This window comes from Schistocerca cancellata, chromosome 9 (assembly GCF_023864275.1).
Source record: "Schistocerca cancellata isolate TAMUIC-IGC-003103 chromosome 9, iqSchCanc2.1, whole genome shotgun sequence".
Classification (NCBI taxonomy): Eukaryota; Metazoa; Arthropoda; class Insecta; order Orthoptera; family Acrididae; genus Schistocerca; species Schistocerca cancellata.
Window position 1 is genome coordinate 513,862,268 of NC_064634.1, and position 72,089 is coordinate 513,934,356.

The window sequence follows — 72,089 nt, forward strand, 5'->3', positions numbered from 1 at the left end:
TTACAGTTAGTCAGTGTTTGAATTGCAAAAGATAAGACTCAAAAGGTATGTACACCATCAACTAACTGGATATGAAATAGGCAAGCTCTTAATCCATATGATGATGCATCTGTCATTAACCCAAAATTTAATGTCATGTCTGGATTATGTAAGGTAGGTGCATTGACAAGGGTGGTTTTAATTTTGTTAAACACTATCGCACACTCATGAGTCCATTGGCATGACATTATACTTTAATAATGACAACAATGGTTCTGAATTGACTTGATTTGGTATGAAATGATGATAATATGAAGCTAGGATCCTATGAATGAAAGTAAATCTAATCTAATCTAATTTAATTGGTCTCTATTACATTGTAATGGTGCATTCTCTATTACATTAATCTTTTTCTTTGTAGGTAAAATTCCATATGATGAAATCACATGTCTTAGGAATTGATTTCTTGAGGCTGGCAGTCACCCTTGATAGTTGTAAATTCTTCAGCACTTGTCTTAAAATCTCAACATGTTGCTCCCAAAAACAGGTATTGCAATTGACATGTCATCCACAAATGGTGTGACCAAATCACATAGTTCAGGTTCTAAGACAGTATCTTGTGCAGAGAGGAATACACACAAGCTCACATTTATACTGAATGGTAGTACAGTAAATTGGTAAGTGCATCTTAAGTAAAGGTAGGTGGTATACTTTCTTAGCTGCAAGTCTAATGGGACATTTCAAATCAAGGATCTTAAACCAATCATGGAAAAATTCTTGGCACTAGGAAATTGTTGAATTAATTCCCCCAAATTAGGTGGTTGTGTTCTTGCAGGAAGAATAATTTTATTTATTTCTCTGGCATCCAGAACTAAGCAAACACTTCCATTTCACTAGGGGTACCATGTGTAATGGACTACAATAACTACTATTGGTTGGCTCAATAATGCACCGGCTAAGCATTCACTTCATTTCTTGGTCAGTGGCGGATCTAAGTGCCGATGGAATGGTATGTTTTATGATATCTCACATTTAAATGACAGACATATCCTCATAATGACTGGTTTCTCTTCAAACACTACAGTATCATCCTGCAATAATTGTTTTAATTCACACTTTTGCTGAGATATTAGGGTGGTAGATTCATTTACTTTTGTGTTAACCTGCTCTAATATGCTTAGGCCTGAATCATTAGTCATTGGGTTGGTAATCATCATGCTATTATCCTGAGTAAGGAGTTTTATCACAATCCTTTGACAATAGCACCCATGTACTTCCTGCTTCTGTACCATATTAACTGTCAGAGGTACTCCATCTATAGTTAACATGAGCTTACTGGAGATGAAGTCTATTTTTGCATTCACCTCTCTCAGTAACTCATCCCCCAAAATTAAATCCCCAACAGGATTAGATGCCACTAGGCATGTGAAATCTGTAGCCCCATTACTTAGCTCCATTTTGATTCTTGCTTGCTGTTTAATTGAATGAGAGCATCCTCCTACAGTACCAAGTATTTCACAGTTTGCCACGGGACGCAGCATTTACACTTGCGCCCTTGTCTAAGAGTGCTGTAACACTGACTCCAACAATGTTCACATTAATAGCTGCTTGTGGCATGCTTTTTGGTTTAAAGTTATAGGGCTTGTCACCATGCAATAATTTTTCCCTAATGTACCTTATCATATTAATACTACTGTCACAGCCCTATTCACTAACTCTGACCAGCCTTTTGGGGCTAAAATTGGTCATGTCTAGTTTTCCTGTCGTCTATGGTTCGGTGCTTGTTCACCTGTAATGTCAGTAATAATTGGTGATTGGTTCTGTCAATCTTTAATTGTTTCACTTTAATTACATGGAATATTACTATTCTGATTCCAGTGTGACATTCCTGGGTACAGAATCAGAATAAATCACCTATCATGTTTCATGTTCTTGTATTTGTAAATGTGGTTATTGCTGTTTTCATTTCTTTGATTATTGGCATTGATAAATCCTCTGTTGAGCCAACCAATTTTTTGGTTTGCATTAGCATTCACATGTTACTGATACTTGTTTGTATGTCCAGTTCCATAATTCGGTCTATTTGACTCATTACGTCCATTGCCATTGTTTCCTCTGGCTCTGGTGTCTTCCATTAACATACCTATGGCATCTACTGCATTCAAAGACTCATCATAATTGATTTCACTGACATGCAAGAATTATGTTTGTATGTCCAGTCACCGTTTTGCTTTCAGTATTTTAATGAGGTCTTTGGCAGATCCTGGTTCTGTCAAATACTTAGTCTTATTATAATACTTCTCAGAGTATATGCATCGTGTGCCTAAACATGAATTGTAAGTTTCAGTGTTGTATACCTCCTTACTAATCCTCTCTGGTATTGCAGAAGACCAGTATTTCACAATAAATGCATGTTCAAGCTCAGCACATGTATTGCAGGTTTTTGCTGCTCCATCTTCTAAAATATGCCTCCTCACATAACTAATCTTGTGGTTTTCCATTCATATTCTCGGTGCAACTCCTCCTTTAAATGATCTAATAAAAACAACTGGGCATACAGTCTTTTCCTGATTATAATTTCTCCTCCATATATTACACTGCATAATCACCAACATGATTTGTCATTACATTCACATATGCTAAAGTCTGTGTATAGACCTGTTCATTAGTCCTAAAAGCTTGCTACACTATGTGTGGATAAGAGCTTTCGTTCACAGAAACATTGTTCGTGACAACTGAATAATTATCCTAGCAAGCATGACATAAATTATTTATTTGCTTGCTCACATCTTTGACCTGCCTGCAGACTTCTAGCAAATTTCAGTTGGTTACATCTCTCTCTGACATGACATCCTTTACCACAGGCTGAACCTTTTGTTCAAAGTACTAGTGAGCTGCGTCTTGCTCACCTAGCTAGAAAAAGTCTGTAAGTGGTTTGCATGAGTTGCACTTTTATAATTTCACACTTCCCCTGAGTCACATTATCTACTGCTTATGACAGATCAGCAACAGTATTTGACAGCTCATCTTGGCCTAGTTGCAATTTTCAATCTCCAATTTTAAAGTGTTAAAAGCATCTGGCAAATGCTTTGGTTGATCTCAGAACTGACCAAATTCAGTTTCTAAACTTGTTTGTGCATTAGAAATCTGTTGAACTGCACTGTTGAGTTCAGTTTGTGACTCTACTACTTGATTCTGCAATGTAGTTTTAGCTGCCTGCAATTCGATTTTTAATTCAGTCTGACTGTTTTTAAATTGTGTTTGAAATTCAGTTTTTAGCACTGCATGATTATTCTGCAATTCAGTTCTTACCACTGTTTGGCTGTTTTGCAATTCTCTTCTTAATTCTGTTTTTAATTCTGTTGATATTTGTTCAATACGTGATAACACTAATGTAACTGCATGAGCAACTTCTTGAAAATTTGGCTGTTGAACGTTTTGTTCGGTCTGTTCTAACATTTTAGTTTGCTGTCATGTTCTACCATAAAATTATTAGTATCTTAACACAGATTATGTGACATAGTATGTACAGCTTAAATTAATTGCAACCAGGTCCTCAACAATAGTATACTGCAAAAATGTATTTGCCTGTTATGCAACAGCATGCCAGAAACAAACTTAACATCACTTACATAGTGATAACATCACACGGATAGTTGATTCAAATAAACTTTGGTACTAACTATGTCTAATTGACAAAAGGGAAGTACCTATCTACCATTAATACTTCCCTACAACAGCCATGGAGAAGTCAGTAGAGATAGAGATGAAAATGTATACCTACTTTTCATAGATTGTTGCATAGTGGACTGCTGTTACAATTCCTTGCTCTCCAGCTTTCTATTATGTACACCACTCCATCAATAGTACTTTGAGCAATCATACATGAAAAAGGAATACATTATTAATACCCTACAACTGTAGTGTATACAGTATTTGTAAAATACAGTACATTATAATGTTCATGATTCTGTGAAGCTTGAAGTCATCATTAACAATGGATGTCAAGGGAAGAACAGGTCAAGAGCTTGTAGGCTGCTTAAGGAATCACTACAGATGACGAAGGACTCACTGGCGCAGGAGTGGATATGCTTAAGAGCACGGTACATAGCTTGGATGGGATTTTGGTTTGTACTGTTGGCTTTCAAGTGATGTACTGTTAACTAAACTCATTGTTTGTGTCATATGTTGAGTGACAAAATCTTGGTAAAGTGCTGTTAATACAATTTCATTGCGAGTTCTTGAGGCTGTAAGGAACCGTCATGTGATTGCAGGTTCATTTGCCACATCTCTCCAAATACACATCAACATAGGTATCTGGAACTCTCTAGATATTAATAAGAGTGAAATTGTAGAAGAATAATTAATTTTGAGTCTCTCCTATTAATGAGTTGAGATGAGCTCTTTTATTTCTTCTGATACAATACAATATATCTATAGAGATGTACTAGTTTCAAGATAATCTTAACAGGAACAACAGTCCGAAAAACAATTGTCAGAGTAATTAACATTCCTGATAACAATGAAAATTATATATAAATCAGTGCAGATAGCATTGTTTATATCTCTGCAGTGTCTCTCTGCGAGATTATACAGGGTGCGTCAAAAAATTGTATACACACTTTGAAGCGTCATAGTAAATTTATTTCCCGTTCTACAATGTTAAATTTCTGGAAATGGAAAGCTTAAAGTCCAATTGGAAAAATAAATGTACTTTGCAAATGTGATTAATGTTCAAACTGGTGGCCTTCAGCATCAATACATTTCTGAGTATGAGTCACCACTGATTCCGTACATCGTACCAGTGTCCAATGAGATTTCTGCGCACACCGCCTGAATCTCATTCCAAAGTGTGTCCAGGTTACGTGGTTTGTACACCTCATCTTTTACTGTGCCCCATAAGAAGAAATCCAGCGGCATGAGTTCTGGAGAGTGAGCAGGAAACTCGATTGGTCCCCTGCGTCCTATCCACTGGCCTGGCACATTGTGATCCAGGTATGCTCGTACATCCCTATGATAGTGCGGTGGGGCACAATCTTGTTGGAAATAAAACTCATCATTACCATATAATGCATGAATGGCAGGGAATATGGAGTCAGAAGGCATTGTTAGGTACGTTTCTCCAGTAACAGTACCTTCGAAGTGGAAAGGCCCAATGAGTCCCCTTGCAGACAAACCACACCACACATTTACACCAGGCAAATTCACAGCCTTTTCAACTGTAATGTGAGGATTATGCCTATTGACAGTTCCATTGAGTTTGAATTGGGCTTCATCCGACCAAATTATGGTACCCATAAATCCCGGTTCATGTCTCACCATCTCTTGAACCCATTCACAAAATTCTAACCTTCGATCTGGATCGTTGTCACTTAGCTGTTGCACCAGCCTTGGAATGTACACATGAAACTTGCCTTTCTTCAGGATGCGTAGCACACTACTAGAACTTACATTACTCTCAAGTGCCGCTTGCCTTGAAGATTTTTGAGATGAATGCTGAAACAGTTCCAAGACTGCACTTGTGGAATCATCACTTGTAGCTGTACAAGGTTGCCCTGATTCACCTTTATGCACATCACATACTGTTCCACAAATTTCAGATTTGACTCATAGACGTGTAATTGTTAACCTTGAAGGTGGTTCTGCACCATACTCACTTCTCCACTGTCTTCAAACCGCAGCTACATTCTCAAACTTCCAGTACCACTTAATTATCTGATTCCGTGCTTCAAAGCTCACACGCACATCTGCCATGATGCAGTTAATTCCTTGCCACTGCTGCCACCTGTTGAAGAAACATAACATTACTTTTTCACAGATATTTAACCTTGTAGAACTGGAAATAAATTTTCTATGACAGTTCAAAGTGTGTATACGTTTTTTGATGCACCCTGTAGTGTCTTTGATTGCTACATACAGCCTACACTTCACTAATAAAATTGTTCATATTAAATTGTGAAATTACAATAATTTGACTGCAAATCTAGTCCTATTCTTAGAAGTGTGCACATGTGTGGTTATGAAGAATGAGGTTAACCAAAAATAATACAACCAGAAGACCAGTGACTGCAGCGTGGATCCGGGTGCAAAATTTCAATTCTGAAGTGACTTACCATCTAAGAACTTTGGTCAACACAACTCTTTATCTGAAAATGCAAAAATATCCCCTCCCCCCCTCTGCCCCTCTTTATGAAGTTTGTTTGACAGAATAAATGTTCAGACAGTATCTTTGTACATAACACCATATTAAAATATTTAATAGATTACTAAAATTCACCATAGGCATTGCAAACGTTAACAAACATTGCCACTTGCAAGGGATTACATGTTCAAGCATCCCATGATTGTACAAGCTTGAATGACTCCTTTTTGCTAGCTAGCTACCTGACAGTGTGAATATCACTAAATTTTCAAATTTCTTTTCCTAGAAGGTGTGCTGTTTCTCTTAACATCTGAAGTCTTTCTGTTGATCCATAATAGAATTTGAAAATATTTCTAACCAATGAGTAAAAATGCTTTTCAAGATGTTCACATTCCCTATAGACATTTAACACAACTAACTGTAAGCAGTGTGCAAGAGAATGAATGCTTGTAAGTTTTGAGCAAAGAGCTTCCATCTGCACAGCTAATTCTGATTTCTGCTCAAACATATTTTCAGCATCATCAGTACCTAACACTATACTGTATCATTTTTCTCTGTACTCACTTGGCCCTATGGTATTAAATACATAATTTATAAAAACTATAAAATAACCACAGGAAGGGGAGTCTGGTAGCTCTGTTACACCTAAAATGTCCTCCTTGATGAGGCTGTCATTTGCATTCATGTATGTAACACACATTTGCATGATTGAGTGCAAATCAGTCAGTGGAACTATCAGTTAGAAGGCTGATGTATTTAAAGTTTTTTAAATTGTGTATGAGATCCTGCTTCATTCTATCCAATATGAAATGGATGAACTCTGTGCACTGTTTTTTTTTATTGCTGTACCATGCTAATGTAGTCACATTAAATTTTCTTGCCAGATGCAGAAGGTGCACAAAGTCTTTAAACACACATGATAGCAGGTCTACAACTAATTATATTGAGATACGGAACCAATGGTCAAAAATGCATTTTATTGTGCTGTGGACATACACAGCATATACAGCACAACAACAACATAAATCATAGTGAATGTATAAATTGACAACAACCAATCTCAATGCACACATGCATGAAGTTCTGCTGACTCTGTCTCAAGGATTTCTGGTGTCTATTGTAGCAGGAGACAGATCCTAGCAAGCAGGTTTTTGTGTGTTTGTGTGGGGGTTTCATACACCAATGCCTTAACATAACACTATAAGAAAAAGTCCAGATGTGTGAAATCCGGTGTTCACTCTGGCCCTCGGACAAGACCTCCCCTTCCAATCCAATGATGACGGTATGTGTTGTTCAGCTGTTCACAGACATCAAAATGGCGCAGTCATGCTGAAACCACATTCTTTCATGGACAACAAGAGATATAGTCTCCAAGAACTGTGGCATCAAATTTTACAGGATCACCAGGTAATATAGACCAGTGAAACAGGAAGGCAGCAACTAAGGTCGTATTAAGTGATCTTGGACAATGCCTGTCCATATGTTGACAGAGACTCATTGCCGGTGGCCACCTATGTGGGTAGAGTGGGGACTGTCATCACTCTAGACATGGCTGTTGAAGATTCTGGAAACACCATCAATGGTGAATGAGGCCTCATCTGTGAACAACACAAACTGTATAAAGAAGTTTGGCACATTAGCAATGTGGTGGATAATCCATTAGCAGATGTGATTGCGGGGCTCAAAATCCATTGGTCCCAGTGCTTGCACATGTTCTTTATGAGATGGTGTAATACCTGTTCCACTAATACTCTACACACAGTATTCTTTGTACTGTGCATTTCAAGGGCTAGTTGATGAATGCTTATTGGTGGGCAGTCAGCTACATGATCCAAAACCATCTCCTCAAAGTCTAAAGTTCGGACATGCCTTCTGTGGGAATCTTGGCCAGCTCTCTGTGGTGTGAATGACCACATTTCTCATAAGTCAGTATCCACAGAGATAAACTTCTTCCAGTTAGGATGATGTCTGTTGGGCAAGTGTTCACTGTGCATTTGCTTTATAGGCACTATATCCTGCCATATCATACATTAAATGTATGTCTGTCAACTCTCTTGACAAATAATGTTCTGTCTTTGGCTACATGTCATGCATTTTACACAGTAACATACCTCTCCATGTACACATCACAAGCTGTCTGATGCAATGGACAATGGACACTAGAGATAGTAGTGTGTGTGTGTGTGTGTGTGTGTGTGTGTGTGTGTGTGTGGCACAGGTTAATGCACCAGTGCCTTGCATATGGTCATCATGTGACACATGTGCTTTGAGCTAAGTTCTGTACAGTATCTCTATTTAGGTGTCACGGATGTATGCTGTTTATCCAGTGTACAACAGACACCTGGGGTCCTTGAAAGTGTGTCGCAGATCTGTATGTGCCATTGCAATACTTGCACTGGGACTGGCAGTCATCACTTTGAACATTTGCTGGGAGCTTCATTGTTGTTATGAAGTGTACGCTGTGTATGTCCGTAACACAATAAATATGCATTTCCGACTAATGGTTTCCAATCTCAGTATAATTGATAGTGGACCCACTATCACCTGTTTCAATTTGACACAAATGTTTTGAGACATCCTATATAGTATGCTACATTAAACAAATTTGTAAGGTGGGTAAACATTTGACTGTCCATTTTTTAATGTATCTCGCCAATGATATTTCTGTGGGCCTTTTCTTTGCCTTTACAAAAGCAACATTCTCATGGTACACTTTACTCTTGAGTATGCACAATGCAGCACTCTTTTTTTTAAAAGGTGCAGAAACACTTTTACCCACTTCTGGTCAACATGACTAACTTGCATCTGTTCACAAAAATTGCAATATGCAAGCTTTGTTGCATCATCATACAGTAAGTACACAAAATGTCTGAACCAGTCTTTATTAAGTTCCTTTTAGCAGAGCAGGAAGGTGATATAAGCTGAATACTATTACTACTGGCTGATTCTGTCTCACATACAGGGAGCATTCACATTGCCCTGTACATTTTTATCACCATCCCATGATGTTTGTCACCTCATGATATAAGTAGCTAATGGCCTGTCAGTGTATTAGAGAGCACAGGCATGTGGTGTATTTAGATCGTATACCTTTTTACTCTATTTCATTGTTTGGATTCTGTGTTCTCTTAAATTTGAAGACCAACTGCTTAACAGAATATTGGTTCACCTTTGGAATGCAGTATAGGAGTGATTCTGTGTGGCATTAACTCAAGGTGTTCTTTGTGGGTTTTCAGAGATGTGTGCACAGGTTATGTAGTTCTCATAAAGTACAATTGTGAGCTTGTCATTTGTGTATGCAAAGCTGGCACACTTTAGCATTTTGATTTGTGCCATCAGGTTCAGATCAGGCAAATACGGTGACTAAGACATCAACATAACTTCACTGTCATGCTCCTCAAGCCACTGTAACATGATTCAGGTCTTTTGACAGGAACAGTTATCCTTACAGAACATAACATCACCATGAGAGAAGATATCATGCATGAAGTAATGTAGGAGTCTGCAATAATATTCATGTAGTCCACAGCCATCATGGCACCTTCAATTGCTACCACAGATGCCACAGTAGCCCAGGTAAAATGTCCTCTATAACATAATACTGTCCCCACTGACCTGACTCTGTGGTACAATGCATGCTTCGAGCAGCCATTCGCCATTATGATGTGCCTATTCATGGTTTCACCACCCTTCAACCACTTACCACAATGCTCATGACTGTAACATGTGAACAGTAAACCAGCATCACCATTTCTGAGATTCTCATTTCCAGGCACTAAGGCATAGCACTCTGCCCTTCTCTGAGTCATTTATACCAGTGAATTTCCAACTTGGAATGTAGTCTCATCACTGGAATGACTACCGACTTGTCTCTGCTTCACTTACATCCTCTCTTTACCATGCTACATGTGTGTAATTTCACCAGGTGTGTGTATGTGTGTCTGTGTGTTCATGTGTGTGTGTGTGTGTGTGTGTGTGTGTGTGTGTGTGTGTGTGTGTGTGTGTGTGTGTGTGTGTGTGTGTGAAAGGCTGTGTTCTTGAAGGCTTATTCTGAAATCCAACTTCTGGTTGACCTTGGGTCTTTTTGTTTCATTCAGGCAATTCTGATATTAACAGTGCAGGTTATTACAAAATGTTCTGCATATAGTTTTGTCCCATTTACTTTGTATTCCTGTTGTAGGTTTTCACAGTGTGCAACTAGATGTTAAGGAGCTTATGATGAAAATGCTGATGAAGGGTGGCAGCTACTAAAGAAAAGAAAATTAATTGTTTGTTAAAATAATTCTAGGAAAATGTAACTACCATCCAATGTGTGCAGAATTTACATGCTTCACAGTGGCAGTATGGACTCAAGTTTTACTCTGCAGTTTTTATGGTTTCCTAATACTTACATAAAATTAAGAATATATTTAATTTTTTATTTAACCTGAGCTGATTAGGGCCAACAGACCCTCTCTTACATCAGAAATTTTTCACATCACAGTTTCTGTAGAAATAACAATTTTAAAATGAAAAATAGTATTAAAATGATTTGAGTGTATAAGGTGGCAATGTGCACAAATAATACTGATTATGAATTAATAATTCCATTTCCAAAGAAAGCAGGAGCAGACACATGTGAATATTACCAAAATATCAGTTTAAGAATTCCTTACAGAAGAATCAGAAAACTGACAGAAGCCAACCACAGGGAAGGTCAGTTTAGATACTGAAGAAACATAGGAACATGTGAGACAATATTGAGGCTATAACTTCTCTTAGAAGATAGGTTAAGGAAAGGTAAACATAGTTATACCAGTTGTAGAATTACAGAAAGCATTTGGCAGTGCTGACTGGAATACTCGCTTCGAAATTCTGAAGGCAGCAGGAGTAAAATACAGGGAGAAAAAGACTATTTACAACTTGTACAATAACCAGACAGCAGTTATAATAATTGAAGGGCGTGAAGGCATGAAAAGAAAACTATCGTTGAGAAGGGAGTGAGGCAGCATTTCAGTCTGCACACTGAGCAAGCAGTAAAGGAAACTAAATTGGAGTAGGAATTAGATTTCAGAAGACATTGTAATTCTGTCAGAGGCAGCAAAGAATTAGCAAGAGCTGTTGAATGGAATAGACTGTGTCTTGAAAGGAGGGTTAAGACGAATGTCAACAAAAGCAAAAGAATGATAACTGAGTGTAACTGAATTAGATCACATGATGCTGAGGGAATTAGATTAGGAAATGAGACAGTTAAAGTAGTAGATGAGTTTTGCTATTTGGACATCAATGTAACTGCTGATGGGCAAAGTAGAAAGGATTTAAAATGTAGACCGGCAATTGGAGAAAAAGTATTTCTGAAGAAGATAAATTTTTTATCGTTGAATATAAATGTAAGTGTTAAGAAATCTTTTCAGAAGATGACTTTCTGGAGTGTAGCAATGTAAGAAATGGAACATGGATGATAAATAGTTAAGAAAAGAAGATAATAGAAGCTTCTGAAATGTGTTGCTACAGAAGAATGCTGAAGATTAGACAAATAGATCATGTAACTAATGAGGAGGTTCTGAAGAGGATTGGAGAGAAAAGGAGTGTGTGGCACAACGTAACTAGAAGGAGTGACTGGTTCATCGGGCACATTCTGAGACATCAAGGGATCACAAGTTTAGTATTGCAGGGAAGTACGCGGGACAAGAATCGTAGAGAGAGACCAGAGACAGTTAGCAGATTCAGAAGGGTGTAGGTTGCAGTAGTTATTCAGAGATGAAGAGGCTTGGACAGAATAGAGTAGGATGGAGAGCCGCATCGAACCAGTCTTCAGACTGAAGATCAAGCAACAGCATGATTAATAATGTTAATCCTGGCAATACTTGTACTACTGCAGCTGCTGCCACATATAGCTATAATAGTAATAATAGTAATAGTAATAGAGGTAATAATAATAATGACCATAGTAACAATAGTGATAGTGACAGATATACAAAGAATTTATTGGTGTGCAAGATAGATGTTTACTGGTAAAGCAAGTTTTGAGGAAAGGAAATTTAAGGAGACTGCATCAGCTTGGAATACTGGGAAAAGAAGATCTGATTGGAAAGAAGGATGTACAAGGGTAATGAGTGCATACATGCTTCTGCCATGTTGTTCAGATAAGAGCTTTAAGGTTGAGAAGAGATACGAGGGACAGTGTTTGCTGATAACGCAATAGAGAAGACACAAGGTATGGAAATCCCTGCACTTTTCTGTACACAGCTAGGGTAACTGTGCATATGTTGGTGATGTACGATCAAGGAGTCATACATCACAGGTATAGCAGAAACAGGTGTTCACAACCAGTTCTAGGCACCATGAGCTTCCCTGAGAAAGGCCTTGTAGGATAACATTGATGTAATCAATAATTGGAAGTATAAGTGATTATACAAATATCTTTGCAGGCCAAGAGGGGAAGTGATTAGATGAGTTTCTTTGCAGGTCATAAGGGGAAAGCTTTTTGTGTTCTTACAGGGCATAGAGAGATGCTGATGCCTTGTTGTACACTGCAGTTACGTGCTCAGTACAATTAAGATTTTCATCTATTATTACTCCTAGACCCTTTTCTGAAAGAGAAAAGTTGATATTTGTCCAGTTTAGGGTTAAAGAAGGTGGAAATTTATAATATTTGAGGCTAATGGGTACTGCTTGGATTTTGGATGGGTTGATGTTTAACACTATATCCTGTGTCCATTTCAATAGTGTATGCAGGTGAGTACTGAGATTCTTGATAGCTGCCTTCAGCATGATTAGTTTTGCCCTTATATACAACAAAATAGACTAATGTCATGCAGCTTAATTAGCTATTTATGTATTTTTTTTTACATTTGTCCAGTGCGTACAACTTAAGAGGTCCCCAGAATGTCAGAATAGGAAAATATATAATCTGCAGCTGACTGAGCCTGAGACTTAGATCTTTGGGAAATTATAATTTCAACAATGCATGTTTGTATGGCCCTAATGTCAGCAGTGACTTGTAACAAATAATGCAGAAGAAAGTGGCTTTATGATAAGAGCATATTTTAAGGCAACTGTATGCCTGCTGTGGTGAGCCCTTAACTTGTACGAATATTTGAAAATTTGAAAAGCTGAGTGATGATAAATAAGTACCCAAACTCACTCAAATGACTATAGACTTTCATACCAGTTATATTCTTGTTAATGAGGGTGAGATTCATATGGTAGGAAAATTTGTGTACATACCAGTTCATGAAATTTGTCAACTTAAAGTAATTAAATTAGCTACTTTTCTTGTATCATACAAGAATATTGTCTGTTTGATGCTTGATGTGTACTTCTCTGGATTCTTGATGTACTAAGTTTGTCCCCCAAGATAAAATACATAAATAAAATGTACATTTAAGCAAAAACATGGTTCTTATACTGTGTGAAACGGCGACACTTGGCATTGTTCTGAGCTCACTCATTTTTCTGAGCTTACCACAACCAAATACTATGCATTCTCTGGAGGCACATAGGTCATACACTAAGATGACAAAGGTCGTAGGATACCTCCTAATATCACAATGAACTTCCTTTTGCCCACTACGATCGCAGGTTCAAATCCTGCCTCGGCCATGGATGTGTGTGATGTCCTTAGGTTAGTTAGGTTTAAGTATTTCTAAGTACTAGGGGACTGATGACCTCAGAAGTTGAGTCCCATAGTGCTCAGAGCAGTTTGAACCATTTTCCTTTTGCCTGGCATAGTGCAGCAACTCAACGTGGCATGAACTCAGCAAGTAGTTAGAAGTCCCCTACAGAAATACTGAGCTGCACTGCATCTACAGTCATTGTTGATGCATTGTTGTCAGTGCAGGATGTTGTACACAAACTGACCTCTCAATTATGTCCCATAATGATCAGTGGGATTCGTTTCGGGCAGTCTAGGTGGCTACATTATTTGCTTGAGTGTCCTGAATGTTCTTAAAGCAAATCATGAACTAACATGGCCCAGTGACATTACATCATTGTTTGTGAACTAGAAGTCCACAAAAGGTTGAAAATGATCTTCAGGTAGCTTAAGAAACCATTTCCAGTCAATGATCCATTCAGTTGGACCAGAGGGCCCAGTCGTTTCCCTGTTCACAGCCCACATCATTATGAAACCACCACCATGTTGGACAGTACCTCTCTGACACTTTGGGTCTATGGTTTCGTAGAGTCTGCACCACACTTGAACCCTACCATCACCTTTTTACCCGCTGAAATTGGGACTTATCTGACCAGGCCATAGTTTTCCAGTCATCTAGGGTCCAACCAATAAGGTCACAAACTCAAGAGAGGCACTGCAGATGTCATGCTGTTAGCAAAGTACTAACATCTGTTTTCTGTTGCCATAGCCAATTAACTCCAAATTTCATCACACTGTCCTAACATATATGTTGACCATAATCCCAGATTGATTTTTGCTATTAATTCACACAGTGTTACTTGTCTGTTAGTACTGACAACTCTATGAAAATGGCACTGCTCTCAGTCATTAAGTGTAGGTCATTGGCCACTGCAATGTCTGTGGTGAGAGGTACTGCCTGAAATGTGGTATTCTTGCCACATTCTTAACACTGTGAATCTCAGAATATTGAATTCCCTAATGATTTCCGAAATGGAATGTCCCTTGCATCTAGATTCAACTACTGTTCATGTTCTGAGTCTGTCAATTCCTGTCACACAGCCACAATCATGTCAGACACCTTTTCACACGAATCACCTGAGTGCTAATGACAGCCCCACCAATGCACTGCCCTTTTATATCTTGTGTTCACCATACTGCCACCCTCTGTATATATGCATATTGTTATTCTATGACTTGTGGCACCTCAGTGCAACAGTTGGGGACAATGCCTGAAAACTATGCACTTTCTTTTTGACAAAACAACATTGTTGTTACGGTCCTCAGTCCCAGTTCCCCATGATAATAGGCTAATCTGACCCATGGCCACCAACAGCTTTGCATAAAGACTGCAACTTACACCTATCTGAACATGCTATCTGTATCCAAGCCTTCGACTCCCTCTACAATATTTACCCCCACTACACTTCCCTCCATTTCCAGCACCAACTTGACAGTTCGTGTTGCCTCAGGATAGACAATGTCATCACCTTCAAAATACTCACCTTTAAACATAATACAATTGGTGAATCAATTACTGAAAAGATTTCTTATATCAATCTGCAATGATCAATGATAACTCTTTTCTCATTTTTCCTGACCATCTATGTCATCAAATCATCATCCTTTAAGGGACTGAAACCAAAGCATCACCAGTAATGATGTTAGAGATAAAATCTGGATCTGCTAGGAGCTACCCTTCCAGAATACAGCATCCTTCCACTCGGTGCTCTTTTTTACTGCTACTCACAACATAAGGAAAAAATTTTGTGTCAATGCTCCTTTGTTCGCATATCATCTGTAAAATTTGTTGAACCTAGTTTCAAGACAATGTAGTCTGGTCAGTCAGAACATGAGGCAAAAATCTGACATCAGTGCTTCCTGTTGCCAAGTCAGCTGTTAAATTTTCTGAACCAAGTTCCAAGACAACCCAGTTAAGTCTGGTATGTGTTCAGTGGTCCTTTGTCAGTCTTCAGATACAAGTTCACGAATTTTCTAAACATGTTCATCAGTTCAGGCAGTTACCAGATGTCCAAAATGAAGTTTGTCATCAGTTGACATGTTGCCTTTTTTGTAGTGAGAAAACCAGTTGTACACTGGGCTTTTACCATAGCATCATACCGTTTTCAATGTCACGACAGTTTCTGAGGCATTTTTATCAGATAGGCAGCACAATTTCACAGCCTTGTGCTGTTCAGAGACACACACCAACCCAAAAAAACAAGGAGACAGCAAAACAGCTGTAGCAAAAAATACACAATATTTTTAATTATTTATTGGGTACATGGGACCATGTGAACCAAAGCTACTTGGACATATAATGAGTCAGAAAGTATTTTTCAGAACACTGATTAGAAAATTTATTAACACAAAATTAAAGAAAAAATGAAACATGAAAAATACTGAAAAGAGATTATAAAAATGAGTAAGAAAAGCTCTCAACTATTATGAGGAACTCCTGACCAGTATAGAAACAGTGTGCCATATGGAAACCTTTAAAAACAAATCTGAATTCTTGAGGTTCTAACAGTTCTGTCCTTAGAGTCCAGTCAACAAGAAAATTTTAAAATGATATCATCTAAGTTTTCAGATTTCTTTGTCAGAACTATCTCACATGTAAATGTATAACAGTTTGAGGTGTGAAATGGCACTGAGAACAGCAGTTCCAATTTTGATGTTGATTTATCCATAAACAACTGTAATACTCTTGATTATTCAAAGAATTCGCAGCTCAGCTCATTGTAAAAATATATTTTGGTATATGACTCTTTAGGAGAGCCATATTTGTAGAGCTTCAGTGAAGATATTAATTTTAAGCTGAAAAATCATCATACTTTATTGTCATGTCTAACTTTTCCAATGATTAACTTCATGTTTTAAATTTTTAGGAATTTGATAGAGTCACTTTTAAACAGATGTTGATTCCATAAAACATGAGATTTCATTGCTTGCCATAGTTGTAGAATTGTAAAAAAATGACATGCATGTTACACACATTGTTCACAGTGACCAATCCAACAAGTAAAACTTGACTCCATCTTACATGAAAGCTTCCAGGACCATCATATTTCAGTGCTGATGCTGAGCACCAATGTTATTTCATTCTGGAAACCAATGATATGTTTACACTGAAAGCCTCAAGTAACATCTACCAAAACAATAGTTTTCAAGACATAAAAAATTTCGAAATAAATTAATCATATATTTTAACACTTAATTTTGGAAAGCGATTTTCTTGACCAAGTAATGCAGAATGCTGAAATGTTTGCCAGTTACCAATGAAAGAAAAACTGGAAATTTATGGACCATTAGCGTTCTTAAAAGCCACAGATAAAAATGGATTTCCAAAATATTACAGAATATATGGAAAAGAATTAAATTGCAGATAATGCTCCCAAACAATATATCACCCCCAAAGGCTTCATTTATGAACTCTAGATTTGCAGTTTTTGAAAAATCATAGTTGAAACACAGATAGAATTGTAGATTTCATTAATCAGAATATGTATCACAATTTACTCAGTAGTAAATTGTGATACATATTCTGATTCTGTGATATAGATGCACTATAAGGTTTAACACTCAATTTTTATTTTTAGTTCTGCAGGAAGCCTGTCAAAAACAAACCCTGCTGAGTAGTGCACACATTGCCACCTGGTGCTTGAGGATGTGTTATCCGAGTGCATATCATTTTGCTGTCTAGTGCTTACTATGAATCTTGCATTTTCTTTTTAATGAGACAATATTGTCAACAGCAAGTCCCACAATAGAATATATGTACAGGGATCTCAGAGACACCTGAATAATGGCCTACACGAAGTTTGTAAACTGATGCTGTAGATCAGGCAGACCACCCTTTTCTGGGACGAGAATATTCTTCATGAATTCACAGTCACCAAAAAACATAACACCATGCGAGATAATAGAGTTAAAGTAAGCAAAGTAAACAAGCCTCCTTGTTTCAGTGTCAGAGAAAGTGGAGATCATTCTTAGAATGAATATAGGAGCATTAAGTTTCTGCAAAAAATCTTGAATGTGATACTTACAGGAAAGTCTTCCACACTTTCAGTCCTAAGAGTTTAAAATTGTCAGCTTCACAGACAGTGTGATCATAATGGGACATAAAATTTCACTTTTACAAGAGTTCCATTCAAACTATTTTCATTGCATCATGTTGCAGTTATGCATTACTGTGTTCTCTGAAACCCATATGATGTTGCTGTCTACCCTTTTAGGTAGATCATTTGTATTGTTGTTGTTGTTGTTGTGGTCTTCAGTCCTGAGACTGGTTTGATGCAGCTCTCCATGCTACTCTATCCTGTGCAAGCTTCTTCATCTCCCAGTACCTACTGCAACCTACATCCTTCTGAATCTGCTTAGTGTATTGATCTCTTGGTCTCCCTCTACGATTTTTACCCTCCACGCTGCCCTCCAATGCTAAATTTGTGATCCCTCGATGCCTCAGAACATGTCCTACCAACCGATCCCTTCTTCTAGTCAAGTTGTGCCACAAACTTCTCTTCTCCCCAATCCTATTCAATACCTCCTCATTAGTTACGTGATCTACCCAACTTATCTTCAGCATTCTTCTGTAGCACCACATTTCCAAAGCTTCTATTCTCTTCTTGTCCAAACTATTTATAGTCCATGTCTCACTTCCATACGTGGCTACACTCCATACAAATACTTTCAGAAACGACTTCCTGACACCTAAATCTATATTCGATGTTAACAAATTTCTCTTCTTCAGAAACGCTTTCCTTGCCATTGCCAGTCTACATTTTATATCCTCTCTACTTCGACCATCATCGGTTATTTTACTCCCTAAATAGCAAAACTCCTTTACTACTTTAAGTGTCTCATTTCCTAAACTAATTCCCTCAGCATCACCCGACTTAATTTGACTACATTCCATTATCCTCGTTTTGCTTTTGTTGATGTTCATCTTATATCCTCCTTTCAAGACACTGTCCATTCCGTTCAACTGCTCTTCCAAGTCCTATGCTGTCTCTGACAGAATTACAATGTCATCGGCGAACCTCAAAGTTTTTACTTCTTCTCCATGAATTTTAATACCTACTCCGAATTTTTCTTTTGTTTCCTTTACTGCTTGCTCAATATACAGATTGAATAACATCGGGGAGAGGCTACAACCCTGTCTCACTCCTTTCCCAACCACTGCTTCCCTTTCATGCCCCTCGACTCTTATAACTGCCATCTGGTTTCTGTACAAATTGTAAATAGCCTTTCGCTCCCTGTATTTTACCCCTGCCACCTTCAGAATTTGAAAGAGAGTATTCCAGTCAACATTGTCAAAAACTTTCTCTAAGTCTACAAATGCTAGAAACGTAGGTTTGCCTTTTCTTAATCTTTCTTCCAAGATAAGTCGTAAGGTCAGTATTGCCTCACGTGTTCCAACATTTCTACGGAATCCAAACTGATCTTCCCCGAGGTCGGCTTCTACCTGTTTTTCCATTCGTCTGTAAAGAATTCGCGTTAGTATTTTGCAGCTGTGACTTATTAAACTGATAGTTCGGTAACTTTCACATCTGTCAACACCTGCTTTCTTTGGGATTGGAATTATTATATTCCTCTTAAAGTCTGAGGGTATTTCGCCTGTCTCATACATCGTGCTCACCAGATGGTAGAGTTTTGTCATGACTGGCTCTCCTGAGGCCATCAGTAGTTCTAATGGAATGTTGTCTACTCCCGGGGCCTTGTTTTGACTCAGGTCTTTCAGTGCTCTGTCAAACGCTTCACGCAGTATCATACCTCCCATTTCATCTTCATCTACATCCTCTTCCATTTCCATAATATTATCCTCAAGTACATCGCCCTTGTATAGACCCTCTATATACTCCTTCCACCTTTCTGCTTTCCCTTCTTTGCTTAGAACTGGGTTGCCATCTGAGCTCTTGATATTCATACAAGTGGTTCTCTTCTCTCCAAAGGTCTCTTTAATTTTCCTGTAGGCAGTATCTATCTTACCCCTAGTGAGACAAGCCTCTACATCCTTACATTTGTCCTCTAGCCATCCCTGCTTAGCCATTTTGCACTTCCTGTCGATCTCATTTTTGAGACGTTTATATTCCTTTTTGCCTGCTTCATTTACTGCATTTTTATATTTTCTCCTTTCATCAATTAAATTCAATATTTCTTCTGTTACCCAAGGATTTCTATTAGCCCGCGTCTTTTTACCTACTTGATCGTCTGCTGCCTTCACCACTTCATCCCTCAGAGCTACCCATTCTTCTTCTACTGTATTTCTTTCCCCCATTCCTGTCAATTGTTCCCTAATGCTCTCCCTGAAACTCGCTACAACCTCTGGTTCTTTCAGTTTATCCAGGTCCCATCTCCTTAAATTCCCACCTTTTTGCAGTTTCTTCAGTTTCAATCTGCAATTCATAACCAATAGATTGTGGTCAGAATCTACATCTGCCCCAGGAAATGTCTTACAATTTAAAACCTGGTTCCTAAATCTCTGTCTTACCATTATATAATCTATCTGAAACCTGTCAGTATCTCCAGGCTTCTTCCATGTATACAGCCTCCTTTCATGATTCTTGAACCAAGTGTTAACTATGATTAAGTTATGCTCTGTGCAAAATTCTACAAGGCGGCTTCCTCTTTCATTCCTTCCCCCCAATCCATATTCACCTACTATGTTTCCTTCTCTCCCTTTTCCTACTGACGAATTCCAGTCACCCATGACTATTAAATTTTCGTCTCCCTTCACTACCTGAATAATTTCTTTTATCTCGTCATACATTTCATCTATTTCTTCATCATCTGCAGAGCTAGTCGGCATATAAACTTGTACTACCGTAGTAGGCATGGGCTTTGTGTCTAATCATTTGTATTAAGTTCCACATATTCCACAACAACACTTGCGCCATCTGAAAAGGGAACAATTTTTATGTCACCTGTTTGTTTAGTGGCAGATCACTGATTTAAATCAAGGAAAGCAACAGGCCCAGAATGCAACTTTATGGTACCCCCACTTCACATGGCTGCAATCAGATTCAAAACTCTTCTCTATTTGTTGACACTGGATGACAACTTTCTGCTTCCTATTTCCAGATATGAGGTGGACAACAGTTGAGCTGCTTCTCTAATCCCATGAAATTGTTACTTAGATAAACGTATTGTATGGTTTACACAATCAGATGCTTTTGTTAAATCAAATTAAATACCTACTGTCCTCAACTTAAGATTTAGCTATGCTTGTGTCACTCATACAGAAGAAGAAACTGCATTTTTCTATGTATACTCCTTTTCCTGAAGCCAAATGAGAGTCTGATGGCAAATTATGTGTACTCTGTCGAGATGTGCCACTAGTCTCCCATATTGCTTAATGAAAAACTTTTGGAAACACTGGTAACAAAGAAAGTGGACGGTAATTATGTACATTATCTCTTTCACACTTTTTATAAAAAGGTTTTAGCAGAGCTATAATACAGTGTTCTGAATTTCAAACCTACTTTTGAAATTTTGTTATACCTCCTAGAGTATTTACTATGTAATGATGTCTTTACACTGATCATGATTGACAGCCATTCAAAATTAAATCAAAATAAATTTGTTAAATGTGAATAATCTGGTGTCACCTGTACTTGGTTTCAATGCTCTACCTGTCGGTTGTTGTTGTTGTTATGGTCTTCAGTCCTGAGACTGGTTTGATGCAGCTCTCCATGCTACTCTATCCTGTGCAAGCTTCTTTATCTCCCAGTACCTATTGCAACCTACATCCTTCTGAATCTGCTTAGTGTATTCATCTCTTGGTCTCCCCCTACGATTTTTACCCTCCACGCTGCCCTCCAATACTAAATTGGTGATCCCTTGATGCCTCAGAACATGTCCTACCAACCGATCCCTTCTTCTGTTCAAGTTGTTCCACAAACTTCTCTTCTCCCCAATCCTATTCAATACTTCCTCATTAGTTATGTGATCTACCCATCTAATCTTCAGCATTCTTCTGTAGCACCACATTTCGAAAGCTTCTATTCTCTTCTTGTCCAAACTATTTACCGTCCATGTTTCACTTTGTGATATTATTGGATTTCAGACATTTTGCATATGACAAAAGTACAGCCATCGAGCTGTGGTTTGTAATGATACTAAGCATGACAACGCGAGAGTAAAGAAACGAAATCTGTTTATAACGTGCGCCTATACCAAGACGCGCGGCCAGCGTTTAAAAGGTACTTTTAAACACTATGACTCGCTGGGCGCAGATATTTAAAATCATTGCCGCAGCGCTTGATAGCAAGAAGCTGCGAAACAGAAGAAAGAACAATTTATCATTTGTTAGGAAAATTCTAGAGTCTTTTATAGTTAGTTGTACTTCTGGTCGCCGATATGTTAACATGTACTTCATTACCTTTTATGTTTGGTTGCCGACTTGTTAAGACGTGTTGTGTAGCACCGCTACAAGTTATATTTCTTTTGGTGTGAAAAACCACGTTATCACCAAGAAAACAAAAACGCTTTTGTAAACTTTGTGACGATAAAAAATACTTACGCGCACGCCAGGACATTTAATTTTTACAAAATATCACACATACAGTAGCAGCGATTGTTGGACTGCTCCATGTATGAGAAAAACATAAAAATGTAAGTTTTGTATACATTGTAAATTTGTTAATGTTTATAGTTTTAACGCCTTTGTTCTTTACGAATATATTGATGCTTCACTATACAGAAAATCTATGCTTATTCTTTTCTTTAAATCAACCACAAATAATGTTTATGTTTAAATGAACTTTGTTACAGGTTCGCTCTTTATCGCGGTGTCTCAATTGTATTTAGGAGACCATTAATGTGTTCAGTTTCCGATCTGACAACTTTTTTTACAAAATTTTACTGTTTTGCATTTTTTTTTATTATTCAAATAGGTCCCTTAGGTAATTTCATTGAAGAGTCTGATTGCGTGAAAGCAATCCGGGTTAAGAGGTCATTTGAGAAACTATTTTCACGCAATCAATCCGTACGTCTCCTAAACACAATCGAGAACCGACGCATCGTCGATCATTCATTAAATTTTCTCTCTTTCCAAGTCGTACCAAAAAACGGCCAAGGAGAACTGCCGTGAGTACGCAATCTAGTGTTAAAAGGTTGCATTCTTTATCTTGTCGGCAAGCATTGCCATGAATTATCATCATCAATGTTACATTTGGTTAAATAAGAAAAGCCAACAAACAAAAAACCTTTTAACGCTAGATGTGGCGCCCGAACAGGGACCTAACTAAAAAACTAATTTGTTCTTTTTATTTTCATGCTACCATCTGGAGAAAATTGGAAGCCAAAACCAGTGATAAATAAAGGACGCATATGCAGAAAATCGCAGCAAGAATCCACAACAGCAATAAATAGCAGCGCGCAAGACAACTAATGTGAGTACGATGTTTCATTACGTTTGAAGCTTTGCGTACCGAGCATTCAGTCGGCTCGTGACATTCACTCTCTACGCTTTTTTCCTTTTCCTCAAGCAATTTAGTTTCCAAATTTCTGTTTCCTTTTGCTATTAGATCCGCCTCTATCACATCATTTCGCTTACAATAGTTAGAAATAGTTAGCAAGAATTTCCATTGTTGTGCATTTTAGTGAATCACAATGGCCGCTATCTGTGCCAGTTTCAGTGCTCTATAAGTGTTTTTCATTTATTTTATCTCTCTCGTTGCCATATTGGCATTTTCGTGTGTCAGAGTTTCAAATGTTTATAACGCGCAAGCAATATCTGTGAAATCAGGACGCGAAATCCTTGGCGCACCTGACAAGTGAAAATCATAAATTAAAAAAAAAAATTATCTTTTCTAGCTCGTGCAGTGTAACTACTTTAAATTTACGATGGCTGATGAGCAACCAAGGCAACTTAGACCGCGCGCGGGTGTAAACAAACCTGAATCTCGTAGTGAGGGAACAACACAGGACGAAGCGACACGTGAGCTGTCGGTGCCACAGACTGCGTCGCAGTCACGTGAATGCTCGCTGTCAGATATACTAAAATTGTTTGCTGATATGAAAACCAGATTTGAAGCAAACATGGGTAATCTTGACACTCGAATGGCACAGTTAACAAACCAAAGTGACAATCTTGGAACGCAAATCAGTCAGTTAACAAACCAAAGTGATAATCTTGGAACGCAAATCAGTCAGTTAACAAACCAAAGTGACAATCTTGGAACGCAAATCAGTCAGTTAACAAACCAAAGTGACAATCTTGGAACGCAAATCAGTCAGTTAGCAAATCAAAGTGACAGCAGGTTCAACAGTTTAGAATCAAGGGTAGAGGACACTCAAGTGCGAATGAACAATATAAATTCTGTTATTACCGACATCCAAGCACAAATCAAAAAATCGAATGACACCATGGAGGAAAAAATTAAAGCCATTACCACTGCTTACGCAAGCGAGCTAAACGCAAGCGTACACGCAAAAATTGATAGTGTTCTTTCGATGGTGGAATCCGCCGAGACCAATATTGGTAGCAAGTTCATAGATATGCAGGCCCAAATAGATGTGTGTAAATCAACTGCGAGTGACTCTTTGAAACATTACAGTGATGTTTCAAAGAGAGTAAGCCAATTGACAGAAAGTGTCAACCACGTTGGCGAGCGAGTCGAAGACCTTGCTCAGCAAATATCCGATGTCAATATTGACAAAAAGATCGCAGATGTCAATACCGGTATAAGCAATACACTTAATAGGGAATTTGAAGAGTGGATGCAATCCAAAGAACAGTACATTGTCAGCAAGGTACACGCTGAACTAAAGGGTACGGTTAAATCTGCTACAGCAGAAATCTTAACCGCTCCCGGTACTTCTGGTGACACTTTAACCAGTGAATTAGGTGAAATCAGACGAGCATTTAGCCACGATCTTCCGGAATGGAAACGTCAGCTAAGCAATGATATAGATCAACTAAAACGACAAGTTACGGAATTGCGAGGTGACAATCAAAGTGAGTATTCGCTACCGCCAGAACACGATAATCATCAATATCCCGAGTGTCAGGTACAATTCTCACCAACAGTAAATAATACGCGTGGCGAAACTTCTACGTCACGTAGTCATGCCGATCAACTAACACTCGTTGAACTAATGCGAGACGAGAGTGTGCTAAAACACAGAGTTTTTCAGCCTTTTATACCTGAAAAACGAAATATACATCCCATGGTATTTCTAAAATCATTCACAGGTGCTTTTCCGGAATCATGGAACGACAGGCAGCGGATACAGTTCATCTTAGGCTATGTACACGGTGAAGGATCAATTTGGGGTACAGAAATAATAGACAAATGTCACACCTATGCAGATTTTGAAAAGCATTTTTTGAATAAATTCTGGAGTTCAGGTATACAACAAAGACTCCGAAAGGAGGTTTACAACGCCGAACCTTTCAACACCAAAGGAGGAGGCTTGAGACGTTATTTTGAAAAATATCTACGTAAAATTCAGTATTGGGACACGCCCATTTCAACCAAAGATGTAATCATGATCTTAAAGTCAAAACTTCCTGTGTCAATAAGAGAAAAACTAGTTAATGTGAGTGAAGAAGACCTAGAAGCCTTTCTTTCTGTTCTTGACAATTTGGATATGATCTATGAGGATGTGCGTGCGAGCGCGCGGAATAATTATAATGATGGACCGCCCGCTCCGCAGCAGCACATAACAAACTGTGTCAAGGGAATGTCGTACCAACATAACACGGGACAACCAAACGCTCACCCTTACGGCAATCATACCAGTTTCAACCGCCGTAATGGAAAACAATATAACAAACATCCACACCAGAATAGGTACAATCCGATTTATCAAAACACACAGCAACAATACGGTAATTCACCGATAAATCACAACGGTAATTACCAGTACCAGAACAACAAGACGAATAATGGAAATCGTCACAAGGGAAAGAAATGGAACAATTATATCAGACCACAACAGTACAGTCAGCCGAGTCACTTCACTCCCTCTCAGCAAATAAATTTTTCACAGCCGAAAAATGCGACATTTTCTCACCAACCCAACCAACATTTCAGGAACAATAGTCAGGACAATTCGTCGGATGCTTTTCCTGACACAGCCGGTTATAATAGCCAAGGAAATAAGACTATTTTTTACACACAGGCGAACCAAGCACCAAACGCGATGTCAAATAACACGCAATCAACAGATGCACAAGTCGTATGGGATACGAACGCAAATTTTCGACCTGGTAGGTCGCAAAATACTAGTCAAATAAAAATAACTGACATTTCAGCTCCACCCCAGTCGGAAAACCATTAGCAGCTTCTTTATGCCTCCACGGGGAAGCTGCGGAACCAATAAGCTCTCATATCTTTAACAACTCATGCCAACCTAAGAAAAAAGGCGTATGACAAACACAGTAGCAAAGTCTTATCGTATCGTATAAATGAACGAGTGCTATTAAAGACCCACTTCAAACCATCTTTGATTCATCATAAGAATCGCAAGTGGCAGCACTTGTATGAAGGACCATATATTATCTTAAGAAAGCCGCACATTGGTTGCTATCTATTAGCTGACCCTGTATCTGGACGAATAAAAGGATTGTTTCATCACGCAGACTTGAAGAAATACCGAGTCAACCATTGAAAATATCTGTTAAGTTAAGCTGCTAAAAGAAAATATACACACACACTATAAGTTGTCATACTATGTGTGAAGTACCAACGTATGTAAGAGTAGTGCACAGGACTAACACCCTGTCGACCTGCCACAACAAGATAAGTAATTTATATGAGCACCTTAAGTAAAACACATTTATTGTAGGAGAGCAAGATTTGCCTTAGATGTAAGTTAGTTTTAAGTTAATTGAGCCATGAACGGCCACAGCCGAAAGAGCTGACAAATAAATATTATAGTAGGGACGTGCTAAGTGCCACCTGCTATCACTAGTTTTAAGTATAGCAAAGCTCTCTCCTCTTGAATGAAATAAATTAAAATGATCATTCAGACCAGAATGATTGCTCGTAGGTAAAAATAAATAAATAAATAAATAAAAATTATCAAGGTCGCTTACTCTAATGAGGTAAATGTTATGTTATGCATAAGGAGTGTGTGACAACAAATTTTATGAGACCACCTATGAAACGCAGCAGGCAAAAAGCAGCAGCTTAGCATATAAGAATCAAGTAATCAATAACGATCCAGGTAGCAGGAAAGAAGTGCGCAACTCAATCATTTTATTATAATACGGAGAAAACCGTATACGCTCATAACAATTTTACGGCACAGTACAGCTGAAATACAAAGATCATTTATAAATAAATTAGTTTAATACTAGAAATATCTATTTCAGGTCCTCGAGATACGACGATTTTTTTTTAAAACAATTTTACGATACATGGAACAGAAGATAGTTAACAGACACAGTTCACTGCTAATGCATGGTTTAAGTAATTTTAGATATGCATAGAAAATAGTTTAGAGAGCTGGATCAGACGACACTGAAACTACTGTATCGATTTAATTATACTATTTGTCATGAAAAACTAAGGTGATAATAATTTATGTTAAGCTCATCATATCATACGTCATTAACACTGTGTCTTCAAATCTCTTCACTCCATAAAAGTCTTTTGTGTTTTCCTCTAACCAGTATCCTTACCATCCTACCTTATCCAGTAGAGAAGTGAATTTTACGAGCTGGTTGCATGATTGATACATACAGGCTATACGAATGGATAGTCGTGACACATTGGTTGTCGACGGGCTATGCTTATTCTCCGCAAATTGCGAGTTCAATTAAGATTTGTTATGTGCAATTGCACGACAGGGAACACCAAGCTTCCCAATTACCCTAATGGTAGTTTGAACACGAACTGTTCATCACGTAAACGAAGCCACATTGACTATGTCTTCAAACTAACGACGTAATAGAGAGAAAATAAAAGAGCTGAACTTGCGAAAAGACTAACTACTGTAAAAAGAAAAGAATAACAAGATTTCGAACAAAGTGTAAACCTAAAGTGCCTTGGAAGCACAAACTACGAACAAGAGACACGCTTTTCGTCAGGCCTTGTAGTCACAGAGACTAAATATTTCTTTGTAAATAATTTTTAGACATGATATGTATACTAAATGTTAACTGTACTTTGTAGTAATAATGCAGTCAGTAATAAATGGACACGTATGTGCTGCTGCGTTTGAACCGACTATAGACAAGTAATTAATGGACACGTATAAAAGTGGTGCGTGTGAACCTTAACATGACGACCAAATAAATGTTAACACGAATTAATAATAACGTGTGAACTGAAAAGGTGATAACTCCAAGGACACGCGTGAAGTACCGCGTGTGAAGTAATGTTATAAGTACTTGTACCACGAAACCACGATGTAGAAAGCCGAAGAGTGAAAGTGAATAAGTGTTGTACTTACCACAAACGGTACTGTACGCCTTTCCACGGACACATTCTTCGAAACAGCTGCGGGAGTCGCCGCATCTGGCTGCTTCCGTAATCCAGTCGATGAAGAACTGTGTAAAAACTCACACCACGGCTAGTAGACACCTAATGCTCTGCTTCTCGCAGAATACTGCTGCTAGCGTTGTGGAACTGTCAAGTTATTATCACGTGATTGTGACCAACGGACGTAACACTGTGTACGCTGAGCGCTCAACAATCAATTTCTCTTTGCACAACGAGCGCGAATGCCAAATGTGTTTGAAATACATTCAAAATAAAATATGATAAAGCAATGAATTAAGCACTCATGTACCTTGTGAAATTATAAGGACACTAATCGGAAGAGTCTTAAGCTCGATTTTCACAATTGCTACCGAATTCACTGACCAGGCCGAGTAATGACGAAAACGTGTCGAACCAAGTAAAACCAGAAAAATAGATAAATATGAGAACTAAGCATTCCTAAGAGAATGAGACCTTATGTACATAAACAATTGTTATCCTTACCTTAACCCAATTTTCTTTTAGACTAAGTTATTAGTAAGTAAGCACATTCTAATACAGATTTTTTTTCTGTATTTTTCATGTACGAAAACATAAATGGAAGCACGGACAAGTGTCAAGTGAAATAGAGACCGCCACCATACGGCTCAACATGTTGCAGAACCAGTCTTCCAGTTCCTGACCCACGACGTATTTCCAACGCAACATCACACCCCGACAACTACTCCAACTTCCACAGTGAAAGTGATGCCCTACTTTTCTTCCACTGTGAAAGTGTAATCAATTTCCCCACTCAAGTGCAGTGCTATCATTTATACCCGAAGTTCTACCACTCCCAGTGCAACTCATACCTACCCAAGTGTAGTGAAACATTTTTTTTTGCAGGTCATAAAAACCACAAATAAGTAAAGTGCTACGTATTTACTGCAAGAAATCTTCGATGAAACAACGACAAAAATATTCCTGTAGTATGTCACTGTAAAACAAGAATGTCAATTTTTTTGTAACATATTTTTTCCACGAGTGCACACAGCACCCAGACTTCCTGCGAAGTCAAGTAATTTATTTCTTTGTTTTTTTTTATATTTATTATGCCATGTATAATGTATCTATGTATGTGTATCTTTGTCTTAATTTCATTATCTTTTACCGGGAAATGAACATTTGTTATCCTTGTACAATACATTAGAAAGAGCACAGTCCAATTGTCATGCAGTTACCCTATGGACAAATTACTATCAATTTCAGTCGTACGAATATACTTACCTGATACTCTGTATGTTAACCACTTTGCTTGATGTAATGTGTAAAATCTATTGTAAAGAATTTTTGCAAGTAATACTAACTTGTTTCACGAAAGCAATAATATCACGACTACGCGTGAGTCGCGATGATCCTGACGGAGTCATCGCTCCTCACGCGGGAAGCAATGTGATATTATTGGATTTCAGACATTTTGCATATGACAAAAGTACAGCCATCGAGCTGTGGTTTGTAATGATACTAAGCATGACAACGCGAGAGTAAAGAAACGAAATCTGTTTATAACGTGCGCCTATACCAAGACGCGCGGCCAGCGTTTAAAAGGTACTTTTAAACACTATGACTCGCTGGGCGCAGATATTTAAAATCATTGCCGCAGCGCTTGATAGCAAGAAGCTGCGAAACAGAAGAAAGAACAATTTATCATTTGTTAGGAAAATTCTAGAGTCTTTTATAGTTAGTTGTACTTCTGGTCGCCGATATGGTAACATGTACTTCATTACCTTTTATGTTTGGTTGCCGACTTGTTAAGACGTGTTGTGTAGCACCGCTACAAGTTATATTTCTTTTGGTGTGAAAAACCACGTTATCACCAAGAAAACAAAAACGCTTTTGTAAACTTTGTGACGATAAAAAATACTTACGCGCACGCCAGGACATTTAATTTTTACAAAATATCACACATACAGTAGCAGCGATTGTTGGACTGCTCCATGTATGAGAAAAACATAAAAATGTAAGTTTTGTATACATTGTAAATTTGTTAATGTTTATAGTTTAACGCCTTTGTTCTTTACGAATATATTGATGCTTCACTATACAGAAAATCTATGCTTATTCTTTTCTTTAAATCAACCACAAATAATGTTTATGTTTAAATGAACTTTGTTACAGGTTCGCTCTTTATCGCGGTGTCTCAATTGTATTTAGGAGACCATTAATGTGTTCAGTTTCCGATCTGACAACTTTTTTTACAAAATTTTACTGTTTTGCATTTTTTTTTATTATTCAAATAGGTCCCTTAGGTAATTTCATTGAAGAGTCTGATTGCGTGAAAGCAATCCGGGTTAAGAGGTCATTTGAGAAACTATTTTCACGCAATCAATCCGTACGTCTCCTAAACACAATCGAGAACCGACGCATCGTCGATCATTCATTAAATTTTCTCTCTTTCCAAGTCGTACCAAAAAACGGCCAAGGAGAACTGCCGTGAGTACGCAATCTAGTGTTAAAAGGTTGCATTCTTTATCTTGTCGGCAAGCATTGCCATGAATTATCATCATCAATGTTACATTTGGTTAAATAAGAAAAGCCAACAAACAAAAAACCTTTTAACGCTAGAACTTCCATACATGGCTACACTCCATACAAATACTTTCAGAAATGACTTCCTGACACTTAAATCTATACTCGATGTTAACAAATTTCTCTTCTTCAAAAACGCTTTCCTTGCCATTGCCAGTCTACATTTTATATCCTCTCTACTTCGACCATCATCAGTTATTTTGCTCCCCAAATAGCAAAACTCCTTTACTACTTTAAGTGTCTCATTTCCTAATCTAATACCATCAACATCACCCGACTTAATTCGACTACATTCCATTATCCTCATTTTGATTTTGTTGATGTTCATCTTATATCCTCCCTTCAAGACACCATCCATTCCGTTCAACTGCTCTTGCAAATCCTTTGCTGTCTCTGACAGAATTACAATGTCATTGGCGAACCTCAACGTTTTTATTTCTTCTCCATGGATTTTAATACCTGCTCCGAATTTTTCTTTTGTTTCCTTTACTGCTTGCTCAATATACAGATTGAATAACATTGGGGAGAGGCTACAACCCTGTCTTACTCCCTTCCCAACCACTGCTTCCCTTTCATGTCCCTCGACTCTTATAACTGCCATCTGGTTTCTGTACAAACTGTAAATAGCCTTTCGTTCCCTGTATTTTACCCCTGCCACCTTTAGAATTTGAAAGAGCGTATTCCAGTCAACATTGTCAAAAGCTTTCTCTAAGTCTACAAATGCTAGAAACGTAGGTTTGCCTTTCCTTATTCTTTCTTCTAAGATAAGTCGTAAGGTCAGTATTGCCTCACGTGTTCCAGTATTTCTACGGAATCCAAACTGATCTTCCCCGAGGTCGGCTTCTACCAGTTTTTCCATTCGTCTGTAAAGAATTCGTGTTAGTATTTTGCAGCTGTGGATTATTAAACTGATTGTTCGGTAATTTTCACATCTGTCAACACCTGCTTTCTTTGGGATTGGAATTATTATATTCTTGAAGTCTGAGGGTATTTCGCCTGTTTCATACATCTTGCTCACCAGATGGTAGAGTTTTGTCAGGACTGGCTCTCCCAAGGCCGTCAGTAGTTCTAATGGAATGTTGTCTACTCCGGGGGCCTTGTTTCGACTCAGGTCTTTCAGTGCTCTGTCAAACTCTTCACGCAGTATCATACCTCCCATTTCATCTTCATCTACATCCTCTTCCATTTCCATAATATTATCCTCAAGTACATCGCCCTTGTATAGACCCTCTATATACTCCTTCCACCTTTCTGCTTTCCCTTCTTTGCTTAGAACTGGGTTTCCATCTAAGCTCTTGATGTTCATACAAGTGGTTCTCTTATCTCCAAAGGTCTCTTTAATTTTCCTGTAGGCAGTATCCATCTTACCCCTAGTGAGACAAGCCTCTACATCCTTACATTTGTCCTCTAGCCATCCCTGCTTAGCCATTTTGCACTTCCTGTTGATCTCATTTTTGAGACGTTTGTATTCCTTTTTGCCTGCTTCATTTATTGCATTTTTATATTTTCTCCTTTCATCAATTAAATTCAATATTTCTTCTGTTACCCAAGGATTTCTACTAGCCTTCGTCTTTTTACCTACTTGATCGTCTGCTGCCTTCACTACTTCATCCCTCAAAGCTACCCATTCTTCTTCTACTGTATTTCTTTCCCCCAATCCTGTCAATTGTTCCCTTATGCTCTCCCTGAAACTCTGTACAACCTCTGGTTCTTTTAGTTTATCCAGGTCCCATCTCCTTAAATTCCCACCTTTTTGCAGTTTCTTCAGTTTTAATCTACAGGTCATAACCAATAGATTGTGGTCAGAGTCCACATCTGCCCCTGGAAATGTCTTACAATTTAAAACCTGGTTCCTAAATCTCTGTCTTACCATTATATAATCTATCTGATACCTTTTACTATCTCCAGGGTTCTTCCATGTATACAACCTTCTATCATGATTCTTAAACCAAGTGTTAGCTATGATTAAGTTGTGCTCTGTGCAAAATTCTACCAGGCGGTTTCCTCTTTCATTTCTTAGCCCCAATCCATATTCATCTACTACGTTTCCTTCTCTCCCTTTTCCTACACTCGAATTCCAGTCACCCATGACTATTAAATTTTCGTCTCCCTTCACTATCTGAATAATTTCTTTTATTTCATCATACATTTCATCAATTTCTTCGTCATCTGCAGAGCTAGTTGGCATATAAACTTGTACTACTGTAGTAGGTGTGGGCTTCGTATCTATCTTGGCCACAATAATGCGTTCACTATGCTGTTTGTAGTAGCTTACCCGCACTCCTATTTTCCTATTCATTATTAAACCTACTCCTGCATTACCCCTATTTGACTTTGTGTTTATAATCCTGTAGTCACCTGACCAGAAGTCTTGTTCCTCCTGCCACCGAACTTCACTAATTCCCACTACATCTAACTTTACCCTATCCATTTCCCTTTTTAAATTTTCTAACCTTCCTGCCCGATTAAGTGATCTGAAATTCCACGCTCCGATCCGTAGAACGCCAGTTTTCTTTCTCCTGATAACGACATCCTCTTGAGTAGTCCCCGCCCGGAGATCCGAATGGGGGACTATTTTACCTCCGGAATATTTTACCCAAGAGGACGCCATCATCATTTAATCATACAGTAAAGCTGCATGCCCTCGGGAAAAATTACGGCCGTAGTTTCCCCTTGCTTTCAGCCGTTCGCAGTACCAGCACAGCAAGGCCGTTTTGGTTATTGTTACAAGGCCAGATCAGTCAATCATCCAGACTGTTGCCCCTGCAACTACTGAAAACACTGCTGCCCCTCTTCAGGAACCACACGTTTGTCTGGCCTCTCAACAGATACCCCTCCGTTGTGGTTGCACCTACGGCACGGCTATCTGTATCGCTGAGGCACGCAAGCCTCCCCACCAACGGCAAGGTCCATGGTTCATGGGGGGGGGGGGGGGGTACCTGTTGGTAACATATGAAAATATGTGCTGGACCAGGACATGCACTTGCATTTGTCACTTACTGCAAGCAGTCACCTTACCATTATTTTATTTTATTTATTTATATCCCATAAATCCAATACTGCAAGGCATTCGCATGGATGTAGGACATGTCAGAATTATTACAAATAATACAAAAGGAATACATAAAAGTACTTCTTGCGAGAGGATATCTGGTATAAGACAAAATACACATTAATAGGTATAGAAAAAACTACATTAAAAAATATGGTAGATCTTAATAGCCAAATGAAATACACAGTAATGTTAACAGTGATTTTGAGTATCATAATGCATAATAGCACATCAAATTAGTACATGAAAAAATCAATTACAGTTAACTTTACTGAAATATTCTTCTACCAAATAGAAGGAATTATCTAATAAATACTGTTTGAGCTGTTGTTTAAATTTGGGAAGCTCGTGGATAAGTAATTTCAGTGATGGTGGGAGAGCATTGATCACCTTGCAGCCCATGTAATGGACTGCTTTTTGTACAATAGTAAGGTTTTTTGATTCATAATGGAGGTCCATCTTCCTCCTGGTATTGTGGGTATGGTATGAATCATTGGTTTTGTACGATTGTCCATTTTTACCAATGAAACATAACAGGGAGTAGGTATACTGGCATGCAGTTGTCAGTATCCTTAAATTTTCTGAAAAAGTTCCTACAAGAATGTCTAGGCTGGACTCCGCTCATTATCCTAATAAGTCTCTTTTGGCAATGAATATTTTTTTGGATAGTAGCTGATTACCCCCTATGCCATACAGCAATGATGCAAGGAAATAACTAAAATAAGCAGATTTTGTGGTGGAAATAATATGAACAGCAAATGTTGCTGAGCTGAGTTTTTTGTGGAGGTGCAAAATATGTTCAGACCATTTTAGACTGTTGTCAATGTGTACACCAGATACTTGGTTGACTCAACTTTTAGTAACCAACTACCATTCAATGTAATACTTAACTGATCCTCAACGTTTTTGCTTACTTGGAAATGCACAAACTGGGCCTTATCAACATTTAGTGATAACCCATTATTTACAAACCAAATACAGACTTCACTAAAGACAATAATAGCTGATTCCTCAAGATTGAGGTTTTGAGTTTTGTTGATGAGGATAGCAAAACTTAATCCCTTGAAAATTAAAGTTCTCCGGTATTTCGATATGTCAGCTCTTTTGAGTGAAGAATTATGTTTTGTATAAATGGCCATTCATTCCTTCTACATTGAACTCCTGTATTGGAAATCACATGAAGATGTACTCCTGCTTATTATTTCTGTGCTACATAAACAATGGTCTGAGATATAAATATTGTCAATGTCAAGATCTATTAGCTTTTCATCTACTTTACTTTTAATTCTCAAATATTTTGATGAAATAAGCTTACTATATCCTCTCCTCCACATTCTCCATTTATTAAACAAACTTTGGTTGTTAAAGTAACCTTCCTCAATCAGGGATCTACTGGACTTCATCGTAAAAGATTTCTAGTTCTTCTAGATGTTATCACTGGAATCTGGCCTTGTGTGAGCCCATATTAACCTATTATAGTCACTTATACACTACACCAAGCACTCCTTTTCAGTCCTATTCAGATGTAACCTGTATCTGGTATAGCCCGACCTCTCTCTACAGACAGAAAACATTTCTGGGGTAATGCCACAGGCAGTACTGAAGTTGTGTGAAACACCATTAGTGAAGAACCACATACACTTCACATTCTGCCCAGCCAAACACTGTTCCTAGACCATTTGAGTACACTCTCATAAACTGCAAATACTAACTAGCTAGCCTAGAAATGCATTTCTGCCATCCCAACCACAGATGCTTTTCCTACTTCACCATATTATATCAGCATCAGATATCTTAATATGTCTTCAGGGAGTATCATTCCATCCCTGTAGTTTGAGGCTCTCTTGAAGAAAGTTAGCAAGATAGAATAATGGGTGAAGTATTGAACTTGTATTCAGAAGGAATGGGTTTCAAATCTTCTTTCACTGAATCTGACTTAGATTTTTGGTGGCTTCCGTAAAACGTTGGTGCCAATGTCAAGGTACTTCCTTAAAATAAGCCAACAGACATTTTCCTTTCCAAAAAAATGGTTCAAATGGCTCTGAGCACTATGGGACTCAACTGCTGAGGTCATTAGTCCCCTAGAACTTAGAACTAGTTAAACCTAACTAACCTACAGACATCACAAACATCCATGCCCGAGGCAGGATTCGAACCTGCGACCGTAGCGGTCTTGCGGTTCCAGACTGCAGCGCCTGTAACCGCACGGCCACTGCGGCCGGCCGACATTTTCCTTTCCCATTGTGTTCCATTCCAAACCCATATTTAGTCTCAAATGACCTTGGCATTGTGGGATAATAAGTTCAAACATTCCCATTTCTAGCTGATGCATCTGTAGTGGCAACTTCTGCCACCAAATATATCAGGATGACCAAATGTAGTGGGAAGAGGTATAAGGCACCATATTAAGACTCCTCCAAGCTTTCCAAGTGATTTATTGTTTCCAGCTACAGTGCTTTGTTCCCCTTGGTCTGTGTCACTGGGTCCCGCAATGCTGAGGACCCACTTCACCGTCTGCGAAACGGCTTGGCGTGGAATGGCTGCCTCAGCAACCCATGCATGCTCTGCTGTGTGCTGGCCTTGTACACCAGTGGAGTTGTGTCCTCATCAGGATGCCGGCAGTTGACTTGGCGGTCTGCATCCCTGCTGACTCAGCACTGCTCGGTCTGAGTCGCAGGCGGCCACCTGCGTGACTCTCACCAGCATGGCTGAGATTGTGGCGACAACAAGCGCCCGCGATCTGCATCTGAATCTGCAGCCCTCACGTCGGGATGCCTCCAGTGTGTGTTGGAAGCCAGGACGATTGCCCCCTGGTAGCGAGCCATGGAGTGGCTTGCCCCTGGCTGGCTACAGACCCCACGTCAGCCTCAGAGGCCTGCTGTGGACTGGAGTGCTGGTGCCCCATCTGCTGCTCTGTGTAGCTGTTGGTGTGACATACCCCACCAGCCAGGAGAGCTGCTGTGCTTGAATGAATCTCGTTAGAAACCCTCACCTATTTATATGCAGCTGTTTTGCCATACGCGCCGCTTTGTGTCACGTGCTAGGTTGGCCAGTGGGACATTCTGCCTGTGATTTGTGATGTGAAAAGCCTTCAGCAATGTGACATCACTGTGACCTCTATTCTATTTCTTAACTGTTGGTATGCATAACTCTTGGAATCCGGTCCGCATCTGGCTGTAACTTGTGCTCAGAATATTGCACAAAACTAACTTTCCTTATCCTAAATGGTGGTTCCACTACACATCTGTCAAACCATGTTAAGATGTAGTAAAATAAAGGAAGACACTACCAATCAAATTATACAAAAGGAAACAAACATGTAAGTTTTCATAGCGAAATCAACATACAGGGAAAAGGTTACTGGCCACTCTAAAATCAACACTGAAGTATTAATTATATAAATTGTATTATAAGCAGAGGAGTCATTTAAACCATAGACAGGACAATCAAATATACATTAATCAAATGAAAAGTCAAATATACATTAAGGGGAAAATCCACAAAGGATTCTTTATCAAGGGACATACAGAATGAGAAGGACGTAGGGAATACAGCTGTTTATGCAATGAAAAGTAAAAATATCAGTTGTATTCATTCCTGTGACAAGTCAATTGATGCTGCCAGCTGCCATTATTATGCTTTTAATGCCTCCAATTTTTAAATGCTGCTAGCAGCTTGTTAAATTTCACCTCATAGTTCTCTGCTTTGCCTACTCTAATATGGGATCCCAAATCATTTAATTCGTATATACCATTATTCTGTTTCATCAAATCTTTTTGTCTCCATTTAATGGATGAATAAATTCCTCTATTGAAAGTGAAGCACATCTTCACTCACTATTGTTACTGAGTAATGGTTTCATGCTGAAGAGACTTTTCCTTGTAGAAACTTGGAGGTAGAAGCAGTTTGGTAGTTATGCTTAGCATTGATTATATTCAGAGCTATTATACTGCTTTGTCCCAGAAGGTCTTTTGTTGATTATCAAGTTTGATGTAATAGTTTGTGGATATATTTGTTCAGAAAAATCAAGTTCCTTAGGAAAATTGCATACATACATATTGTGTATTGTCAATAAGAGCATTTGTATGTTCCCAGTGAATGACATCTGTTAATGGTTTTTACAGAAATTTTTTTTCTAAATCAGGATAGTTAATTATTATTTAAAATTTATATGACAGGTTTTGGCCCATTATTGCAATTGACAGATCTGTTACAATTATCCACAAAAAGCGTTTTGTCCAAAGCTAAGGAAAATACAAGGGCACAAATGTGAAAACAGAGCTTTTTAAACAGAATGTTCTGCACTGTATTCTTCATGTCTTCACACCTACTTTTCAACATAGTCACTCTGGAAATGAACAAATAACTCCCAAGAAGAGACCAATTTGTTGATAGTGTCACTGTATAATGTTTGACTTTGTTGATACAGCCACAGTCTCACCTCTGTTTGCACTGCTCCATGGCTATCAAGGTGTTCTTTAAGTTTTGGAAATAAATGTAAATCAGATGGGGCTAAATTGGGACTTTATGGAGGATGACTGATGACAGTGAACCCAAAGCATTGAGCTGTTGCAGACTTCACAGGGTTTGTGTGTGTAGCACTGGCATGCTGAAGGACAGGGTGCTCCATGCCTGGAAAAGCTCTTCAAATTCAGACTTTCATGCATTGACATAGGTACATTATACACTGCCAGATTACATGCTACAGATCAGAGATGCCTAATGGCAGGTGGATGCAACTTGCATCTACAAAGTAAAAACTCTGACTAAATAATATGCATGACATGTAATACCTCTGATGATATTGAGACAAAATAAATGATGAGGCATTACTTTTCAGCATGGTCTCATAGTTCTGTGCACATAAATGAACATTACAATAATGTACACAGTTTTACCAAAGCTCTCCAGAATGCACTTATCTTTTAACATCTACCTTACTCCTCAACATCCATTACCTTTTGTTGCTCAACTTCTTCTTCCTCCTGATCTCTTATTTTCAAAGCTCACTTGTGATTTACTTTCTCACTCAAAGGCTTGTTTATTGTCTTTCGTTCTACTTCTGTTGATTTACGTTTGATACTTCTTTACACAAATCTTATGTTCCGAACAGCAATTTTGGAAAAGTCAATAATTTTCATAAATGTATCTCAGATTTGGTTATCAGTTGTTAAATTCTATCATTATTCAATCGTGAATATCATATGCCTTAAGGGATCAGTGGCCCTAAATGACAGTGATCATAATCCATGACTTATAGATTATAGACTAGGAGGTTTTCTGTGTTCAAGAGATGTTGTTTCATCATCTGGTAATCAGCAGCTTTTCATCTATGTGAATGTAGTTTGAACCTATGCTTCTGTAGTGTAACATCTCAGTTTTGTTTTAACATCTCCAGCATAGAACATACATTTTCCTTATGATATGTTTTAAGTATGTTGTTTTCTGCAGTTTTTAGCAAGGCAGCAATTTGCATTTTTACTGTCTCTTTGTTCAGTTGTCTTCTTATTTGTGGAGGTGAAGATAATAAACAGATTATTTATGGTTGGTTCATTAGTCAAAAAAGCTAGAAACCTTTTCAGAAAGCTCCAGTTTATTCATTTAGCCACAAATGTTTGAAAGCATAGTTAAATAAAATATTGCCCTTGCATATGAAGTATTAGCCAGAGTCATATTAGTCTGTACTGGGTGCTTGTTGGAAATTAATATTGGCAGTGCTCAAAACTAACTAAAGAACAAGGTACAAAATTCTCTTACATCATTTAAAAATACCTGCTAACCTTTCAGAAATTTATGTTTTCAGACCCGTCTTAAGACTATGACTTGTCAGAAGGATGATGAAATTACCTACAGTATGTGGAAGGTCCCTGAGGTTATGATAGTAAGAGAAAGCATGGATAAAAGCTTGCAGTCACTAAATGTAGAGTAAGCAGTTGTTTACTTAACCTTTAGTAGTTTGAAATATTAGTTTCTCAATCCATATAATTGTATGCATTCAAGATTTTGCTTTGCGCAAATATTTTATACTTTCCCAGATTGCTGTATTTGCAAATAATAATAATAATAATAAAGAGATTCTTAAAAAGACCTTGACCAACATACTTCAGTTATTTTTGACTGATTACAAATAGTGACAACTCAGAGATCCTTCAAAGGAACCTACATGTGCAAAAACTCTGCTAACAAGAGTATAATGTACTTAAACTGTAGAATCATGTGTCACTTCAACTTTGTGTGGGGACTCAAGCTCTATGGACTTCCATCCCCAAGAATATCACTGCAAAAACAGTATCTCTGGATTTTGGGCAGTGTGTTCTGAGATGCCAAGTGCTTAAGTTTTATCTGTCTGTATCATGTGTATAAATAAATATAGTGTATGTGAATCAGTAATGTTAACAGTAATTACACATCATGAACATCATGTTTATTTTCCCAAATCCCACATGTGTTAACCCTTCCATGGGCCATGGGAGATATACTTCCCACTTAATGTATTTCTTTACAGTGTTTAAGGGGATATGTATTACCACTTCTATACATTCCTGGCATCATGTGGCAGTCTGCTGCACCAGCTGTAGTTTCTGTTTGTTGTGAAATATAGCCTCCAGGACTGTGGGAAGTATATATGTCCCACCAAACAACAGTATTGTAATGGTTCATGGGAAGTATGGTTACCACCAAAGTAATTTCTGGGAGGGGGGCTTAGGAAGCATACTTAAGCATACTTACCACCAACTTAGTGGTATCACGAAGCTTTTGGGAATGCATCTTACCACATCTGTGTATGCCTAATGTCTTGTAGTAAACTGTACAAGGTGTATGAAAACTGCTACAAGAATCAGTTTCTGTTTGTCATGGGATCACTGCTGTTGTCAGCACACTTTGCTTCACTTCTGCAATATAAATTATTGGACATCAGCTCATACCTTTATTGCATTATAAGGTTTCACATTGAGGTAAGTAAACTTTAATATCGATTCTTTAAATTAAATAAAAGAAAACATAAAATAAAAACAGAAAACACTGTCATTATATTTCTAAGTATAAGGGAAATACATAACAGCTTACAAAAGGGAAGAGGAAATCTGTTTACTATCATAGTTTTAATACCCCACAAAAGTGCTGTCGTGATATACACTACTGGCCATTAAAATTGCTACACCAAGAAGATGATGTGCTACAGACACGAAATTTAACCGACAGGAAGGAGATGCTGTGATATGCAAATGATAAGCTTTCTAGAACATTCACACAAGGTTGGTGCCGGTGGTGACACCTACAACGTGCTGACATGAGGAAAGTTTCCAACCGATTTCTAATACACAAACAGCAGTTGACCAGTGTTGCCTGGTGAAACATTGTTGTGATGCCTCGTGTAAAGAGGAGAAATTTCGTACCATCACATTTCGTACCATCACATTCGTACCATAACCAGGTCGGAATGTAGCATATCACGATTGCGGTTTATCGTATTGCAACATTGCTGCTCGCGTTGGTCAAGATCCAATGACTGTTAGCAGAATATGGAATTGGTAGGTTCAGGAGGGTAATATGGAACACCGTGCTAGATTTCAACGGCCTCATATCACTAGCAGTCAAGATGACAGGCATCTTATCCGCATGGTTGTAACGGTTCATGCAGCCACGTCTCTATCCCTGAGTCAACAGATGGGGACATTTGCAAGATAACAACCACCTGCAGAAACACTTTGATGATGTTTCCAGCAGCATGGACTATCAGCTCAGAGAATATGCCTGCGGTTACCCTTGACACTGCATCACAGACAGGAGCGCCTGTGATGGTGTACTCAATGACAAACCTGGGTGCACGAATGTCAAAACGTCATTTTCTCAGATGAATTCAGGTTCTGTTTACAGTATCATGATGGTCACATATGTGTTTGGCGCCATCGCGGTGAACGCACAGTGGAAGAGTGTATTCGTCAACACCATACTGGCGTATCACCCGCCGCCATTGGATAAGCAGCTGCCAGCAGAAAGTCATATACTCCTAGCTCACTTATTTGTTTAATTCGTAATTTCTTTGCGTGTTTATGGTCCTGCATTGTTTAATTCATAAATTTCAGGCATATTATAGTATTTGAGAGTTGTAGCATCGCGTTTTAGTACCTGAATAGTGTAAAATTGCGTAGTCTCCTTCCGCTGCCGAGCAGTGCATCAGCAGTGCGCAAGTAGCAGCATTACTGCATTTACTAGGCAATCTTGTATTTTAATAACTGCTTAAATTTTGTGTCGATTTGTTTGTGCTCTCTGTAGATTAGTTCAGACGTTCTTCGCACAACAGTTTTTAGCATGGATAGGGACTGCAACTGCTGTGTTCGAATGCAGGCTGAGTTGGCATCCCTTCGCTCCCAGCTTCAGGCAGTGTTGGCTTCAGTCACACAGCTTGAGGCTGTTGCCAATGGGTGTCACTGTAGGGGTCTGGATGGGGGTTTGTCGGGGACAGGCAGCTCGTCCCACGCATCCCTCAATCGGACTACATCTGTGGCTGCCCGGGATACTGCCCACATTGAGGCTGATCCCTCACCTGTGGTAGAGTGGGAGGTCGCCTCAAGGTGTGGCAGGGGGCGAAAGACATTCTGGAGGGCTGAACGAAGGCCTCTCCAGTTTGTCTGACGAACCGGTTTCAGGCTCTGTCTCAGGCTGATACTGATCTTCGGCTGGACATGGCTACTTGTCCTGTTCCAGAGGTTGCCCCTCAGTCTGCAAGATCCGGGAGGTCACAGAGGGTGGGCTTACTGGTAGTTGGGATCTCCAACGTCAGGTGCGTAATGGGGCCTCTTAGGGATATGGCAGCAAGAGAGGGGAAGAAAACCAATGTGCACTCCGCGTGCATACTGGGGGGAGTCATTCCAGATGTGGAAAGGGTCCTTCCGGATGCCATGAAGGGTATAGGGTGCACCCATCTGCAGGTGGTCGCTCATGTTGGCACCAATGATGTGTGTCGCTATGGATCGGAGGAAATCCCCTCTGGCTTCCGGCAGCTATCTGATTTGGTGAAGACTGCCAGTCTCGCTAGCAGGATGAAAGCAGAGCTCACCATCTGCAGCATCGTCAACAGGACTGACTGCAGACCTTTGGTACAGAGCCAAGTGGAGGGTCTGAATCAGAGGCTGAGACGGTTCTGCAATCATGTGGGCTGCAGATTCCTTAACTTGCACCATAGGGTGGTGGGGTTTCGGGTTCCGCTGGATAGGTCAGGAGTCCACTACACGCAACAAGTGGCTACATGGGTAGCAGGGGTTGTGTGGCGTGGACTGGGCAGTTTTTTAGGTTAGATGGCCTTGGGCAAGTACAGAAAGGGCAACAGCTCAAAGGGTGCGGGGCAAAGTCAGGACATGTGGGGACCAAGCAGCAATTGGTATTATAATTGTAAACTGTCGAAGCTGCATTGGTAAAGTACTGGAACTTCAAGCACTGATAGAAAGCACCGAAGCTGAAATCATTATAGGTACAGAAAGCTGGCTGAAACCAGAGATAAATTCTGCCGAAATTTTTACAAAGGCACAGATGGTGTTTAGAAAGGATAGATTGCATGCAACCGGTGGTGGCATGTTTGTCGCTGTTAGTAGTAGTTTATCCTGTAGTGAAGTAGAAGTGGATAGTTCCTGTGAATTATTATGGGTGGAGGCTACACTCAACAACCGAGCTAGATTAATAATTGACTCCTTTTACCGACCTCCCGACTCAGCAGCATTAGTGCAGAACAACTGAGAGAAAATGTGGAATACATTTCACATAAATTTTCTCAGCATGTTATAGTCTTAGGTGGAGATTTCAATTTACCAGATATAGACTGGGACACTCAGATGTTTAGGACGGGTGGTAGGGACAGAGCATCGAGTGACATTATACTGAGTGCACTATCCGAAAATTACCTCGAGCAATTAAACAGAGAACCGACTCATGGAGATAACATCTTGGACCTACTGATAACAAACAGACCTGAAATTTTTGAGTCTGTAAGTGCAGAACAGGGAATCAGTGATCATAAGACCGTTGCAGCATCCCTGAATATGGAACTTAATAGGAATATAAAAAAAGGAAGGAAGGTTTATCTGTTTAGCAAGAGTAATAGAAGGCAGATTTCAGACTACCTAACAGATCAAAACGAAAATTTCTGTTCCGACACTGACAATGTTGAGTGTTTATGGAAAAAGTTCAAGGCAATCGTAAAATGCATTTCAGACAGGTATGTGCCAAGTAAAACTGTGAGGGATGGAAAAAACCCACCGTGGTTCAACAGCAAAGTTAGGAAACTACTGCGAAAGCAAAGAGAGCTTCACTCCAAGTTTAAACGCAGCCAAAACCTCTCAGACAAACAGAAGCTAAACTCTGTCAAAGTTAGCATAAGGAGGGCTATGTGTGAAGCGTTCAGTGAATTCAAAAGTAAAATTCTATGTACCGACTTGACAGAAAATCCTGGGAAGTTCTGGTCTTACGTTAAATCAGTAAGTGGCTCGAAACAGCATATCCAGACACTCCAGGATGATGATGGCATTGAAACAGAGGATGACACACGTAAAGCTGAAATACTAAACACCTTTTTCCAAAGCTGTTTCACAGAGGAAGACCGCACTGCAGTTCCTTCTCTAAATCCTCGCACAAACGAAAAAATGGCTGACATCGAAATAAGTGTGCAAGGAATAGAAAAGCAACTGGAATCACTCAACAGAGGAAAGTCCACTGGACCTGATGGGATATCAGTTCGATTCTACACAGAGTACGTGAAAGAACTTGCCCCCCTTCTAACAGCCATGTACCACAAGTCTCTAGAGGAACGGAAGGTTCCAAATGATTGGAAAAGAGCACAGGTAGTCCCAGTCTTCAAGAAGGGTCGTCTAGCAGATGCGCAAAACTATAGACCTATATCTCTGACATCAATCTGTTGTAGAATTTTAGAACACGTTTTTTGCTTGAGTATCATGTTGTTTTTGGAAACCCAGAATCTACTCTGTAGGAATCAACATGGATTCCGGAAACAGCGATTGTGTGAGACCCAACTCCTTTTATTTGTTCATGAGACCCAGAAAATATTAGATACAGGCTCCCAGGTAGATGCTATTTTCCTTGACTTCCGGAAGGCATTCGATATAGTTCCGCACTGTCGCCTGATAAGCAAAGTAAGAGCCTACGGAATATTAGACCAGCTGTGTGGCTGGATTGAAGAGTTTTTAGCAAACAGAGCACAGCATGTTGTTATCAATGGAGAGACGTCTACAGACGTTAAAGTAACCTCTGGTGCACCACAGGGGAGTGTTATGGGACCATTGATTTTCATAATATATATAAATGACCTAGTAGATAGTGTCGGAAGTTCCATGCGGCTTTTCGCAGATGATGCTGTAGTATACAGAGAAGTTTCAGCATTAGTAAATTGTAGCAAAATGCAGGAAGATCTGCAGTGGATAGGCACTTGGTGCAGGGAGTGGCAACTGACCCTTAACATAGACAAATGTAATGTATTGCGAGTACATACAAAGAAGGATCCTTTATTGTATGATTATATGATAGCGGAACAAACACTGGTAGCAGTTACTTCTGTAAAATATCTGGGAGTATGCGTGTGGAATGATTTGAAATGGAATGATCATATAAAATTAATTGTTGGTAAGGCGGGCACCAGGTTGAGATTCATTGGGAGAGTCCTTAGAAAATGTAGTCCATCAACAAAGGAGGTGGCTTACAAAACACTTGTTCAACCTATACTTGAATATTGTTCATCAGTGTGGGATCCGTACCAGATCCGGTTGACGGAGGAGATAGAGAAGATCCAAAGAAGAGCAGCGTGTTTCGTCACAGGGTTATTTTGTAAACATGATAGCATTACGGAGATGTTTAGCAAACTCAAGTGGCAGACTCTGCAAGAGGGTGCGTTTCTGGATGAGGTATCGAATATATTGCTTCCCCCTACTTATACCTCCCGAGGAGATCACGAATGTAGAATTAGAGAGACTCGAGCGCACATGGAGGCTTTCAGACAGTCGTTCTTCCCACGAACCATACGTGACTGGAACAGAAAAGGGAGTTAATGACAGTGGCACGTAAAGTGCTCTCCGCCACACACAGTTGGGTGGCTTGCGGAGTATAAATGTAGATGTAGATGTATGGAGTGCCGTTGGTTGCTCGTCTCAGTCACCTCTTGTTTGCATTGACAGCACTTTGAACAGTGGATGTTACATTTCAGATGAGTTACGACCCGAGGCTCTACCCTTCATTTGATCCCTGCGAAAACCTAGATTTCAGCAGGATAATGCACGACTGCATGTTGGAGGTCCTGTACGGGCCTTTATGGACACAAAAAATGTTCGACTACTGCCCTGGCCAGCACATTCTCCAGATCTCTCACCAATTGAAAATGTCTGGTCAATGGTGGCCAAGCAACTGGCTCGTCACAATATGCCAGTCACTACTCTTCATGAACTGTTGTATTGTGTTGAAGCTGCATGGGCAGCTGTGCCTCTACATGCCATCCAAGCTCTATTTGACTCAGTGCCCAGGTGTATCAAGGCCATTATTATGCCCAGAGGTGGTTGTTCTGGGTACTGATTTCTCAGATCTATGCACCCAAATTGTGAGAAAATGTAATCACATGTCAGTTCTAGTATAATATATTTGTCCAATGAATACCCATTTATCATCTGCATTTATTCTTGGTGTAGCAATTTTAATGGCCAGTAGTGTATGTACCACCATAGTTTTTGGTCCTAAACTATAAAAATAAAATTATGAAAAAGTAAACATGAACAGTTGATCACAATTCTAACATAATAGCAAAAATATTTTCTTCACTGAGTTGCTACAAAGAATACACCCAACAAAGGTTCAACACACATCTGAAATGAAAAGCACGGTTTTGCACAAAATGTGGTGAGCATGTCCAAAAACTGTCAGTGAAGGACGACAAAGGCATAATTATTACAGTGCTTTTACAAGAGGTATGTACTTTAAAATATAAATATTACAAAAACAAACTACAACAGTGAATCGCATAGTGATAAGATAAAAAATGTGAAAGTCTTTCAGTTTCACATCTCAACAGAATCCAAGTGCACAGTGACAAAAAAGTGTTAGATAACCAATGTCAACAAACTTCAAAATAGCACTGGACCCAAATAGCAAATAATGTAAGTATAATGTTATTGTTATCAGACAGCCATGGGTGTGGACTTGCTGAAATTGTCAATCAGGCAACACATCTGAAAGCAATCAGTGTTGTGAAAGCAAGAGCCCCATTGTCAGAAGTGGAGAAGCCAGTAAAATCTACTAACTTTGCCAGTTTAAACCAAAATGAATTTGTTGTCTTAATAGGGGTGTCAAATGACATGTAGAAAATGGCCACGCAATATTTAAAAAGGTACCTGAGCCAGCTCACACACCAATGTCGTTTTCTTCAATGTACTGCACAGATACAACTTACCACAATGGTCATGTGTAAACAAAGAAAATGCAGTGGCTAGTAAATTTTGCTCTGTTATTTGCAGTCATTTCAGAAATGTCCAGATTACTGACATCAGCTGTACTGTTTGCAGGTTTTACACTCCTTGCAGCTTGCATCTTCACAGTACGGGTGAGCAACTGATAGACAAATAAATTGCCAATGTTGTTACAACAATAGTCAAAGCAGATATACCAATGACAGTACTGGCAGCAACAACATCACCAACATCACAATCAACTGCATCAGCCAAAGAATTATCATTGGATGCAAATGAGGAACACCATGTCAAGAATCCTACAGGTGATACAGAGGCAGATCATCTTGCAGTGGAGCCTCCATCATTACAATCAGCAGTGTTAGCACAAGCAGGTGAATCAACAACAATACAAACAGCAGCTGTAGCTACAGAGTCTTCACTACATGCACATCTACAAGTAGCAGCAGAGTCGTCATCACCGATGGCAGCATCATCAACAGCAGTAGCAGCAACAACGCCATCATCATCACCAACAACAGTAGCAACAGCAGAGCCATCATCAGCACTGGCAGCAACATCATCAGCAAGAGTGGCAGCAACAATAGCAAAATTTCCAGAGGGACTGATTAAGAACAATGGCGCCGAGTGAGGATCGTGAGTGTGTAAAGTCTGGAAAAAGTGTAAAAATAGCGAGAAAAAGTGTTTATTGTGCAATATAGTCAGTGTGTATTGTGAAAACTTGTGCATGCCATGTTACATAATAAAAAAGTCACAGAAAAAAACTGTGGAACCACAAGGAGTAATAAGGAGCATCTACATCGTCTTTCGGGGAAACAAGTGTAACATTAGGTTCGGATCCCTGCCACTGCAAAAAATGTGCAGTTAAAGGTGTAATGTGCATGATATGTAAAACTGTGTTTCATTATTCATGTGTTAACATAAATCCTAAGCATAAGATATGTTTCAGCAAAAAATGTAGCAGAGATGAACCAGTGCAAAAACTTAATAAGATGGATTACACAAACAATATCATTCCAGTGTTAGTGGAAGAGATACAAGTTTTACAACATGAGTGCAACAAATCCCCGCAGCTGAACACAATGGATGTAAATAAATCACTCAGTGGACTTCACTCAGGAATCATAAACTATAGTAGCAAAAATACAAGACATAAAATGTGTAAAAAGTACGAGAGAGTAGGCAGTAAAGGCGTATGCAAAACAAAGTTCCGTTCTCGGTGTGCAAAAGTTGATCCAACACCAAAAACACACAAAAAATCATCAGCAGAATGGAAATATGATACCAATGTTTACAGGGTCAGACTGAACCCACATATTCAACTACAAAACAGGTACGAATTGCTAAGCGAAATAAGTGATGATAGTGCTTCAGAAAATATTTTTGAAAATACGCAGGTACATGTTTCAGCCATTGCTGCTCCCCTGAATAGGCCTACATGCAATTCATATCAACATATTCCTAAGTCACAGCAAAAAATACATAATCACATGAGAAAACTGCACATTTTAGCTGATAGCCACGGGTGCAGAAAAGCCTCTCTTGTTAATGAGGCATCAGTTGTGAAATCCACAAGTTATGTCAAGCCTGGGGCTTCCATTTCAGAGGTAATTAAGAATGTTTACACTGATGAAATTATCAAGTTGAGTTCAAAAGACTTTGTAGCTTTGTTTGGTGGCTCTAACGATGTATATAAATATGAAACCCCTACAGCCTGCTCAGAATTGAAAAAGCATCTGGCTCATTTGTCACATACAAATATTCTCTTTGGCAACATTCCGCATCGCTATGATCTGCCACCCTGGTTTTGTGTGAACAAAGAGATTACAACTGCTAACGAGAGTTTTTCCAGTACATGCAGTCAATTCGAAAATGTTTGTGTTGTTGATATTAGTGGCATTAGTTGGAGATTCCACACTTCTCATGTACTTCATTTGAATGGCCTAGGGAAGAAAATTGTAGCACAAAAAGTATTGGATGAAATAAAAAGGCACCAGCAAACATCTGCAGCACCATCACCAACAGTAACCATAACATCAGAAAAATCAATAAAAGCAGGTTCATCACAAGTAGCAACAACAACAGAAGCAACAGCATCATCAAAATCATGACCAGTAGCAGCAGTAAAATTATCAGAAATGGTCAAACCACCATCAGTAACAGCAACAAAACCATCAGCAGAAACGACAGCAAAACCAACAGATACTACAACAACAGATCCACCATCAACAGAAAAGAAACAACTTGAAAGAAACAAAGACAGTAACCGGATGAAGAATCCTGTCAGCACCACCACCACATCCACTATACCACCACCTCTGGCCGCAGAAACAGCAGCAGTAACAATGGCAGCAGCAACAGAACCAACAACAGTAACAGTAGCAACAGAACCAACAATAACAGAAGCAGTAGCAACTAAACCAACAGCAGCAGCAACAAAACTATCAACAGTTGCAGCAACACAACACTGCTTAAGGAGGAGTCAAAGACAAGGTACATCTACGTCATTAAATAAGAATTTTTTATGGCCTCAGACAAAGAAAAGGAAAAGATTGTGACAAACCAGCAAGAAAATTTGCAGATAAGTCACAACTACTATGGAAAAAGCAGCACATTACCATGTAATGACAAAAGAAAAAATACTTGCAAACTAGTCAGGATAATGTGTCAGAATATTCAGTGCCTCAAAAGCAAAGTGCTATACCTAGAAGTAGCTTTAAACAACCTTGCTGCTGTCTCTTGTATTTATTTATCTGAACACTGGCGTAAGGCTAGTGAATTAAGTCTCATAAATATAAGCAACTTTAATTTAGCAGCACATTATTGCCAAAGTGTTTTTAAAAATGGTGGGGTATGCATTCGCTCTAGAGTAGGACTACAGTTCAAAGTGAAAACAGAATTGGACCACCTAAATACAGAAAAACGTTTTGAATCATGTGCCATAGAAACTTCCTGGCAGATTAAAACTGTGTGCCGGACTGAGACTCGAACTCAGGACCTTTGCCTTTCGCATGCAAGTGCTCTACCAACTGAGCTACCCAAGCACGACTCACGCCCCGTCCTCACAGCTTTACTGTGTGTGTGTGTGTGTGTGTGTGTGTGTGTGTGTGTGTGTGTGTGTGTGTGTCAAAGAGAGAGAGAGAGAGAGATATTGTGGAGTGAGCAGGGGGGAGAGATGGAAATGTGGAATTGCAATATCATTGTGATAAATTGTAATCTGTAACAATGTACTTGGTTTCTGTCTAAATATGAAAATGGGACATGAAACTAAGATTACCTATGCTAAGTATGTGGGCCACTGATGATCTGAATTACACGTAATCACTGTTCTCTAGATTGAGAAAAACCTAACTGTTGTGTGAGTCTGTATAAAATTCTTATCCTTCCCACTTGTCCCTCCTTCAGGGAGTTCTTATCCTTCTCACTTGTCCCTCCTTTAGGAAGGAACCTACAAATTCTATGACCTAGGATTGGTAATAATTAAGTATTACCTACAACAAAGCACTTAGTTTATAATGGTCACTTTCAACACTATCAGTGGTCAGCACTCTGGCATGCTGTACAAAGAATACAGCTATTGCAATAATGGATATTCCAGGATAAAAACAATGTACAAATGTGAGGATAAATATATTTTATTTATTGCTTGTTAATATGTCGTGTAAAAGTTTTCTGTAGGAGACATATGACATTGTATGTAAAGCCCTCTAGTGGTTAAGTTCTTAAGACCGGTGCACGCCTAAATAACATCCTGGCAGCCGACCCATCTGTCCTTTTTTCAGCTGTCATATTGACATTTTATCTTTCATAGGCAACAAAGACTGGAATAAAAAAACATTTGACATTATTGGATCACTGTTTGTATACACAACCATGTCACGGTTGGAGAATTCTATATTCTTTATGGATGGTACCCATGACTCTTCTAATAAGGGCAGTTGCAACATGTAGTGACTCGAAGGAAGGAAGCATAACATCCCACAAACATCAGCTTCATTAGAGATGGAGTACAAGCCTGGATTGTTTCAAGCATGGGGAAGGAAATTGCCTGTGCCCTTCCAAAGAAACAATCTGGCACTTGCCTGGAGTGATATAGGGAATCATGGAAAATCTAATTCATGGTAACTGGACACAGATTTGACCTGTCATGTGAGTCCAGTGTGCTAGCTAACCACTGTGCCACCTTGCACATGTCATGATGTGCGTTCACTTTTACTTTCATGTGTGCTCAATACAAAGTTAAACAACATATGTAGTACCAGCCCTGTTTGAGGAAGGCAGATATGTCTGCCTGTGTCTGTATATGTGCGGATGGATAGGTGTGTGTGTGTGTGTGTGTGAGAGTGTATACCCGACATTTTTTCCCCCTAAGGCAAGTCTTTTCGCTCCCAGGATTGGAATGACTCCTTACCCTCTCCCTTAAAACCCGCATCCTTTTGTCTTTCCCTCTCCTTCCCTCTTTCCTGATGAAGCAACCTTGGGTTGCGAAAGCTTGAAATTTGTGTGTGTGTTTGTGTGTTTTTAATTGTATCTATCAACATACCAACACTTTCTCGTTTGGTAAGTTACAGCATCTTTGTTTTTTTAATATATATTTTTCCCTTGGGGAATGTATTTTTTGATGAAATCCATGCAATGTACATTGTCTCTGGATGAATAAACTACTACTACTACTACTATTCAGAAAAAGTGGAAAAAGTCACAGGCCCACACACAATAGGAATCAGGAATTTTTGTTCTCTCAGGTGGGTGGAAAAGTAACAGAGCTAATTCCAACATAAAAATTTTGCATCAAAATGTTCAGTATGTGTCAAAGAAACTTGATGAGATAGAAATTTTATTGCCAACTGAGATGCTGGAAGTCTTTATTATGTCATCACAAAGCCTGACAGAGACTGAAGTAAGATATTATGTACATATATCTGTGTGAGACCAATAATGTCTCTGAAATTTTGTCGTTTCATTTGCACTGATGGAATTGTTTGCAGTTTAGGTAACAGAAGATTAACTCATTTCTGTAGAGCTAATCATAAGGGAGGGGAAATTGCAGAGTACATAAGCAGTGAGATGGAATTACTCCATGTCCAGTTGAAAACAATTCGTATATGCTTTTAGAAGCAGTAGCTATGCATATAATATTGCAGGGAGAAAGCGGTTGATATTAGATCTGTACCAGTCACTTAGGACACAAATAAACATTTTTTTTAAATAGCCAGAAGTGCTTCTAGATAAGGACATTAATGAATTCCCATATACAGTTATAAGTAAGGATCTAAATATTGATACATTAAAAGATAGTTATCATACAAAAGATTCTGTAGCCTGATAAATGTCTACAGCCTCAAGTTAGACGTAGAAAGTCCATTAAGATGCTGTCACACCTCACAAACATTGATAAATCATGTAATAAGAAAGATTCCTGAGTAGGCAAACTGTGTATGTAATAAATGCTGCAGTCTCAGATCATTATAGACAAACAGTTGAACTATCAGGGATCAATGTTTTCTGTGAGAAAATACTGTTAGAATTTAGAAAGCTGAAACCAGAAAATTTGAATAGACTACAAGTATTATTAAAAGGAGGAGACTGGAAAGACTACACTCAATAAATAACATATTGGAGAGGTGGGAGTACTTCTGGTTAACATGGGGCTCATATATAAACTTTTCTTGCCCCATATTAACCAGAAATCTAAGTAAGGGAAGTACTAGAAGATGGACCACACACACATGCACACACACACAGTATACAAAATGATCTGAAAATGGCATTCAAAAACTGCCTGATAAGCTAAACTGCAGCTAGCATTGACACAAGAACAAGAAGAGAGCCTGTAGAAGAATAACAAGAAAAACTACATCCAGTTTTTATCAGAATGAAATTTGAATTTCCATAAACATTTCTAAGACTGTGTGGTTCCACATAAATGGCTGTAGGAAAGGATCTAATAGGGAAAATAGCAGTAATATCATTTTAGGGAAAGACAGGAAGGAATGGAAAGATTCAAATGTTGTCAGCAATACTTTTAATCAGTATGTCAAAGTAATGAAAAAAACTCATAAAAGAAAACAATAGCTCAAAAATATCAAGAAATATGAATAACATATCCAGTGGCACAGAAAATATTTTTCAGCTGCCAGCAAGTGAATTAGCAATAACAATGCACAGCCTAAAGCCCCAAAACATAGATGACATTGATGGAATACCAACTTGTGCAGTAAAATACTGTACTCAATGGTCAATGAGACCTCAGCTTTGTAAAATGCGATATTTCCTAAATATCTGTAAAAGACAAAGGCTGTGCATGTTTATGAGGGTAATTATAAGAAGAATCTCATGGACTGTAGGTCAGTTACTACCACATTTTTCTTATGTAAAATTGTGGAAACGGACTTGCAAGGTAGAACATTACATTTTATAGAGAAGAATAACACACTCAACAAGACACAGCATGGTTTTAGAAAATGTAGGTCTACCACCATGAGCACAGCTAACTTTGTAGCCAGTGTTATTGGACCATCAGATGAACAAAGAAAAGTCTGGGAGATTTCCTTGACATTTCAAATGCATTTGGTAATTGATCACGTGTGTCATACTAGACTAATACACAAACCAAACTATTATGTTATTAGGGGAAAGGCAGCTGACATAAAATCATTTGTGAAAAACAGAGAGCAATATGTAGAAGTGAAGCATAAGGAAAGTAGCACTGCTGTAACTGTACCAGAAATTTCAAGTAGTAAAGTTTGGTGTACCTCAGGGGTTGGTTCTCAAATCCCTTCTTTTCATCCTGTATGTAAATCATATGACATCAGCAGTAGGTGACACTTGAGTGATGGTAAAAAATGACTGCAATCAAGTGCAATTCCAAGTCTGAGGAAGGCTTACAAAAATTTCAGTGAAAACAACTTGTTTGTAAATGCAAATAGGGAAACATATGTATGGTTGTGAGTAACTAAAACTACAAAGACTGACAATATCTCCCTTGAACCAGATAATTCACTTCTCAAAGGAGCAAGGATCACAAATTCTTGGGTATCATTCTTGACAAGAATTTGACATGGCATAAGCTATCCCCACCTATCATACTGTGCTATAGTCTGGGGAAATACAGCACACACACACACACACACACACACACACACACACACACACACACACATAGGTTAATAAAACTTCAAAAGAAGGCTGTTAGATGCATTGCAGATCTGCTTCCAAGACAGTTGTACAGAAATAAATTTAGAGCACTTCCCCTCACTATATATGTCTGCAACAATAATGTGTCTGAAAGCAAGTAGCACTGCATAATTAAACAGACATGCATGATTATAATATGTGAAACAGGGGTGATTATTATCTATATAGCGACTGGCAGATATTAACCAAAAAAGATGCCACAACTGCTGGGCATATACTGTATTCACAACTACTGGGCATATACTGTATAATAAATTACCACATAGAATAAAATGCATTAAAAATACATTGATTTTCACAAATAACTTAAGAGGCTATTTAGTCTCTTTATCTGTATGTAGCCTAAAACAATACATAGAGTCTAAATGATAGAGAGAATCAGCTTCAGAAAAAGAGGAATTGATTGATATGTTTATTCATCTATATAACAATACAAATTGTATGGATGTCACCAATTGTGTCTTATGAACTAAAGCGTACATCGGTTCTTACTATGTTTGCAATTCAATTCTTACAATTTTTAGACGTCAATTCTTACAAAATTTATAATTATGCCATATGCTGTTACTTTATATAGGCCTATGCTGTATTTGTGTCTACTGAATAGCTATCTACAATTATTCTAAATACTCATTTACTTGTAACAACTTTTACTTAATAAATACATTTTTAGCTTTTGGCTAAAGAAATCAAGTGCATTTACACCTTTTGTTTCCCATGGCAGCCTGTTGTACAGTTTTAGTCTATTATATAGCAAACTGTTCTCTGTTTTGTACTTATTTTTCCTGTTTAGGTATAAGTAGCAGCTGTATGTAGTTTCATGCTCATGTATTGAGCTGTTTGTTGCGTACAGATGAGTATTTTTCCTTTCATACATTACAGTCTGGAAAATGTATTCACATGGGACAGTCGGAATTTCCAGTTTTTTGAATAAATCAATACAATGGGCCCTACTGCTACGATTTGCTATTATTTGTACAGCTCTTTTCTATACCTATTCCTCTCACTTGTTTCCTAAAACATGATTCTGTAACTGAGGATTGATTGTATGTATCCAAAATATGTCATTTTAAGGCATGAAATATTGCACACTGGTGCAAGTATTTATAGAGCATCATAAAATGTCCTTGTATCCATAAACCAGGATGCATGAACATAGAAGGTATGTATTTTTTATTATATAAGAATTAGCCTGCTGCTGCTTGTTTATTGTTATTCTGGGTGCCTAAGACAGAGTGAGGCTGTCAGAATGTAAGATGGCAAAGATTAGTGAGTGCGTGGTGTACATTGCAGAAATGAAATGGTGAAATTGTAAAATTAGGAAAATGTGAATATGAGCATGTGAATTTCATGTAATCAGTGAGATGTTATTATTTCTGTTTTTATCTCATTTGTGTTATGTTAAGGAAATTAATGAGTTTGTTATGTTATATGTATAAATGTAATTGAAACTGTTTATTCCCTGATATCTGTTCAATGGAAATTGTCTACAGATGGATTAATGAATAAATAAATAAATAAATCATCACAAAGAATTTCTGTTACAGAACTAACAAACTTGTGGCAGCCATTAAGGAAGATAAATTGTTTGTTAGTACAGCAGAGTCAACTGTAAACAATCAATAAATGATAAGCTCATTTGGTGATGCATGTAATGTCTATTTTATTCATGTTTGAATCCTAGTCTAGTATCTCTTTTGCAACATTTTACTATACGAATTCCTAGAGTTTGAAAGCCTTCCATTTTACATGAACAGATAGGTCTTTAATAACTCCATTGCCTTGGTATCCGTGCAGTGAACACTTTCATCCTATACTCTTTGTTTGGCTGGAAAACTGGAAAATAAGAATGCATTTTATTGGTCTGTCTTTTCCTTTCATAAACTCATATATTGGACAAAAAAAAATTGAACCTCCAATTTTTCAGTTTTACCTTCTTACAGCTCTTTTTCTTGGTTTCTTGTTGGCATACTGCTCCAAGAAAAGGAATGAGATTCAATACCTAACATAAGTAGGTTCAGTGTGCTAAGAAGTTTTGAAGATTCCTTTTGACTTTTGCTTTGTGTTTTTGCTTTTTGGTTCGTAGTCCTTGTCAAGTGGAATATTTTACTACATGTAGAACATTTCAGTATATTTGTTTTGGTGGCTAAATTTCATACTGATATCATTGTCACTACAGTGAATATGCTCATACCATTCATTCACAAGAAAAACAGTTGGCAGTTGACTTATGCATATCATGAGAAAGGGTAACTGAATTTTTGGATGATGAAAACAGACAAGTATTTTTTAAAAAAGCTATTAATTTATATCCTCAAAGTTGATTTCATGCTTTAAATAGAAAAAAATAGTATAATGAATCCACATGTTAAATGCATTTTTTTCTTTATTTTCTTCTTTCAGGAACTTGATATTGCATATATCTCTGAATAAAGGTCATAAATTCATCATCAGTATTTATTTAAATTTATTCATTCCTCAGAAGCTGAAATAAATGGTTATGTGTGTTACATCAGCTTTCTTTTAATTCTAGAAGTCTCTATATGAATACAGTGCTCACAACCAGTTATGTTCATGATGACCTAATGGAGAAATAACTGATTATGGTACTAGAAAGTGGTCAGGTGAGTTGAATTATAGTAAGAAATTTCCTACAAGTATGGAATTACTATACAGTACTATGCATGAAGATGGCAACTTCTTATACCAATTCTCAATGATTTTGCTTTTTGTGACCCAGCAGTGACTGCATTGGTTAATATAAGAAAATTCTGTGGTTGGCAGCACAGAGCCCTACTGCAGGACTATCTTTGGACTCAGCTCATGTTGATCTTAATTTGCCTCCACATGAATTCTTATATATTGCTGCCAAGTAGTAAAGTGTATTTATTCTCAATATATGGTAATAATCATTATATTGCTAGCACCCTTCCCTGGCCCCTTCTACATTGGTGATCCCATGATCAATGTCAACAACTCCTATGAATTATCTTATGTTCTTTATCTCATATTGTATGAAACAACAATGGAACCACAGACATTTGAATACAAGACAGTGACCTATTTAGTATTCATTTAGTGCTTCGCCACATCAGGAACAAGTTTTGCCTTTTTTGAAATGTGAAAGTGATATTGTGCAGTACTGGTGAAATCAGTGCCCCTCCCTCCCCCTCCGCCCCTTACACCTGACAAACAATGTGCACGAACTACTGATCTTATGAGTGTGTGATGATGACTGCAAGTCATTTGCATACCAATGAGATGTTGTCCAACAAACCATCACACATACACTGGAATGTCGATCAATTACGTCATACATATTGTGTAGCATGCAGTTCCACCAAACTCGTTTGCACTGCTATGCAGAACTCAGCCAATGGAGCAATGCACAGACACTTTGAATGATTTTCTTCTGTGTCATGGCACAAGAGCTCATTCATTCTTGCTCTCTGACCAGCTGTGGTGCCACACACATCACAGAATTTTGATGAGAGTCCTGCTCATCTCAGATCACAACCCAAGCTGCCACTCTTCCTCCTAAAAAAATATAAGTTACTCCAAGTTCACCACATTACTGAGCCACCTAGGCAAGCATGCTGAGATTATTAGTGACACTGTTTTGTCACCCCTATTGTAATGGGACATCTTCCTCTAGCATTACTTTTCCACAACCGTAGTTGTCGATACCAGTATTATTTTTCGAATTTTGGGCATGTCAGTACTATCTTAGCTGCTTTTATGAAAACTTTGAAATAATTTTATACTCAATATTGACCTACAATGTGAGAATTTCAGCTTCAAGACTCAGACCCCCTAGAAAATAAGAACTGGAACCTACTCTACACAAGATGCTAAGTAAACTAGAAAGTTTATTGAAATATTCGCTCCTCTCAAATTTTTCATAAAAGACATTGGTTATTGTGGACAATAACTGGAATTAGGAATGAGGAAGTAGACTACACTGTTGCTGTTGTGGTCTTCAGTCCTGAGACTGGTTTGATGCAGCTCTCCATGCTATTCTATCCTGTGCAAGCTTCTTCATCTCCCAGTATGTACTGCAACCTACATCCTTCTGAATCTGGTTGGTGTATTCATCTCTTGGTCTCCCTCTAAGATTTTTACCCTCCACCCTGCCCTCCAATACTAAATTGGTGATCCCTTGATGCCTCAGAACATGTCCTACAAACCGATCCCTTCTTCTAGTCAAGTTGTGCCACAAACTTCTCTTCTCCCCAAGTCTATCCAACACCTCCTATTTAGTTATGTGATCTACCCATCTAATCTTCAGCATTCTTCTGTAGCACCACATTTCGAAAGCTTCTATTCTCTTCTTGTCTAAACTATTTATAGTCCATGTTTCACTTCCATACATCGCTTCACTGCATACAAATACTTTCAGAAACAACTTCCGGACACTTAAATCTATACTCAATGTTAACAAATTTCTCTTCTTCAGAAACTCTTTTCTTCCCATTGCCAGTCTACATTTTATATCCTCTGTACTTTGACCATCATCAGTTATTTTGCTCCCCAAATAGCAAAAATCCGTTACTACTTTAAGTGTCTCATTTCTTAATCTAATACCCTCAGCATCACCCGACTTAATTCGACTACATTCCATTATCCTCGTTTTCCTTTTGTTGATGTTCATCTTTAATCCTCCTTTCAAGACACTGTCCATTCCATTCAACTGCTCTTCCAAGTCATTTGCTGTCTCTGACACAATTACAATGTCATCAGTGAACCTCAAAGTTTTTATTTCTTCTCCATGGAATTTTAATACCTACTCTGAATTTTTCTTTTGTTTCCTTTACTGCTTGCTCAATATACATATTGAATAACACTGGGGAGAGGCTACAACCCTGTCTCACTCCCTTCCCAAACACTGCTTCCCTTTCAGGCCCCTTAACTCTTACAGCTGCCATTTGGTTTCTATACAAATAGTAAATAGCCTTTCGCTCCCTGTATTTTACCCCTGCCACCTTCAGAATTTGAAAGAGAGTATTCCAGTCAACATTGTCAAAAGCTTTCTCTAAGTCTACAAATGCCAGAATTGTAGGTTTGCCTTTCCTTAATCTAGCTTCTAAGATAAGTCGTAGGGTCAGTATTGCCTCATGTGTTCCAATATTTCTACGGAATCCAAACTGATCTTCCCCAAAGGCAGCTTCTACTAGTTTTTCCATTCATCTTTAAAGAATTTGTGTTAGTATTTTGCAGCCGTGACTTATTAAACTGATAGTTCGGTAATTTTCACATCTGTCAACACCTGCTTTCTTTGGGATTGGAATTATTATATTCTTCTTGAAGTCTGAGGGTATTTCGCCTGTCTCATACATCTTGCTCACCAGATGGTAGAGTTTTGTCAGGACTGGCTCTCCCAAGGCCGTCAGTAGTTCTAATGGAATGCTGTCTACTCCCGGGACCTTGTTTCGACTCAGGTCTTTCAGTGCTCTGTCAAACTCTTCACCCAGTATCATATCTCCCATTTCATCTTCATCTACATCCTCTTCCATTTCCATAATATTGTCCTCAAGTACATCGCCCTTGTATAGACCCTCTATATACTCCTTCCACCTTTCCGCTTTCCCTTCTTTGCTTAGAATTGGGCTTCCATCTGAGCTCTTAATATTTATACAAGTGGTCCTCTTTTCTCCAAAGGTCTCTTTAATTTTCCTGTAGGCAGTATCTATCTTACCCCTAGCGAGATAAGCCTCTACATCCTTACATTTATCCTCTAGCCATCCCTGCTTAGCCATTTTGCACTTCCTGTCGATCTCATTTTTGAGATGTTTGTATTCCTTTTTGCCTGCTACATTTACTGCATTTTTATATTTTCTGCTTTCATCAATTAAATTCAATATTTCATCTGTTAACCAAGGATTTCTACTAGCCCTCATTTTTTTACCTACTTGATCCTCTGCTGCCTTCACTACTACACTATCTACCAACAAATACAACAGAGTAAAGTTAGTGCACCCACAGGATGCTGGAACTGTAATTGTGCCAAGTTACTTATGATGAACATCTAGAGATCAAGATGCATTCTCAGTCAGTCTTTAATTTATGTCTCACTTATGCTAGACCACATCCTGTGGGCATGTTGAATTATAACATTATCCCCTCAGTTACAATTAGTAATGGTCTTGAGTGCGTCAGTATAAAAGAAACTAACTTTGGCAGAAAGACTTCATGCCATATTATAACACTGAAAATATATCACTTTATCAGACAAAATTGACCAACTCTGCCTCAGGCAGGAATCATGCCATGACATGAGGCAGTAGGCAGGTGAGCAGAACCAAGTGTGTGTGGACACTGTTGAGGATGATGTTGCCTACATCTCCTAGGGCAGTAAACCCAGCCAGTCACAACAAACAAGCAGCCAGGTGACAACAACTCATGCAAGATGATGTGATCCATTTCCCATGCCTGCTACATAAAATTTAAACTTAAGTGTTTATATGATTATTTCACCAGCTTTATAATATGTATGGTATATGGAAAGGCAGATAAATTCACACCACCTCATGCAACTGCACTTACACACCATATCACAGCTTTATATTACTGAACGGATAACAACATCCCACAATTCTTGAAAATGACCACATGCTGAAATTGCAATTTCAGTAAATAACGTTTTAACAGCCAAAAGTGGAATGATTTTATTTAACAATTTAATGTAGCCTCTGGATCCAGTTATCACCAAATTTCTCAAATAAGAAGACATGACCAGGCCTTTCTTTGTTTCAAGTATGTTTCAGCAATAAAGCATGCAACTATACGGCATCTTGCACTTACCCAAATGGGAAGATTGATCTGGACCATTGCACTACTACACGTCACCTGCCCACTGAACATGCAAGTCAGTCAAGTTGCACACTGTCCCCACATAAGGGGACATCCTGGATCGTACCTGCAACCAATACATTCTTCTCAACACTGGGTATGAAGTGAGTGCCATGCTGCATGAGCTACTACCACCAAGGGGAAAAAAATTATCTGCCTTCCAACTCTGTGCAGAGAAAGATTCACTGATTACAGTATACAGAACCATGTCTTGAACCTAGAACCTGGATTTAGAAGACATGTTTCCTTAACTGTTTTTCATTGCCATTGGCAAGGAAGCAATACTGGGGGTTGATTTCCTAGGAAGTTTTCATCTCTCTCATATTTGTAACATGGAATTATGAGCCAGCTTTGTGCTGGCTTGATCATGAGTGCAACAGCTTAATTTGATTTTTTGTGTGATATCATTCACCTGAAGTTGGCAGTGGCCACTTCGATGGCACCACCATTGGTTATGGTGAGGCTTCTTCTAGCAGTGAGCTGAGGCACTGTGAGGAGTGAAGCAATACAGTGAAGTTCTGCACCATGGCTCTGACTTCTTGTTAGCATGAGTCAATGTTTATTTGTGGAGTTGCATGCAGAATCTGTAAGGAGTGTAAGCACAGCCATGATAACACTGACGTCCAAATCTGCTAGGTGCAAGGGTGCCTCATTGTCACTCATCTATAGACAGCCTATGTATCCTCATGCCCAGCATTACTTGTGGACATGATGGTGTCTTGGTAGAGCCGAATCATTCGTTTGATGGTGAACATACTTCATTATTTTGGGACGAGGTATGGTCTGGTTCACTCTGCAGTATAGTGGTACAGGTGAGGAGGTTGTTTGTGGAAACAATTTACCCCAACTGCAGGATACAATGTTTGGCAGAGTCTGTTTGCAAATGGTGAGCATTGTGTGTGTTCGTGCATGAGTTATTTCCTTGGAAATGAGCTATTTGTCTGGGTCACTTTCTGCACATGTTATTGTCTGAAGGACATTGTATATTGTTAATTTTAGTTATCATTTTCTGATGCACATAAAGAATGCATAGAGAAAGCTATCCAATCAAAGTCCAGTTCATGTAGTGTCAGTGTTTCATCAATAATAACTAGAGTCTGAATTAAAACACCATAAACAAAACCAGTATGCCAGTCAGTGCTCACTTCAGTGATCACATCACAACTGATTCAGACCTGTCCTAGACTGGCTTGTTGCAGGAGTCTGCCACTGGCTCATTAAAGGTCACTCCAGATGACAAATGTCACCTGGTTAGCAACATCATGGCAGTTGACTTCTTCGCAAGAGACTAACGTTACTGAACTCTCCGTACGTTATCTCTGCTCGGATTCTGGTTGTTTGCATCCGATACACTACTGCCCATTTTATCTACCCCTCGCAACTTGACACTGAAGATGCAACACAGAAAATGCATCAAGATTGAAAACTAGGAGCTCAAAGGCGACTTCTTTGCAAGAGACTATCAATGCTCCAGTCACCTTACGTTATTTTTCCTGCGAGTCTGGTGCTTTCCATCCGATGCACTACTGCCCATGTTGTCTATCCCTCGCACCTTCACACTGACGACGCAACACAGAAAATGGTTCGCGATTGAAAACTAGGAGCTCAAACGCGACTTCTTTGCAAGAGACTAATGGTGCTACAGTCACCGTACGTTATCTCTCCTGGAAGCCCGGTTGTTTGCATCCAATGCACTACTGCCTATTTTCTCTATACCTCGCACCTTCACGTTGACGATGCACCTCAGAAAATGGTTCGCCATTGAAAAAGATAAGTTCAAAGGAGACTTCTTTACAAGAGACTAACTTTGCTACAGTCGGCGGACGTTATCTCTCCTGGGAGAACGGTAGTTTGCATCCGATGTACTACTGCCCATTCTCTATTCCCCTCGCACCTTCACATTGAAGATCTAACACAGAAAATGCATTGCGAGTGAAAACTAGACGCTCAAAGGTGACATCTTTGCAAGTGATTAAGTATGCTAATCTCACCGTACGTTATCTCTCCTGGGACTCCGGTAGTTTGCATCCGATGCACTACTGCCCATATTCTCTACGTCTCACACCATCACTTTGACGATGCAATACAGAAAATGCATCGAGATTGAAAACTAGAAGCTAAAAAACGACTTCTATACAAACGACTAACGGTCACCGTACCTTATATATCCTGGAAGTCTGGTGCTTTGCATCCGATGCACTACTGCAAATTTTCTCTAACCCTCGCACTTTCACATTGACGATGCAACACGGAAAATGAATTACGATATAAGACTGGAGGCTCAAATGGGACTTCTTTGAATCAGACAAACGATGCTACAGTCACCGTACGTTAACTCTTCTGGGAGTCCGGTAGTTTGCATCCGATGCACTACTGCCCATATCCTATTCCCCTTGTAACGCCGGAAATGCCTATGGTTTGTTTTGTAAATATTATTTGTATTTTTACGCTGGCTCTTGCATAGGGACAACTATGCTATCGAACTATTACATGGATAGGTCGTGTGGAGAACCAAAGTGTTTAGGATCGTTGGTAGTGTTAACTCTGCCGCGTGGAGCTCGGGCAGAGGAGAGTCTGGCTGGAGTAGGGCGGTGGAGCAGGTGTGTTGTGTGACGCTCCCGCAAGTAGCCACGCTTTCGGGGTTTGGCAGCATGTAATTGCGCTCGACTTGCTATGATAGTTTCTGACTCGGTGTCGCGGTCGGGAAGCGTTAGCTGGCGCACATCAATATCCCGTTTCGCGTGGTGACCGTGTCAAGAAGAAGGCGCGCCAACATCCAGCTTCTGCAACAGCGACGGCCGACAATGAGTGACTGTCGCCACCTCCCCGATCGACGACTGCAAACCTTCAATCAACCAACAAGGAACACTAAAAGCACGTACAGTTTTAGAACTGTATGGTAGACCTCAGCTTTTCAAACTGTTGCATAAAAAAATATAGCAACTTAGCATGAACCTTTGTTGCTCATTGTCCCAATTGCATTACCAAGCAGGGTCCCTTCCTTTTCTGGAATGAACCCGAGTGTCATTGAAATTCATGCGCCAGCATTAAAGTAATATCATTCCATTTCACTGCTTTAATTTAAAAGTTCAGTTAAAGTATTCATAGCTGGCTACAATATTTAGATTACACAAGTGGAAAGTAAGAGTGCGATTTTTGTTAACATATTTTAGCTTCCCTGTGACTGCAGCTCAGCTTGGTACGTATTAAATTTTACTATTGTTAATTGTTCAGAATCATTTAATTCAAGTTCAAAGTTAAATCTCTTATTTCTAAATTGCGTAGATTCAAGTAGCATTTGAAATGATAGTTGAGGTAGTCCAAGAATAACCTTATTTTACCGAATTTCGTAGTGCTTCAGAAACATAGTTCACTATTAATTGTAGTCTCTAAATTAACTTTCAACTTTCTGGTTTTATTAATTCTTTTGCTAAATTAAGTCAGATTGTGGCGAAATTTATTACTGCTGACAAACATTCAGTTTTCACACAACATGTGTCAACCTTCAGTTGCCAAGCTTTTAGTGCTAATTATATGTGCATTAACCTTTCATTTTCAGTTGTTATAGTAGTTGTCCATAGGACTGGCGACCGTAATTTTCCCCAAATCTGAAATAACTAATTAACGCCAATTAATTGTTAACGTAACGACCGCACATTTACTTTCTTTATTAATTTTACCCTTTTCTCAAAATTAATTTCCACCGATTTCATTTGCATTTTTCCTCTCATTTAGATGTAACCCTTTCCTCCCTCTTTACCGACAGATTAACTTCGGTTACGATTGCTTTTCCCAAATTTCCATTAGGTGCACGCGGTTTAATTTTTCACTGTCATTAAGGTCGATAAGTGAGGGGGAGGTTACACGTGGTGACCTGGTGACAGGACAATCTTCGGATTTGAGGTTGTTCTTGGCACGAATTTTTCATTGTGCAAATCTCGTAACAAAGTTCTGGTTACAAACAGGTAGTTACGTCAGCGAGCATAAGTAGCGGGAGGAATCCTAATTAGATTTGGGATTTGGCATTTATATTGAAAATTATTAAAATGAGTGAAGGCAACAATTACCAAAATTTGGTAGACTTGGATACGGAACAATCGGTCGAACAGTGGGAAACGCGCACCGCGGAACCCATTGTACAGGGACAGGCGGCTAGCATGAAAGACGCGACCGCCGAAACGCAACAAAGAGAAGAAATGGAATTCCAAACTTTAGAAAATGTTTCGGAATCGGAAGTGAAAATCAAATCTGAACCCCTTGATGAACAATACGGGGGGACAATCGAAGAGGCACCCGCTACGGAAGTAAAACCGCTGGTTTCCGGGAATTTAACTGATTTATTGAATGTTTTGATTAACTAAATCAAGGCTCAGGCTAGCAAGATAGAAACGTTGACAGGAAGCTAGACAATCAGAACAAAGCTATTAATGTTGTTAACCCAAAAGTTGATAAAATCAAAGAAGATATTGTTGTAATTAATACCGAAATCGGTAATCTAAAAACAGGAAATGATAGGCGTTCAGGCGGACGTTGTGAGCATAAATACTCGTTTTGATTCCGAAATTAGCAAACTCAAGAAAAGTGTAGGAGAAGCAGTTACTCCGATCATCGAGAATAAGGTGACGGAACAAATTCCATTAGTGAAAAAAGAGGATCAACAGAAGGTGGAAACTTTAAAGGCTTTAGTGTCCGAAGTAGATACTAAAGTGAGGAAGCAGGCTAATACCTGCGAAGAGAAAAAGAGGGAAGTGGAAACGCTTGCGAAAACCACTTGCCAAGTAATTACGAGAGTGTCGGAATTAGAAAAGAAACTTGACGAAAAACAGAGCTATGTGCCAGTCTGTGCACGTAGTTCGGAATCGTTGACGGAAGAGGAGCGGTTCGACCCCTTGAAAAAATGCGGTATACACGCGACGGATTTCATTAAAAATTGTGAAAGTGTTTTATCCAGATCATGGACTAATGAGAGAAAAATTAATGCGGTTATTGACGTGTTTGTCTGCTGATGTCAAGCGTTGGAGCTGAATACTGGCCAGAGCAAAAACAACAAAGTGTCTGGCGCAAATTTGTCGTATCGATGCCTTTCGATACGAATTCGCGTGGCTCGATGAAGGAGTTTTGTGAGGGCTGGATCCGCAAGTTGGAATATTTGCGTGATCGCCGCACGGAATCCGAAATCTACATCTACATCCATACTCCGCAAGCCACCTGATGGTGTGTGGCGGAGGGTACCTTGAGTACCTCTATCGGTTCTCCCTTCTATTCCAGTCTCGTATTGTTCGTGGAAAGAAGGATTGTCGATATGCTTCTGTGTGGGCTCTAATCTTTCTGATTTTATCCTCATGGTCTCTTCGCGAGATATACGTAGGAGGGAGCAATATACTGCTCGACTCTTCGGTGAAGGTATGTTCTCGAAACTTTAACAAAAGCCCGTACCGAGCTACTGAGCGTCACTCCTGCAGTGTCTTCCACTGGAGTTTATCTATCATCTCCGTAACGCTTTCGTGATTACTAAATGATCCTGTAACGAAGCGCGCTGCTCTCCGTTGGATCTTCTCTATCTCTTCTATCAACCCTATCTGGTACGGATCCCACACTGCTGAGCAGTATTCAAGCAGTGGGCGAACAAGCAATCCTTTGTTTTCGGATTGCATTTCCTTAGGATTCTTCCAGTGAATCTCAGTCTGGCATCTGCTCTACCAACGTCAACTTTATATGATCATTCCATTTTAAATCACTCCTAATGCCTACTCCCAGATAATTTATGGAATTAACTGCTTCCAGATGCTGACCTGCTATTTTGTAGCTAAATGATAAGGATCTATCTTTCTATGTATTCGCAGCACATTACACTTGTCTACATTGAGATTCAATTGCCATTCTCTGCACCATGCGTCAATTCGCTGCAGATCCTCTTGCATTTCAGTACAATTTTCCATTGTTACAACCTCTCGATACACCACAGCATCATCTGCAAAAAGCCTCAGTGAGCTTCCGATGTCATCCACAAGGTCATTTATGTATACTGTGAATAGCACCGATCCTATGACACTCCCCTGCGGCACACCTGAAATCACTCTTACTTCGGAAGACTTCTCTCCATTGAGAATGACATGCTGCATTCTGTTATCTAGGAACTCTTCAATCCAATCACACAATTGGTCTGATAGTCCATATGCTCTTACTTTGTTCATTAAACGACTGTGGGGAACTGTATCGAACACCTTGCGAAAGTCAAGAAATACGGCATCTACCTGTAACCCGTGTCTATGGCCCTCTGAGTCTCGTGGACGAATAGCGCGAGCTGGGTTTCACATGACCGTCTTTTTCGAAAACCATGCTGAATCCTACAGAGTAGATTTCTAGTCTCCAGAAAAGTCATTATACTCTAACATAATTCGTGTTCCAAAATTCTACAACTGATCGACGTTAGAGAAATAGGTCTATAGTTCTGCACATCTGTTCGACGTCCCTTCTTGAAAACGGGGGTAACCTGCGCCCTTTTGCAATCCTTTGGAACGCTACGCTCTTCTAGAGACCTACGGTACACCGCTGCAAGAAGGGGGCAAGTTCCTTGGCGTACTCTGTGTAAAATCGAACTGGTATCCCATCAGGTCCGGCGGCCTTTCCTCTTTTGAGCGATTTTAATTGTTTCTCTATCCCTCTGTCGTCTATTTCGATATCTACCATTTTGTCATCTGTGCGACAATCTGGAGAAGGAACTACAGTGTAGTCTTCCTCTGTGAAACAGCTTTGGAAAAAGACATTTAGTATTTCGGCCTTTAGTCTGTCATCCTCTGTTTCAGTACCATTTTGGTCACAGAATGTCTGGACATTTTGTTTTGATCCACTTACCGCCTTGACATAAGACCAAAATTTCTTAGGATTTTCTTCCAAGTCAGTACATAGAACTTTACTTTCTAATTCATTGAACGCCTCTAGCATAGCCCTCCTCACATTACATTTCGCTTCGCGTAATTTTTGTTTGTCTGCAAGGCTTTGGCTATGTTTATGTTTGCTGTGAAGTTCCCTTTGCTTCCGCAGCAGTTTTCTAACTCGGTTGGTGTACCACGGTGGCTCTTTTCCATCTCTTACGATCTTGCTTGGCACATACTCATCTAACGCATATTGTACGATGGTTTTGAACTTTGTCCACTGATCCTCAACACTATCTGTACTTGAGACAAAACTTTTGTGTTGAGCCGTCAGGTACTCTGTAATCTGCTTTTTGTCACAGAAAAATCTTCCTACCTTTTTTAATATTTCTATTTTCGGCTGAAATCATCGATGCAGTAACCGCTTTATGATCGTAGATTCCCTGTTCTGTGTTGGCTCTTTCAAATATTTCGGGTCTGTTTGTCACCAGAAGGTCTAATATGTTATCGCCACGAGTCGGTTCTCTGTTTAAATGCTCAAGGTAGTTTTCAGATAAAGCACTTAAAAAAACTTTCACTGTATTCTTAGTCCCTGCCACCCCTTATGAACGTTTGAGTCTCCCAGTCTATATCCGGCAAATTAAAATCTCCACCCAGAACTATAACATGGTGGGGAAATCTACTCGAAATATTTTCCAAATTATCCTTCAGGTGCTCAGCCACAACAGCTGCTGAGCCAGAGGGCCTATAGAGACATCCAATTACCATGTCTGAGCCTGCTTTAACCGTGACCTTCACCCAAATTATTTCACATTTCGGATCTCCGTCAATTTCCTTCGATACTATTGCACTTCTTATCGCTATAAACACGCCTCCCCCTTCACTGTCCAGCCTGTCTCTGCAGTATACATTCCAATCTGAGTTTAGGATTTCATTACTGTTTACGTCTGGTTTCAGCCAACTTTCTGTCCCTAGTACTATATGGGCGTTGTGACCGTTTATTAATGAGAGCAGTTCTGGGACCTTTCTATAGACGCTCCTACAGTTTACTATTAGCACATTAATATTGTTATTCCCTGTTGCATTATGCCTACTCCAACCTTGCCGCGTCTCAGGAGGCGTCTTGTCGGGCCTAGGGAGGGAATTCTCTAACCTAAAAAACCCACATGTGCACTCCACACGTACTCCGCTACCCTTGTAGCCGCTTCTGGGGTGTAGTGCACGCCTGACCTATTCAGGGGGACCCTACATTTCTGCACCCGATAGCGGAGGTCGAGAAATTTGCACCCCAGATCTCCGCAGAATAGTCTGAGCCTCTGGTTTGAGCTTTCTACTCGGCGCCAAACCAGAGGACCGCGATCTGTTCTGGGAACGATACTACAAATAGTTAGCTCTGATTTCACCCCGCGAGCGAGGCTTTCCGCCTTCACCAATTCCGCCAACCGCCTGTACGAACTGAGGATGACCTCTGAACCCAGACGGCAGGAGTCATTGGTGCCGACATGAGCAACAATTTGCAGTCTGGTGCACCCAGTGCTCTCTATCGCCGCCGGCAGGGCTTCCTCCACATCTCGGATGAGACCCCCGGCAAGCAGACAGAGGGAACACTGGCCTTCTTCCCCGACCTTCCCGCTATTTCCCTAAGGGGCTCCATCACCCGCCTAACGTTGGAGCTCCCAGTAACTAATAAACCCCTCCCCCCGTGTGCCTGCTCGGACCTTTCTGAAGGAGCGGCCACATGTCCACTCACAGGCAGAGCGGGCGATGCCACACGGCCAGCCTCCACATTGACCCTCCGCCTGGTGCGCTGCGAACGTCGCTGAACCCGCCACTCCCCTTGGGGAGAGGGTGGCCCAACCGCGCCCGGTACCCGCGAAGATGTCTCGACAGCAGGGACAGTGGGTGACGCATGTAACGCCTGGGTTGTACCATGCGACGCACCAGACTGCCCACTGCCGCTTCACTTCGAGACAGCAGCCTGAAGACGGCTGACCGCGGCCATCAACACGTTCAGCTGTTCGCGAACAGTGGCCAGCTCCTCCTGCGACCGTACACAGCAGTCGCACATCCTATCCATCCTAAGAAATCAATTTACTGTAGAGAGTTAATCAACTTTTAACTAGACTGCTAATTCACTAAAGGCGGCTGATTGTTGACTAAACTGTGGTTGCTTGACACTTCTTGTAGAAAACAATGAAAATAGCACTACCTGTCTCTGGACTGTATTGAAAACAAACACTAGCACTACTGGCACTATGGCTGACTAAAGAGACTCTCTGTGACTGTATTCAAGACAAACACGAAATCCATGGAACACTATTACTAGCACTCGACAATTAAAGCTTCCTAAAAGCAAAAACACACGGAAGATGAAGTGACAAGTAAGAAAAATACAGTTAATAAATTAACGTAGCTCGCTGCACAGCAGACGTGAAGCAGACGGCAGTTACGACGTATGGGAACTCTACAAGAAGCTTCTAGATGATACAAAACGCTACGTAGGAAGCAATTACAAGACAATCAATGATATCCTGGAAAGAGCTGAGGACAAGGACAATTGGCGCAATAATCGCGACAGTGGTAGAGGCCGTGGTAACAACAACGGGTACCACAACAACGATAACCATAGGAATAATGCATACCGCAACCATGGCAGCAATAACAATAATGGTTCGGACCGTAATAACAATCGGTACAATGCAAATAATAACAGGAATGACGGGAACCAGTATCATACTAACGTGATACGGGCTTCACAGAATAGTAATAACGCCAGAGGGTGTGATCAGCCGCCTCAGCAGCATCCGGGGAGCGTATCTGCTGGGACGAGACAGGGAAACCATTAGCCGCGCCGGTGAGGGGCCGACCGGGCGTGGAGAAATTTTGGCGGCCCAATAACAGGAGAAAACCCAGGTGTCGTCGTTATGAAAATTCCGTGTGGAATAATCAACGGCGGGAGAGTGTGCCAGTGTTAGGAGAAAGGAGTGCGCCCACAAGTAGTAGATCAGCTGTATACACGGCAGTAGGAAGTACATTCGCTGTCAGTGAGAACAATTTAAGTAGTGTTCCGGAAATCGATTATAAAGTGGCAGCTGTAATACCCACAGCGGAACTGGAGATTGAGTTTAAGAATGATTCGCAAGTGTTGAAAGAAGATCAGATGTCGGATAAAACGTCCGTCATTGAGCGAGGGGATGCAGAGAGGGATGAGGTCTGGTTAAGGCAGTTCGGTCGCTTATATGACGAACTAAGAGATTATAGGGGTCTGTATGGGAGAAGTGTTTATGGGGAGCGCGTGCAGGATTTGCCGCGTCTCGTCCCGCAGGAAGATAGTGTTTGTGAAGTGATAGAAAGTTCTGGCCCTAACCGGCAGACTTTACCAGAAATAGTTCATGTTAATGGGGAGCACGAGCAAGATTCGTCGTGTTTCGTCCCGCAGGAGTTGGATGTTGAAATAGTAACGGAAAGTTCTGGCCCTAACCGGCAGACCTTACCGAAAGTTATAGTGGTAGAAGTAGCCGACCCATCCGACGCAAAACTCCAGTTTAAACATTGCAAGAGTATTAAGGAGAAAGATTACGAAAATTTGAGTGATAGCCGGACACGATTGGTAGAAAAGCACGTAGATTACAGCGTGTATGAGGTTAGACGTTATAAGGTCGGACGGTAGCAGTATGGGTTGCGCAGATCCAGAGGAAGTAATTGCAGATACTACTGGGCACATTCCTCCAGGTAGATTGACAGATGAGATCAATCTGACCAAAGAGGAATCAACGAAGGTGACAATTAGTGAATTGATAGCAAAGCAACACTCACTAGTTGACGAGTTACAGGAAAAGGTTTCGGTATTGGAGGCGAAGCTACAGACTAAGCCTCAGAACAAACGTGTTGAAATTAAAACTGTATGTCAACAGAGGCTG